Genomic DNA, 72,089 nt, shown 5'->3' on the forward strand with positions numbered 1-72,089 from the left:
AAAAAAATCAAGTAGGGGGTATGTGAGGTTTTGTATGAATGTACAATCACCTATGGATGAGATTTATTTTCTTCAAATGGGAAAAAAATAGTTGCCACTTTCATGCTTAAAATTGATAAATGATTAGTTACTGATTTTCAAAGCAATTATAAAATATATTCTCTCAAACTCTGTCATAATATTCCTCTGGTTTGGTGTTGACATGCAACATGCAGCCTTGGGCTATTTCCTGGCTCATGTGAGATAATTAATTAGCTTATGAATGATGCATCATTTCTCAAAAAAAGCTGGCTGATAAAGATCATGTGCCAAAGTCCCCTCAGAAAAGATATCGTCTATAAAACAGACCAGGCCCATGTAACCTAACACCTTTTAGGGAATGCACTCAATCAAGTCTATTGTTTCCACTAACATACAGTTCCTTCTGTGAGATAAGTACGGCCTGGCCTCAGAGATAACAGCAATGTCTTAAAAGCACAGATGAGACGTTCACCGTCAACACCTCAGTTTGTGAAATCCTCAGCTGGTTTTAATGCGCTGTAGCTCAGCTCAGTGGAGCAGCTCAGGTCATAAAAAGTGAAGGAAAAAATATCACTATAAATGGCAAGTTTGTGTATAAGTGGAAAGTTACAACTACAGTGACTCTCCAGTAAGCCCTTGTTGCTAATATCAAATCATCCCAGACTGATATTCAGACAATTAGTCAGGATATGATGATACGAGCCACTGCCGGTGGTGTGATTCACTTTAGGCAATCTGATGAGGACGACTTTTGAATAGGCTGCATAAATATTATGGCACGGAGGATGTGAGTCAGGACAGAGAGAATCCAGTTCATTGGACCATTACTGGAGTTGAAAGAAAGGAGAGGAAGTCAGTTTGGAGGTTTTGTCACCAGCAGATCTCTCTGTTTTAGGAAAGGGGTGGGTACTGCACAGCTCAGGAATGTGGGAAAAAAAAAACCTGACTGTTGGAAGGTTGTTTTTTTTCCATAAATAAGATAAAACTTGTCGAACTAGTCACCAGATTAAAAAAAATCATACAAATGACATTTTTAATTTCATATTTATTTAATTTCACCACAAATATGATTGAAAAGCAACATAATTCCTGACCTAAATATGCTTTACATGTGTATTGAACAACTGGTTTTGTCTGCTTTCAGAAATCTGCAGAGCAACAGGTAAATCAGAAACTGACCCAGTCATCCCGCTCTCATGCTTCTGCCTCCATCTTCATCCCCACTAAAAAAATTCATATGAGGCAGTTGTCCCCCCTCAGACGCTCATCACCGGCGGTGGGAGGCTGATGTATCCATCTGCGCCTGCGAAGGGGGCGCTAATCCTTGACAACTGTGCCCCTCAGGCACCATATCTGTTGCACTGCTGGTCGTGTGATACAATAGGCTCCCCTCCTTTGTCCTTGAAATTGTTTTAATTAGCCCCACGGTGGGGGCTGGGGTTGCAAACAGAAGACTGACTCAGTGGGACTGACAAAAATCACAGGAGCATGATACCGCAGACTTGGAGATGACAGACACGTGTTTGAAACAGACGATTAGTGATAAAACTGATAAAAGTGACTCATCGATACTCTTTTGAATATCAGTGAATGACAATCAAATAATTTCGGACCTCAGCTCAGTCTGCGAAAAATCGAAGGTTTATGAATAGTTTTTTAAGGATCCCTAAAGTTGGATCCATAAAGTTCTGACGTAATATGTTCGAATAAAAGTTTATGTCATAAGAATCAAATTATTCTGAGCTTTAATGAACTGATTACCCTAAATCAAGACAAAACAGCAGTAGCAGTGTAGTTGAACAACCAGCGAGGAATCTAAAAGTATAAATATTATGAATAGTATAAATATTTCCTGCCAGGAGAAACCTGCTGAGAAAACTCTTAAACCTGTTGTGCTTGCTGGTCCATGATTCACTAAAAAAAATGCAATGTGTGTGTGTGTGTGTGTGTGTGTGTGTGTGTGTGTGTGTGTGTGTGTGTGTGTGTGTGTGTGTGTGTGTGTGTGTGTGTGTGTGTGTGTGTGTGTGTGTATTTGCATGTTGTAGGGTTAGATAAACCTGTCCCCAACCACCACCACACTTGCAGCATGGACCACTTGGACCTCCCAGCAGCCAGCCAGGCCTGCCAACAAGAGGTGACAAGAAACCAAGTCGTTACGTGAAGTATCATGTGACTTCTACAACGCCTCTATAATCCAATATCCATGTCTGTTGTGCAGGTCACTTTTAATTCAAGGAATCTCTGTGGAATGCCAGTTAAAATATTAGCATTCAAGGAAAGAGGGACAACTGTAATTCAGAGCAATGGTTTTTAAAAGGTGACACAGAAACTCTCCCTGGATGAAAAATGGAGGCAGAAAAAACTTCCTTTGGCCTTTTATGTAAATGCTCTCACCCCCTTCCAAATTCAGCTCTCCTAAGTCAAACACACCCATCCCCCTCATGTTGTCCTCCTCCCCCTGCCCCTTGGGAGGAGGGGTGGTGGAGAGAGAGAGAGAGATCCCAAACCATCTGAATCCCTTTTAACTAAGTGGCCAGAGAGGAGTAAGGGCAATTATTCCACCATGATGCATTCCTTTTCAAAAGAGGATACCATCACTGTTCAACACATGGAATGCGAGCTGTGTTATGGGCACTGAAGGCATGTCTCATCCTCCCGCCGCTCACCAACAAACCAGGGGTGTGCGTCAGAAACAGCCAAACAGGTGCTCACAAAGGCAGAAAGTGCTGTGAGCAATAAAAAACAATATTCAGATGTTTACTTAATCAAAAGTATCATTGTCACACTACAGAAATAATTGATTACATTATAAGATATATTACTATGCAATAAAATCTCAGATTATCACTGCATATTCAGTAGGTATTTGTGTAGATAAACAGCTGTGTAATGTATATTATTAAAAAACACAAAACTGCCCTTTTGAGATTTGATCATCTAATCTTATAGGTCAGGACATGTTTCCTGGCTCTATAATTAAACACAGGCGTAATGATAATGAAAAAAATACAGCTGTGGGGACATTTGAATGGAGAAGCCTACAATTAACAAAGATTAATAACAGTGTGCTGTGATAAAGCCCTTCCTCATACATTATCCCTCAGGCAAAAGTTCTAGAAAAGAAAAAAAAAGTGTTTGTTTGTTTTCACCCCTCATAGTTATGCTGATTATAAGAAACTGGAGACGTTGCATTCTTGTCTGGGTGGAATTTGAAGTCCCCCCCCCCCACCATCACCACCTTTTGTCATCAGTTCATTGAACATGGAAGAGAAGAAGGCATGTTGGACACTGATCAAGACACTTTGGATGTATTTTCAAACATTATTAGATATGTGAACGATGATGAGTACTTGGCTTTGCCCGTTGCGTATTGGTGTAGTCTGTCCTCTTTCCTGGTCTCCATGGTGGAGCACATTCTTTATATATTGTTGCAATCTAACAACCATATATCAATTTTCAATTCTTATCCTTAGTGGGCTTTTACATGTACAGTGTAATTAATGGTCAGTTTTCAGTATGATAAAACCCCATACACTACAGATATGAAGAGTAAAATACTATATTAAATACATTGATTGTGATGTACTGTCTAAGAAAGGGTTAGCAGCAATAGCAAAAACAAAACAAAACAAACATAAAACAATTGATAATATCTTACAATTACCTAAAAATATATGCAGATGTACAGTCTAAAAAGAAACTGCAACAGCGAAACAAGCAGACAAATATTTAGAAGTAAAGCTGTAGTAAATAGTAACTCAAATCGGACTCGACTTAACTTGAATGTTTGAATGTCAATACATTAAATTTGGATTAGACAACTTCTTTTTGCTGATCTTCTATTTGCTCAAAATCATAGTTCGAGATCATTTAAAACCCTTTTCTTACACTACATAACCGCCTTTAAGAGGAAATTATACTACAAATGTATATATATTAAACACTCCCACACTTTATTATGAAAAAATGAATGTGATTTTATTGTTGTGTGGTCTCACTCCTCATACCCCACCTGTAGCTTGTGCAGTATTGATTGCTCCAGACAGGCATTGCGAGGTCCACTTCCTCAGCGGTGTTTAATGGAGCTCATCGTCCCCGACCGATTCTCTCACCATTTCCCCTGAAACTGGACACTTCTGTCCATGTATCATCCAACAGCACCTTTCTTAGGAAGCGACTGGAGCATGGAGTGAGAGCTTTAGCGCTCCTTTTTTTTTAAAAGAGTTAAGACAATGAGCGCAAGACAAATTTCCAGCCCAGCAGCTGTGTGGTGGGAAACACTTGCCTTTGTGCAGTCCTTCCCACAGTCACATAGGGGCTGTCATATGCTCCGCGTTTGTTTGACTGTTTTAGATGGGTTTTTGAAAGCATGTGGGGTGGAACCAAACACATTCTCATGTGTGTGAAAGTCAAAAGGTATAAAGACAGATGTAGCATTGCTCAAATCCTGTTCTCCTACGTCATCTGTGATGTTACTGGAGAGAATAAGCAACCAGATTTTTTTTTTTCCTCATATAAGCACCTGTGCTTTTTTTATGTTCCATCAAATGTTTATGTTAAAGCAACAGTTTGACATTTTATGAATATGTCTATTGAATTTCTTGCCAAGACTTAGATAATAGGGGCGATGGTACTGTCATATCTGTATGCTAAATACAAATACAAATACCAAAGGGTTAGCTTAGCTTATCTTAGCTTGTCTTAGTTTAGTTTAGCTTAGCGCAATAAACTGGAAACAGGGAGAAACAGCAGGCAATCGCTTTGTCCAAATGTAACAAAATCTGTCTACAAGCACCTGTGAATCACACTACTACATCTTAGTTTTAAAATGTATCACTTTTGCTGTTTACTCCTGGCATCCACACTACTCTGGTATTTTCAAGCACTTAAGCTGAGTTTTGGAGTTTTTGAAATGCTGCTGGCTCTGTTTTTTTTTTTTTGTTTTTTTAACTCTGGTCTGAACAGGCAAAAATCTGACCTTGTTGTCTTTGAGGTTAAATTCTGCATTTTAATGCTACAACTGCCTTTGCTGTTCCTCGTTTGTTGTATTTTCTGCAACTCATCAACTGCAGGGAAGACAATAATTACGTGTGTTTTCAGTTGTGTTAGTATGAACGGAGATCGTTTTCTGATACGGAGCTAAAACAGTCGTCTGGACGGAGGCAGTGTGGACGTAACCTCATTAGTTAACATGTTAGATATTGTTTGTTCAACTGCCAGCCCCTGCAATTTAAGATTAAAATGTTAATGCCAGTCTTTGTGCTAAGCTAAGCTAAGATAATGTGCTGTCGCTTCATATAACCACACATATATGAGTGTGGTACCAATCTTCTCATCTAACTCTCAACAAGAAAGCAAATAAAGTGTATTTCCAAAAATGTCAAACTACTCCTAAACTCCTTAACCCCTTAATTTTAGCATTTGAAAAAAGACATTAGATCAAAGTCTCTGTAGTCTGTGTCTCGTACCAAACTTCACAGAGTCTGTGTCATGTTAGCAGGCAGATTCTACACAGACAGCAGCCAGCTCAATGCGTCTGTGTGATAAGTCCAACTTGAGCCTTTCATCCTCTGGACGTTTGGACGGAGACACAGACAGGTCAGGGTTAATGATGGCCTGTCATTGCACCTTTAATGTACAATGTGTTGAGTAAAGGCTGTTTATTCTTCCACATAATGGTTTTCTGATGAAAAGAGACAAGTCATAATATGAATGAATAACTACGCATTCTCTATATATTTTCACCGGTTTATACAGGTTTATTTTTGACTTATAATGAATTAATTTCCCATCCCACACCACCAGGGTGATGTGATGTGATTATATTCCATATCTGAGCTGGCTATACTTCTCTTCTCTCCCCACAAAGAAACTAAGTATGAACAACATTTCCCTGTGAGAAGTCTGACTGTAATGGAATACTTGTTAAAAAGAGAAGAATGTGCTTTAATTTGTCAAGGGGATCTGAGCTGACAACTTTAGTAAAGTCCACTATAACAACCTTCCAGGGCCCCTGACCTAGGGAGGGAGTGACCCCTGACCTTATTTGGGCCTCTTTTATGAGGACTTTTTTAGGCTCCGGCCAGATGGCTAAACTATCAAAGGGTTTTTTATGAGAAAAATCTGCAGGCAAGAACGAAGTAGTATATTTATCTCATTGTGTGGAGGACGAAGCCTCTGGGACTTCCGACTATAGGTGAGTCAAGAAAGACTTGGATACACAGAGTGCCACCCCTGCTCATCATTACATCTGAAGAACAGTCATTTATAAATATTATCCAAAATAAATTAGCTCTTTTTATGAATAGTATCAGCTTCCTCCAAATTTTCCAGGAATGGGAGCTGTTTCATTCAACCTATTGACCTCCATAATTTTCAATTTTTGCTTTTTCATATTTATCTCAAACACCACAACTGGACTCATGATCACAACCATAGAGTTGAACAGTATCGCATAATTGCAAGATATTGTGCACAAGGGTTTGGATTAGCTATGCTCAAATAATTTTTTTCTTTGTGTATTTCCCTTATCAGCAGCTCACTATTGACTCAGTCCTCCATCCCAGGCCAACACTGGCAGCAGCAGCAAACATGAAAAGAAAGATATTGATTTTATGTCTTTGCAGCTCATAATCAGCTGCTTGTCAATAGCAGCAATCAGACAACAGAATGGATGAACGGCCTGCTGTTGAATAAGGTAGCTGCTCCTCTTTTTTTTTTTTCTAAAACCAGTGTTTGAAAAGATTTTAATAAATGCTGCCCTGAAACTGATGTGACAGTGGCCGGAGATCACAGATGAGTGCAAATCAGTGGAATTTGTGTGTTTGGGGAAAGGGGAAGAGTTGTGTGTCCCAGGGTTACTATAACTCGCTCTGCTCGCATCACTCATGTGGCGTCTTTATGAGCGATGGGCTGTTTTGTTGGATTAGGTTTCTGGGTAAAGCATTTAGTGCTGGGTTTATAAGCAAAGAGCAATACATGAACAGATTCAAGATCCCAGTAGATGTTTGATGTGAATACAAACTGGTGCAAGTTTGTGCTTGCGTATTTGCATGAATCTGACTTTTAAGAATTTCCAAATGATCTAATGATAACAAAGCTGTAGCAGCCACACTGGTGAAAACCCTACTCGACAGGAAGTAGAAGAATACCCACACAGCTGTTGTAGGCATTACCTGTTTGTTGTCTTCCTCAGAAACCAACTCAGCTTCTCCCTCTGAGCCCACTCATCATGTTTTTTTTTTTTTGACTTCTGTATGAACAGGAGTCTGATCATTTGCAGAGATGTATTCCACATGAGCTGCAAGACGATACACAGGAGGCTAAAAGTCACTGATGCACCAGCTCCATCATGTAAATACTGTATATGTAATAGATTCAATAGAATCTAAGAATTCACTGCTAAAGTGACATTTTATTTTAATGTCAATATCACAATTGACTATGTTTTGATATTACTAACCGTCCAAAATGATTACCTGATGCAAAGCAGAGACACTGATCAGTCATTTAGCTTTAAAAGCAGAATCTAACCCTTCATAAGTGGGGTAACATAAGCTGTCATTGGCCTGGTTGTTTTTAATGTGGCCATTCCTTTCCTTGATTGCACTCAGAGGTCGAGCGAGATCTGAAGTCACTGGAAGCAGTTAAAATAATAGGAGCTGACCATGTGTTTGAGGTTATATGAAGGGGAGCCCCCCCACCCCCCACCCCCCACCCTTTACACACAGAGCCAAAACAGTCACATAGGAGGCTGCTGCAGTTTACCTCAACCTGGAGAATAGAAGATGATACCCATCAATAGTCAGTAGATACTACAGATACAGAACCTAAATAAGATCAAATCTGGAAAATAAACTGAAACAATAACCACAATCCAGATTTAAAAACTAGTTTTAGCTGTAATCTCTGCAAACTATACAAGTTTATTCATCATTCATTAAAACTTAAACTTTCATGTAAATTCATGTCGTGGTGTGTACAACTGTACAAACCGTCTGTTTACCCTCCCCTGCAGGCCAACGGCTTCAGCACATGTGCACATGTATGTATACACACACACACACACACACACAAGCCCAGCTTTCAAAAAAATACTCACTGACTCACATGTACATACACTCCAGATAGCTGTCTCCACCCATTTTCATTCACAAAGAGAAGCTTGGTGAGGGAGGCGGAGCTGGTGCTTACCCGAAAATTTGTGTGAGTCACTGAGAGAGCACAACGGGCATCTGCCACGGGAAAGTCACTTGTTTGCCCAACTCATATTGTTACCATGAAAATTTCCACTGAAGACCCTTGGACTTCTGAGGAACATGTTTATCATAGAGATGTTTATCATTGTGGTTCCCTTTATGAGTACTCTGCTCCATGCCATTTTCACTTCACAGTTTGAAGTGTGTGTCTTGCAAATGAGCTAGAACCAGAGTTATGAGGGGGATCCTTCACCTTAAGATGTTTTTTTTTTTCCCCCCCAGTTTCACTGTTAAATCTCCCAAAGTTTAGAACACAAAGACCCCTGAACGCTGGCCAGCCCACCCTGCAGATGGCCGGAGGATCAGAGGCTGTCAGCACGCTTAAACGAGCCAAGAGTCGAGGCTTCAGCCCTGCGGGGGAGGACAGAGCATGAATGGGGTATTTCCACCAAACTCTATAGCCCCCCACTGGGCATTTGTAAAATGATTTGTGGCAAATTTGTTTAATCAATATGGATGTGGGGGTTTGGATACCCTCCTCGGACAGAAGTCTTTCTTTCCCCCTCCTTTCTTTTTTTTTTCTTGCTTGTAAATGCATCAGTGGTCACTGTGTAATAAGAAAACCCAGGGCTAACTTTTGTTTGTCTCTGTGTGTGACTGTGAGTGCAACACTAAGGGAGATACATACCTGACAGGAGGAGAGACATTATTGATCAGTGGAAGACTTGCCAAACAGCACAGGGATTCAAGCAAGTCATACAAGTTTGGACACTTCATAATAAAGACTTGCTCTTTACATCTATTGCATGTTTGAAGGTCCTTTTCCTTTTGAATCAAGAGCCTAAAGTTGGAGGGGGTCATCTTTTGGTTTTACAAATAAAATTAACTTGACCTCAATAAATTTAAACTTTAGCTATTTAATATTTTTCTCAAATTATCGACAAATTTTGAGATTTTGATTGGTTGTTTTTTGTCAGGTTGCGAAACACACTCTCAAAAAATAGCAAGTTTTTAACATCTTATATGTGAATGTGTTCTTCCATCATGTAGGAAAGCAGCTCTCTGCTTCACTCAGTGTGCATGGTGGCTTTGCAGAGAGGCAGGTGGCTTCAATCCAATTCTACCGTGGCTGCTGTCCGGGAGGAACCAAAGGACAAAGGCTCTATAGGGTTTTTCTCCTTTTTTGTCTTGCTTGTGATTTACAGTTGTGCCTCCCATAAAGTAAACCTTCCTTCCCTCTCACACACATATATTGTCACACCATGTTTTTGCTCAGTGTTTCCTGGTCTTGAGAGGAGATTGATGTTGCTTCAATTCTTTATTTCAGTGCCTTTCTGTACATAAAATCAGAACAGTTAGCAACAACATCCAGTTATTATGGTATTTCTGACAACCAGATAGACACAAAAAAAAAAACACCATACCATTATACCAAAACATTTTATCCTCATAGCTCACACATAAGCCCTGCTCTTTGTTGTCATTTAGTTACTTATGTTTTAATTGTCTTAATATTTCTATGTTTTGTTGAATCTGCCTCTGTTTATCCACCTGTTGCATTTATTTCCCACCATGTTTCACCACTTAAAAAGCACAAAAAACCTACATATGCTGCAAACTAAAAAATATATATAATGCACAAGAAAGTCCTAGAAGCATGCATATTGTAGCTCTGCATAACTTCCTGGTTGTTATGCCCAGTTATTATCTGCAGCCTATCCAGCTGGATGTTTCTGGCTCTTCCTCTGGAATTGTTTGGCATGACAAACCCTGCACAGCACATAAGAACTTTTGTCACACACTTTTCAACCACACTGAGGGCCGGTTGAATAACTTCACCGGCCCTCATGTCTCTCTCACCCTCTCTCTCTCTCTCTCTCTCTCTCTCTCTCTCTCTCTCTCTCTCTCTCTCTCTTTTACTTCCTATCAGGGCTGTGCTACCGGAGCTTACCACATCAACAGTTCCTGGACAGATGTTGGCAAAATTCCTAATTTCATTCTCATTCTCTCAGCCTGTCAGTTTTGAAAGGGGGAAGCAGGACAGAAAATAATCGGCAGAACATCCTATAAGTCTGAGTGCGGGGGCAGCAGATGTGGGTGTTGGAGGGGGGTTGCCACTGGGCCTCCCCAAGGCCCATCTGACCATTGTTTGGCAGAGAAGCCATTTCTGTGGTTACTATAACAACCATAATACACTCTTATCCATGCCCCTGCACAGCACTCATGGTAGCATGAGCTCTGATTCTTTCAACTTAATTGACAAGAAGGAGCCATAACACACATGTCTTTTTAATGGTTTTTTAATCTTAAAGAAAACCAAACAAATCTTTAACCTTATTTCATATTAAACATCGTGAGACCAACAAACAAATGCAACCACAATATTTTCAAGAGCACAGAGTAACACAACCTCCATGATGTTTAACTCATCTTATAGGAAATGGGAACAGATTTTAAGTGGCTGTGAGTGAGTGCTGTTGAATACAGTAGGCAGAGGCCGTGGGGATTAAGAGTTTCTTTCAGCAGTCACAGAAGGCAGTCAATACCTCTGAGGTCCGCAGCTGTCTTTGTCAATGGCTGCTGTAAACCTTACATTGAAGAGCCTGAAAACCCACCAGGTGTCTTTATAGTCTCCAAGCCCCCTGAAGAACGACCACATTCACTGTCAAGTGCTTTATGTTGCGTGTTTCTTTTGTGTTCAGGGAAGTTTTTTCTCCTTCAACACCCAAGGGCAACCTCTAAGAGGCTTTTGCTTATGCTAAACTGACCATTTTTAAAATGCAATTAAATTATTTCACTGCATTATTCTATTTGTGACCTGTCTGTAGTGTCTGTTGCCTCTTTTGTCAGTGACAAAAGGGTTAAAAGTTTAATCAGAATTAACAAAAATTCAAACAATTTTCTGCTGTTCATTCATACACATTCTTTGTATGTATATAAATTTGACCTGAATATGATCAATCAAAATACCGGCGACATTTTCTGCTTGGTTGCAAATGCAGAAGATGAGTCTGTGTGTGAGTTTGTGTGTGTGTGTGTGTGTGTGTGTATATACTGATGGGTGTGTCAGCGTGAGATCATGGTAACATGGGTGTGTTACAGTCATTAATGTTTCATCAGCATTGTACGTTTTGCTCCGGTCACTTTGCCATCTGGGTGCGCTTTCCACAAAACTTAATCCATCATTGTGAATGAGCATAACATGTGTCCTGCTGTACCATGAACCAACCTTCGGTTACATTTGGTTTGAAAGCAAAAGCAGTTCATGGATTCACAAAGCTGACTTGTTTGATTCAGAAATTGTCCAATACATATAATTTACATGAAAATACGTCCATTTGAAGTTTTAAATTCTTGTTTTCTGACGTCTTATCTCCCAAAAGGAGAAAACATTTAAATTCAGTGTTTCATTTTGATGCATTTTGACTTAAATCTATCATTTTTATTTGTTACTCTCATTTTTATTGAAATTAACACATGGAAATCACCCACACAGGAGCTGGCAGTGTGCTATTGTATTTGTGTCGCATTCTCATAAGCTAATTAGAAGTGAGAGAGGACTGATATCCTGCAGCCTCTCTGCTCAGCACTTCCCACCCTGTAAATGTTTATGACCCTGGCCCAGATTGAATCTCAGATTTGAAGGATTGGCCCCCCTGTTGACTCACAGCTTGATGGTGACTGCTAAGCTCTCCCTATCTCTTTGTTTATTGTGTCTCAAATTCTTCAAGTGTGACCTCTCTGTCCCCAAAAACTGCAATTCCTTTTGATAAACGTACAAAAAATGTGTGAAATAGTTGTTGGGGTGCCTCTTAAAAACCAATGCATCAGTTGTTGTGCTTTATGTTCTCCTTAATGTTCAGGCTTGTTACTGCACGGTCTCATCATACTGATTAGAGGGGAGAGTGAGAAGTGCACACAGTGGGATTTTCTTCATACACTGAGTCCTTGTCCCCCTCCCCTCCCCTCACACACAACACCCCAACACTCTATTGTTTATTGATGGAGGCAGTTGTCATAGTCATGCAATAACAAAAGCCTGACTATTGCTGTGTTTACCTCTGCACAGGAACCACTGGGCAATTCTCCATTAAATTACAGCCATGTGTGGGCCACTGATCTCTCCCCCTCACCCGCCTGCTCCTGCACCAGAGACACACACACTCACAAAGATCACACACTCAGGGCAGAGTAGGATATTAGACTGTTACCATCACTATAAACCAAGACCTAAAAAAAGAAAAACACGGTGGGTTTCTTTTTTTCATCTTATCATCTGTAAGAAAATTTCAGAAAAAGTTTGGCAAATAATCAGCAGTTACAATAAACTTGACAAGAATTATTATCCAAAACTAAATTCAAAGAATTCATGACCAGAGCAGAAGTTGTTTGTGGAATGCAGTGGCATGTAATTTCCTTCTGCCCCATCCCCACCCCCAAACCTTTTCAGTCAACGGTGTGAGACAAATAACCAGTCATCGTGTTATCTCTGAAGACACAGATCTAGTTTAAAGACAGAGCCATTTATACTTCCTGTTTCACCCAGGTGTTACAACCATTTCCAGTTAAACTCTTAACATGAAAATGGTTCTGTTGAATTTGATATTGTGTTTTGTAGCTGCCACATTTTTACAGTTAAAGGTCCCCCTAAGACATATTTTAAGAGAATCTAAAAAACTGTGTTTGATATGGTTTTACTACAAAAAGTTACAGTTTTAATCTTTAAAATTACATCTGCTGCGTCTTCCTCATTGGAAAACCCACAATCTATGGATATACAAACATGTTTTATTGCACTGAAAAGTCCAGTCTCAGCGAATGTGTGCTGTTTATACTTTACTATGTTGTGATGTCACAAAATCAAGCTCATACGATCGTGTCTTAAATAAGGTGAGCACAGAGAGACTTTCCCACTTCAGTAGATGAATGTGAAAAAAGCCTGCACCTATATCATTGTGCCCAGTGAAGGTCAAACATTCAAGTATAGTAACAAGAAGCAAAGACATTTTTGCATGGAGAGGGGCTTTAAAATTTGAATTCACTACAGAAAATCGAATATAAGTATATATATACATATTTATACATATATGTATATATATACATACATATACACTACACACACAAACACACACACACATATATATATATATATATATATATACGCTGTGTATCTTTTTCTATGTGGCCAGTTGACCAGTGGGTATATGTGGCATGAAGTATGACTCATATGTGTAATCCTTTTCAAAACAACAACATTCAATGGGTAGAAAAACAATATTGGTACAGCAGACAAACATCCAATACCTTTCACCTCAATGCCCTCAGTCTCTTTTCTAGGCTGATGTTACCAAACAAAAGACTAAATACATGTGTTCGTGAAAAGGAGGACATTTGAAAAGGGTGTTTGCTGATCAATAATGAAAACAGTCTGACACTATAGTAATTGCCATGAACCTCCATACTTGTATTTGCTAGATAATGCCATGTTTAAATGATTGTGCGATCGCTGACAACAAAGGGTGGCAGGGAAAATTACTGAATGGTCTTAACAGTGCTCTCATAGAGAAAAAAAGTGCATTGATTGCCCACAAGCAAAGCTTATGTTGTGATATGACTAATATGAATGGATAAAAAAACAATAATACAGGACCTACGTATTCCAAGTAACAACAAAAGGTCATCCGGACTGTTTTCATTTGTGCTCGCCTGTCCTCAGCATTACTTACCCTTTCCATGGGAATCAAGTGTTGCATGAAAAACAAAACTTTTCCCTTTGTCCTTTGTGTGAGTTTAATGATGTTATTTATGACTGCAAGGAAGGAAATGTTTTAAGGGCCACCTGAAGAAAACCAACAGAGGATAAAATAATAAAACATGATCTAGGAAATACACTCAGAAGAAATCCTGATGTCAATGAGCAAGGAACTGGTCAACCATTAAAAGACTATTTGTGGTGAAGAGAACACATCTGAGATGGTGACGAATGAACCGGCCAGCTGTGTCTTCAGGTCTTTACATAGAAAAATGCTGCATTTCATTGTGTCTCTCCAGTGGGCAGTTAATTATTTGCAATCTCACACTTGCAAGGAGCTCAGGATTCACAAGGATTCATAATTAGGAAATGTTTGAGGACATATAAAAATACTCTGGTTGGAATAATAGTTTGTCTCTGATGTTTGATTGGTTGGTTTATCCACAAAAATGCAATAAGCTAGCTTCTCTCTCGCTGACAGATACTATATGCAAATATGTTGTATTTATTTTTCCTTACTGAAAAGTCAATTTTCAGTGCAGGTTTAAGGTTTCCACATCACACTTTTGTAAATTGCATATTGCAATGTGATGTCACAAAATCATGTTAATCCATCTTAAAGAAATTAAAAATAACTTTCGATGTAAAAACAAATTAGAAATACAGAATTTTGCAGAGCGAAGGTCAGACATCTAAATGAGGGAACAATAAGCACAACACATTTCTGAGAGGAGGGGGCCCTTAACATATTTTAGTTTTGCTTATAATTTAGCACACCTCCAGTCAGATCTACTTATTCTGTGTTCTCATACAAACATAAGGTAGGTAAAACAGACACTTTTCATAACAACAGTGCTGATTATCACACCGATGTGAAATAGCTCCTCTTCCCAAGCTGGTTTAAGCCTTTCATCTTTTACTGAGTCCTAAAAAACACATGTTCAATTCACTATTCCTCAGCAAGTGTTGGAGCTGTTATTGTTTGTCCACTGCAAGGTCATCGTAAAGCTCGGCAAATGACACATCTGCGAAACTCAATGTCTCTCCATCTCACAGCATTTTCCTGTGTTAACTGCAAAAAAGGAATGAGTAAAAGGTCAAAAGTTCAAAAAAAAAGAAATAATGAAATACTTAGTGAATAATAACTGGAGGCCATTTTCAAACTGCCCTGTTGGCCATTTATGAGTTCTTTCATGTGTGACCAATGTAGATCCACTATTGTCAGATACATGGTCCGGTCATGGACACAGCATTATGTTTGCCTTCTGTGCTCGCAGCAACATGCCACTTCAGCAGCTGTTCTTACCTTTTTTTTTCTTCAAAAATGACATAACTGACATTGACCAGCATAAAACGATCACAATGAATCACTTTAACAAAAGTCAGAGCAAAGCCAAGGACCCTTCTGCGTTTTTTACAGAACAAGTAAGGAGGAGCTAGATGGATTTCTGTTCTTTCATATAATAATTTTCTTCAAAGATTGTTTGTGCCAAGGTAAAAACTAGTATTTATCAATTTTTTCCACTGCTGTTTTTATTTTATTTCAGCTTTACTGTATATGTTATTATTTAATTTTCAACATAGAGAGGTCATACAGCTGATACCCCTCTGGTTCCCACAACTGCAGTTTTACGACTGCACACAGTTTGACTTGTTTAGATTGAACGTGGAAGAAACAGCGTATTCAAGCATAGTTTCTTATTGGGGCAATAAACCGTCTAGACAGAACTCCCCTCTTTTTCACCTTCAGCCAAGCCTTTAAAGGGCATTTGTTTATCTGAATATATTGGCTTGTCTTTTGTCTCGCACTTATCAGCTGTGGGATTATATAACACATGCTGAGGCATTTTACACTGAAATAGATCCATAAAAAGGTCAATATCATGTATAATGTAAGGCAACTGCATACAGTTTATTTCAGTATATTCTATGGCGCTTTTAAATGGTAGCTATAAAATTAACTTAGCAACTAATAACTGTTCACAGCTAATGTATGAATTACTTACACATGAATATATTGTCTTTAAAAAATTGAGATGTGGAGCAAATATTCATTTTCTTTTTTTCTCTGACCAACAAAAAGAACTTAAAGATATTGAGTTTTAAATTGGAATAAACCCCTGACCCCTTGGTGTGATATACCCTTGGTAAATCATGTCTGCATAATGTAATCTATTACAAGTGAGGCATGTTAAATGCCCTGCATAACTGCAAATATACTCCATATCTTATGCTTAGATTTTAAAACAGGTTAGAGTTGAGCCACAGTGACATAGATTGAGACTCTCATTGAACATGTCAGGATCTTTACCCTCACAGCTTTTAAAAGTATAAGCTACATATCAGTGTGTGTGTGATTTTTGCGTCATCAGAAGATGTAATCTTGGGTTATTGATTATCTGGTAGTCCATTCAGATGTTCAATTGTTCCTGTCTCAATCACTTTTTTGATTATAGAGTTCACTATAAACATGCAGGAGGTGATCACTGTGTGCTGCTCTTATACAGGTAAATTCTCTTCAGTGATTAAAAGTGTACTTCCTGGAAGGTTTTTGATACACAAACTATGTCCACAAGGTGAATGTAAATGAGAATCAGAAATAACATTTTCATTCCAGTACCTTCTTCATGCCAATGCAAACATTTTAGTTTCCCATTAGTGCTGCACCAGCACCAAAACAGTTAATGATTGGGGTGACATTTGTCATATTTTCTCACATAACAATATATTTTTGGACATTAGGGCTCAGCAGACTGTCTTATAGGAAAAACTGAACCAGGGCAAACTGATCTCTTAGTACCATATGGAAGAATGAATGCTAAGTTCTAAGGCACAGTTGATACTTATTGCAGAAAAAAACTACCAGTGTACCAGCTTATTATTATATGCATTAGCCTGAACATTCACAGTAGCTCACTGATCTCTATCTATAATACTAAAGGATTCATTTTTGAGCATAATAATTGGGCACAGCTGTAAATGTAAAAGTGGGAAACTGCAGCTTCCAGGCACAATAACCATGAACAAAAAAAAAGAGATGTATGTTGCATCACATGTATCACACTTATGTCAGCCCTAAACATGTGTACAAACAGAGTGAATACAAGTGTGTGTGAAACATACATTACTGTACATTCCATACACAAAACTGCATTAACTTTTGACTGTATTTGGAAGAATTTAGACTTTCCAAACATTTATACCCCTGACACTAATAAACAGCGATCCCACGATATTTATCAGTATCACAACATCTCAACAAATAAATGCCTCAAGAAATATTATAGTGATACCATATATGTGTGTGGTATGATTAGATTACCATAAACTGACCTTCCTTTTGCACAGATGCACCACATATGTTTACAGGAACATGCTAAATACATGAAGGTGTTGCTGCAGGAGGATGAAGATATAAAATATGATTAATTTCCATGAGTCCCAGCAAAAACATACAAGATCAAAACATCCTTATATGTGAATAAATCTGATAGGGACCAAATATGAAATAGCCCAAAATAAAGTACTTCAGGTTATCATTTAAACTAAAGTTAAAGACGCCACAGGTGAGTAGTCTATCAACTTATCTATCAAACATGTTTGACTGGTCTTTTGCTGGCTTGTGTCTGTCGGTGACAATTTTTTTTTTCTTTTTTTCATGAACAAGGAAAAGAGCGATGAGTTGGGTGTTATTAACCCTGCCTCCATCCTGCAGTCCATCCACTAGCATGGCTCCTCCCGCCCCCTCCTGGCACTCCGCTCCGCTCATCAATAGGGAGCACATTTGAATAATGTGTGAGCACTTGGACTGGAGCCAATCAGCTGTCAGAGGACCGTGATAAATCGCAATGCATTATTGATAATAATAATTACGTTGACATGCGTATTTCTAGCCTACTTGAGGGGCTAATTTTCCAAGCAGAAGAATTTGTTGAAGAAGGAGAGGAAAATTGTTTGTAACTCTTTGCTCCTGATGGTTGCACCATGTCGAGGCGCAAGCAAGCCAAACCGCAGCACATCAACTCCGACGAGCCCGGTTCGCTTGAAAATGGTAAGTTTACACACACACACGGTATGGGGGAGTCAGTTACCCAAAAAAGAAAGAAAAAAACTTAACGTGTGGCCCCGCCATGCCATGTTTCTATCTCTCGACATTTTATCTAAAAAGTTGGGGGGCTGACTTTTTACATTGTTCCTCTCTCACTTTGACCTGTTGCTGTCCCTCTGTATTGACCAGTTAAACTTAGCTACAGGAGCTGGCAAGCGACATAGTCACTAAATTATTTTAAACACAATACAGGTGCCTCGCCGGGGTCGCTTTAAAATGCAACACTGTAAGCTTGAACTTTTACTAGAGACCGAGTCGCATCCTTTATTTGTAACTTTTTAAACAATTTTAATGTCGAACAAATTTCGACCAATTTCATCCCAAATCGACCACTCGTGGGGGTTTCATGTAGTTATTTCATGATTAAGGTTGAAAGTCGGGGAACCCTTTTGAACTTTTTACCATTCTTTGAAACTTGTTTTTCTACCTGTTGTCTTTTGGATATATCGTGGGCTTACTTAGGAAGTTGTATGGCAAAGAATGGCTGCATAGGCTGACCAGGGTACCTTCCATGTGTATCTTTATTTGATTGTAATATTATTAACTGGCCTCGTTTATCACGAAACATCACTTGGTGTTAAATATTAGTACATACTACTTGATCTCTTGATTGAATTTAGATTTGGTATTTTTACAGTTGTAATTTTGATTTGTACTTGTGCTTATACTTTTGCTGTATCTAATGTATCAGCGTGTATGTGTGTATATATATATATATATATATATATATTGTGGTGGCATTTATTTGCGAGTGTGCGCCAAAGTTGCAGCTTTTTTTTAAACAAAAGGTGCTCAAAAAAACTGTATGAAATGTGACTCTGGAGTAAGCTGACCTAAAGGCAATAAATCCCCCAGTTTAATGCATGACTGTTTCCTTTCGTACATATGTGGAGAGGTGGGGGATGGAGCAGTGGCCTTTTTGTGGAGACTGGGTGGGGGTGCGTTTTGGTGTTGCCATATGCAAGTTCCAGCCCTGTAGTGGATAGACCTTACCTTATAATTAGGAAACTTTGGATAACCCGCTGTTTAGAGAGCCGCGGGACATTTAGGTGTATCTGCCTCTTAGAACATGATTATGTAATGAAAGATAACTTTTCGTGTATCACACAAGCGTCTGTGAATTGAATTTTTAGTCTGACCTCGTGTCATGTACCCCACTAAAGGTGATCGGATACAGGTCATGCGCCGTCAAGTGGTAAACTAGAGTGTTGCCTCCCTATATTTACTTAATAATCGACGAGTTGGGATTTTATTTGAAGTACATTGCGATTTATTTCTCAGTTGCACCTTGTGTGTGCTGTGCCTGTCGAAGTTAATTTTATCAAGATAAGAGTGGCTGCATTTTAGGATACAGTGCGCAAATGTGGGTGGCTGAGCCATGCTTAATGTTTCCTCATGGATCAAAATGTGATGTGGTTTGCAACTTTTTTTCGTGACACTGCTTCAATGCCTCCTGTTGAGCAATTAACAAGTCCAACAGTTTCCTTTGGCAAATGCAAACAGGTGGTCTCCCCCCTTTCTCTGAGGAATTAGCATTTAACAATACACCCAGTTGTGAAATGGCCTCTTGGTTAGCAGACAAATTAAAATGCACACTTGGAGCACTTATCAGGCTTTCACGGGCTGTGAAAATACTTGAAGGTTAATCAACATTAGATTACCCCTTCCCTATTTTCTTTTTAAGAAGAGGTTTGTATTGTAAACTTAGTCTTTTATTCATTTTTTTGTGCAAACTGGGACATCAAATTCAGTGTAGAAGTTTTTAGATATCCAATACTTACTGGATTTCAGTTTGAGATTGGTCACAAGTATTGCCCCGCATGTGGTGCTGGAAATGGATCTGATTTTTAGCAAGTGCTCGAGGGGCTTATTTCAGAAATGCAGTAATTTAATGCCCAGTGGCTCTTTGTCTTTCTGGACATTGTTCTGGGTAATGTCAAAAGTAGATGATTGCCCTCTGCTGGCCCTGTGGACAATAGGCAATTTCAAAGTCTGTTGCAGCCCAGTGCAGTGACCCAGAGGGAGTGGACAAATTAAGAGGGATATATTACAAGATTATGTGATCCAACAAAACTCAAGTCTCAAAAGTTTCCACGGAATCAATATACTCCTTTTCACATTAGCAATAAATAAATAAGCAAACATAAAACTCAAAGTTTAACTGTATTGCAAGGCTGGTATACTGGATTTCAAGATATTGTAATGTCGTCTTATTTTTATCCATTACCACAATTTTACTTATCTTGACACATTAGCAGTAATGCTGTTTTCAAAACTTGCAAGTCTGTATATTACTGAGTTTACTTTTGAATAGTTAAATTTGAATTATTAATCTATACTTAATTAATCATTCATTTTAATTGCCCAAATATCACCATAACTGTAGAAGAGCATTGATTTTAAATCCTGTTATCTTGTTGTTTCAGGGATTCTCCGAGATGATCGGGCTGAGGAGACTGGAAACGAAATGAAGAGGTTCAAATTGGATGAGACTAGGGTCTGCAACAAGTGTTGTGCTGAATTCTTTGATGAAGCAGAATTTCTTGAGCATGAGAAAAATTGCACTAAAAGTCAGCAAGTGGTCATCATGAAAGACGGAGATGGCAATGAAATGCCTGAGGAATATTCACAAGGTTCTCCTGAAGGCCTTACCAGTGACCACGATGATAGCCAGTCCAGTAGTCATTCCCTATCAAATATCAACACAGACCACCTGGAAAGAACAGAAGAAGACTCAAGCATGAATGCAGAGGATTCAGGACAACAAGATCACGCAGAGATGTCTGCAAGCCCTGAGATGACTTTCCACCCCTCACCCAAAATGCACAATTCAAATGTCACTCTTGAAACCATGGCAGATACTAAAGTTGCTGTCTCCCAACATTCTTCAAGTAATACATCTCTGACCTCATCAGAGGATGCCCTGCAGGCCATCCCGATGATCTTGGAACAGTTGGTGTGCCTCCAGCAACAGCAGCTACAGCAAATACAGCTCACAGAACAGATTCGAATCCAAGTAGCTATGATGACTCCACAGAGTCTCCAGTCATCAGTAGGGGCAGCAATGGACCCTCTGAAAGCCCTTGGTGCACATCTGTCTCAACAGCTCTCTGCTGCAGCAGCTCTGATAGGAAAAAGGACCGGCAGTCAGAGTCTTTCTATGGAGACAATGAAGCAAGGTAAACTACCTCTGCCCACTGGCATCCCTGCCTCTCTACCTGGAGGACTGGGTTCAGTAAACTCTAAAACAGACATTTTGAAGGGCATTCCAGATCTGGCCAGTCGTTTACCAGCACTACTGCCCCAATCTCCAGGTGTCTTGGGTTTCCCGAGCACCTTCAATGGGATCCAAGCAGGGATTGAGTCCTCCAAAAAGGTGAAGACGAAAATGCTGAATCTCCCACCAGAATCAAAGAATGGTGACTCACTATACAAGCACAAGTGTAAGTACTGCGGAAAGACCTTCGGCAATGACAGTGCGCTCCAGATTCACTTGCGTTCTCACACCGGTGAGAGGCCCTTCAAGTGTAATATTTGCGGAAACCGATTCACAACCAAAGGAAACCTCAAAGTGCATTTCCAGCGGCATAAAGACAAGTATCCGAACATTGGCATGAACCCTCATCCTGTGCCAGAGCACCTTGACAACATTCCCACCAGCAGTGGCATTCCGTTTGGCATGTCTGTGCCCATGGACGAGTCAAACATGACTGAAATCAAGCCTATGCTGGGCCATCCTACTGCTGGGTTCCACCCATCATCCATACCAGGCTTCAAGACGACATTTGACAGCTTTGGAGGGGACTCCTTTTCCCAGAGACCCTCCCCAACAACAAGCGATGGCTCTCCGTCTGTTTCCTCTAATATGTTTGGTCAAGAGACAGGACTGGATCCAAATCAGAAGGACGCTAAAGAACTGCTTGGAGCACTGCATCATATGAATGGTAATGCCCTCCCAGCAGAACAAAGCTCTGGAACGGCAAAACTTCAGCAAATGGTGGATGGCCTGGAAAAGAGGACCAATGACCCCAATGAGTGTGTAATCTGCCATAGGGTGCTCAGTTGCCAGAGCTCACTCAAGATGCATTACCGTACACACACCGGCGAGAGGCCCTACAAATGCAAAATCTGTGGCCGTGCATTCTCCACTAAGGGTAACCTCAAGGCTCATTATGGAGTGCACAGGGCTAACACCCCTCTTAAGATGCAGCACTCATGCCCTATCTGCCAGAAGAAGTTCACTAACGCTGTGGTTCTGCAGCAGCACATTCGCATGCACATGGGTGGGCAGATCCCCAACACCCCAATGCCAGAAAACCAGTTTGAAGCAGCAGAAGCAATGGAGCCATCTCTACCAGAGGAGAAGCCCATGGATAATAATGGTTTTGAAACAAGCATGGAGGATCATGAGCCAGAGCTTAACTCACAGAAGCCAAACGAGACCTTAGATTCCCTCCCTCCTGCCTCTGAGGGACAACCAAAGAAGCATGCTGCCCCTGTGGCCTTTTCCAGCCTGGATGTTTTGAAGAACCTCACCTCTGCTCTTGCACTGAAACGACAGAGTAGCACTGCTTCGGAGAGCGAGGGAACATCCAAAGAATCCCCACCAGCTCCTAGAGATCAGGAATATCACAATGGCCGTAGTCCCGCCATTTCTGACTCAGCCACGTCTTTTCATTCATCCTCCCCTGTAAACAACAACCTGAGTAGCGGCAAGTCTCCTGAGTCTGCTGTTGATGAATTTGCCAGTAGTGGGTCAAAACCAGAGTCTGAGAGCGGCACTCAAGATGGCAATGAGTCAAGTGGAGCCCTTGACCTTACAGCTTCCAGCAGCTTCACCCCCAAAGCCATTAAAGAAGAACCTGGTATGCCATTCACAAATGGAGACTATGGTGAGTTTTATTAGTTTTAGAAATGTACTTTAAACAGCGTCATGTTGAATGCATAAATCTAATTCTCCACTCTTTTGTATCAACAGTTCCTAGTAACATGTCTTTCATGAGAATACCATCATGTCTGGCCAGTCTGGAGATGAAGATTCCTCCAGAGAATCCTTTGGGCCCCCATGGTTTGTTCGGCTCCCACATGCCTCAGGGAACAACCGTGCCCTCTTCCATCTCCACCGCACCTCGACGATCAACCAAACAGCACATGTGTAATGTCTGTGGGAAGAACTTCTCATCTGCTAGTGCTTTGCAGATCCACGAGCGAACTCACACGGGGGAGAAGCCTTTTGCCTGCAACATCTGTGGCAGGGCTTTCACCACCAAGGGAAATCTAAAGGTAAGAAACTACTGTGCCTCAAAGTGTTGTATAGGCTGTTTCAGTTTATAAAGTCTGTACTTGAATAATGGAGCTAGTGTTTTGATGGGATTATAATTGACTGGGCGTTTTGTTTTTCAGGTGCACATCGGCACTCACATGTGGAACAACTCATCACGGCGTGGTCAGCGTCTCTCTCTGGATAATCCCATGGCACTGATGGCAATGAGCGCAGAGGCTAAGATGTTGCCAGAAATCATGCAGGCGCCCAAAGAATTGGGTGCTCCACCAATGAACTTTGACCCATCTCTGTGGAACCAGTACGCTGCTGCCTTCAGTGGTGGCCTGACAATGAAGACCAATGAAATTTCTGTCATCCAGGGTGGTGGCATCCCACTCCCTGGTAGCCCTGCCGGTGGGCCTCTTATCGGATCAACCGGAGGCCTCATGAAGATGGATGGGTCCCACTCTGGCTTGCCTGCCACGGTGGCTGAAATTGAGAAGAACAGCTCTGACAGTGTGCCAAAATCACAGTTCCCACATTTCATGGAGGAGGGTAAAATTGCAGTTAACTAGGCTTTTTGGACATCTGCCAGTTTATCACCTGAACTGAGTTTTTGAATGTGTCCTTTTTTGAATGAGGTACAATCAATTTCCAGAGAAAACCTTGTAGAATTCTGCTTAGATTGGATGAATTTTTCCAGTAACTTCATTGCGACTGTCTCTCCTCCTGATCAAGTGTTATTTTTAGTTGAACTTGATATAACTACTGTAGTTGTATTTTATTTTATATAAATATATATGCGGGTATTTTTTTCCTGTGACTTTTTTTTGTTTTGCTGTCTATCCAGAAGTTTGAATGTATAACTTACTTGAAATTGCTTTAATTCAGACTGTCTCCTTGATACTGAAGGATTTTGACTTTAATAGGAAATGTTTTAGGGCATGACACAATGTCTCAGTGTTCAGAAATAATGGCGTAGTTAACCATATGTGTCTATAATGACTACTTTCCCTCCTATTGTGTGCCATAGTTTTTATGACATTGTTCATTTTTTGTTGTGGTAAATGCCATTATCATGTCTCATTTTGAGGGGGCTTTTGATCAGACTGGCAGATTATTCCTGTGTCTTGTCTCTTAAAGCAAGTCACAACAGTTGAGTCATCAGTTTTGGAAAATGCAGATTATAAAATAGGTGTTGCATCTTTGTTGCATTGACGCTAAAATACAATAGTTAATGATTCAAACCTTTTGCCAAGTGCCTAATCTGAACTTTAGTGTTGCTGTTGTCTTTCACTGCACCATTTGGTCGTCATGGAGGCTCTGTTAGACTGGTTAATAGGTGTGTTGTACAGTGTAGCATGGCATGTATTTCATATTTTCAGTTTACAAATGTCAAATTCTCAACCTACATATTCCACTTGTAAATCTGCAGAGTCAAATTTAGTTGGCTGAGCTCTGAATGCTATTATATCAGTAATGTTCTCATGCCTGCACTTTATTTCAGTTTTAGGTAGCTCTACTTTTTATAGTTGCATTTCAGTTTCACTGCTTTTATTGTGATGGCTAAACGGGGAGAGGGCAAATCAACAATTTTGTCAACTTTTCCTTCCTGTCAGATTTTGTTTAAAATATCCATTTAGTGTAACTGTCAGACTTACCAGCTTGTAGCATCATTAATTTATTTATAATACACAAAGTGCTTGAGTTTAGGGGGTAAGTTCTACCTCGTTGTTTAGATTTTTAGTTGTTCTCCGTGCCCCCTACTCTCAATGCAATGCTCTGTATATTTTCCGATACATTCGTGAGCATGCGATAAGATTTTTCACTCTCAACCTGCTGAGTTGAACAGTACTGAATGTATCACTGGACACTTTACACAACTCAGAACGGTCAGAGTACTTTGTAGGCCCCTGCTGTACATTCCTTATCGATATGCATTTGCCAAGTTGTGCCTTTCTTTAGCAAACCATGTCAAAACTGCTTTCAAGTTGTCTCTACAATTCAAGTAATGTTGAGCCAATTTGGCCTGTTTACAATGTAAATGTTTTTTTTTTTTTTTTTTTTTTTTTTTTTTTTCAAATGTTTCCTTCTCCTAAATGTTTTCTGATTTTGAAAAATAAAATCAGGGTGACTTTTTCAATATTTCTCTTGTCATTACTCCAGTGACTACTCAAATGTGTCATACCCTTATGCTAATTTCTCTGCCAGCACAGACTGCTTTCAATGTACACAAAATCCCTAATTACAGGTTACATAACTAGAGTTGACGCAAGACAAGTATTCATTTTCTTTCTACTCACCACCCACCAGTAGCCATTAATCCCTTGCCATTTTACATTCTCAATGAAAAAATATTTGCATCCACAACTGAAGCTTGCTCTCCCAACAGTCCATTTTAAATAAATTATACAGTGGCCTTTTCCTTTCCACGTTTGACATGATATAATACTCATTTGTCACACATCATTGTCATTGCAAGGCAGTCAAACTGGCAGTGGGCATACAGTCAGTGAGCAGAAATACAGAAACACCTGCACTGTAGTGCACCAGCTCAGCAGTCAATCCCACCAATTAGTTTTTCATGAGATAACATGAGTTTTTTGTGTGTTGACTCGATTCAATGGTACATTTAAATGCAATACTTTGTGGTGGTGGTGTTGTATCAGACTATTTAATTCGATTCAGTCATGGACGACATAACACACAGATGTTCCAAAAAATAAAAGATCAAAACATACAAAGACAAATAATATGAATAAAGCAAACCTCAAGGTTTTATGCATAAAGCATGACACAGGATAGAAAAAAGAAAAAGTGGATACTCACTTTCATAGTGGTGACCACTCAAATCGTGATAACAACACAGGCTGCTATATTACAGACTTAGGTCAAAGCTGTGGCATGCAAATTTAATTATTGTGGGTATTTCCCATTATACAAATAGTGCATTTTTGCTACATTGGTGTACATTCACCCATCTCTCCTCTTTCCATTTCCTTTACTGAAAAACCTCACACCTGTTTTTAGAAGCTTATGTAATCGGTTAAGTTTTTCCAAATATTACCCCCGCCCCAACAAGAAGAGGTCAGGTCCAAAAGAACCATAATTTTCGACTATACCTAGTTTTATACTATACCTATGCTGGTCCTCTATTATGTTCAAACACTTGTAAGTAGCCTTTTGCCCAGACCACTTGACTGCATTGTATGAAAGGTGTTTCTAGTAGTTTGTCCACTTCACTTAACATTTACAGAGCACTAAAAATTTAAAATTAAATTGCAATGTATACAGTCCAATACAATACCATTAACTACAGCTGTAAAAGAACATAACATCTCTAACAAAACACAACTGCTGTATCAGATGCTACGTCTTGGTCACTCAGAAGCAGTAGTGCAACATGTACTCAGATCCTTTACTGAAATAAAAGTAGAAATACCGTTAGGTATAAATACTCTGCTACAGTCCACCAATCTTACTTGAGTAATACACACAGTATACAAGGTATACATACAGTACAGTACAGACTACTAGCAAAATCCTCTTAACTGTCTTCTGTGAGTGAGGTTCAAATGATGTGTCATACAGTGAAGCTCTGTGTGTGTAATATACATGAATTTAATGTATTTGTTTTTTTAATTACCCATAGAGAGATAGCCAAGTTTTCTATATAATAATGAAATCAATTTGTATATATGGAATAGCATCTAGCATTTCCTTTTTTACATAACTTTTCATGTCTTGTAACTTATTTAGGTTGTTAGGCCAGACTTTATATATTGTATATTATGTGTTTGTGCTGATATAAGGCTATATAAGTCTGTTTTTAAATGTGATTTTTGGTGTTGCTTGTTCTGTGTTTATTGTTTTATTTGTTTAGCTCTTTTTTTTAGAGTGTTTAATATATCACATTAGTGGATTATTATCATTTATGTGTTAAAATTTAACCAGAACTTTAATGTATTTGGTTTTGATGGAGCTGGTTTTCTACCTTTGCTCATTCATACCTTCTGATTCCTTCTGATTCATACCATTCATACAGAATCATGCGTGGCATGTATTGGTTGATTGACTGACTGATATATATATATATATATAAATACGTGTGTGTGTGTATATATATAATCTCTGCCAGTACATGGACTATGGTGACCTCAAATTCCAACCTATTTTAAGCACAAGGACAGGTCCAATCCACCACAATATCTCAAAACATTTAATCTATACATCATATTCTTGAAAATCAAATAAATAAATGTAGTGGCATAAAAGTAAAAGATTCATACTCCCTTTGAATGTGGAAGTATAAAGCAGCATAAATTAGAAAGTCAAGCGAAGTACAAATACCTCAAAGTGTAGTACTTTAGCAAAACAGCATTGTATAGGATGGCATGTATTTTTGAAAAGCACATGCTTCCTGTTGCTCCTGGTGGCATTTGTAATAGAATTATTATTATTATTATAATTATTCCTATTTAAACTACAACTACCATAATCTGGTGTTAATTTCATGTAATGACACTAGAGAAACAAACTGATGAGAAATATAACTTCCTACTGATAATTGTCCCCCAGGCAATATGATAATTAAGAGTTATTCAGTCAAAATATCATACCATTGTATATATGGGTCAGTGTGTAGTGGGATGTAGGTTAGGTTTGTTTGGCGTGGTGCTGCAGGCTCTCTATCCCAGCAGTGCTAACCTGCTGACTGTTGAACCGTCCTGTTTGAGTGACAGCTGGGAAGCCTCCGCCCAGAACCGCTACAGCCCGTCTGGCTGCCCACAGCTTCTACCGGCTACCAGGGGGCTGCAGGAATGACCGACAATATCCCTCTACAACCCGTGAGACGGCCGAAAAGACACGACAGTAAACACAGAAATGGGTAAGGGCGTTGTACAGTACAGAAATATTAACACGAAGCCATTTGTTAGCGTGTTTCGCTAATGTCAGTGTAGCCGTTAAATTGTTTACAGGAGCGCGTCGACATTGTCTCAAAAACTAGCAAAGCAGTGGCGGATTTTAACGGGAGAAAATAGCAGTTAGCGGGGGGAAACAACAGCTAGCAGATATATACATGCTAATAAAAATGATGTGGCCATTCATTGTAGCTTTAAAACAGCTAGCTTGAGCTGCAGGAGTCATCCTTGTTCCGGGGTGCAGTTGGAACAAGTGCATTTCACGCCCATGTCAATATTTGCTCGGTGGACCGGAGCTCAGTCTCCAGGAACCAGGAAGAAATGTAGGCCCTGACTCTAAAGTCCTGCATCCTAAATGCATATACAGGCTAAATGATACTTTGCAGTGTTATTTTGACAAGCACATAAAAGGGGGAAGGCCTCATAAACGATGATGGAGATGCGCGGACAGGACAGAGACAGTGCTGAAATGAAGCCAATAGACTGATCAGGCTATCATGGTGATGTCATCTCCTGTAATAAACACAGTAGGCAAACAGCTGAAAATTTGCTGTTACAATGCAGAAATATGGGCCTGTGGCTACACACAGCTGGTCAATGTAGGTTTTTGTAGTTAGCTGGATAGCAGTGTGTGAATGAATAGTCCCAAATTTAATTTAATACAAGGTAGTGGTAAACAGAAAAGTCTTTATGCGAGTTTGTTCAAGATACACGGTGCATAAAAAGTACATGCTGCTTCTTCATGTTTAGTTTTGACACTGGGAGCAGTGAGCAGACCTGCCCCAGATGATCTCAGAGTTCAGGGCGGGTCATATTTTAATGGCAATTTTTCACAATTTTTGATATTTGATGGAAATAATACAAGGGTTAGTGCAGTGATCCTTCACTATGTTGGGCTTATACTCTGACACAATTACTTGATTAAACGAGAAACCATTTGTCAGAATAACCAGAAACAGTGGCAGACATTTTTACTTGTCATAGTAGGTCAAGCATGGATGTTAATATCATTAATGATTGCTCTGTGCTGTTCAGCTGTCCCAGTAAGCCGTCACAGTGAGCCAGCATACAGTACCTGGACCCTAAGTCTTCTGCCAAAAACTCCTGTCACTGGTTGCAGCCCAAGTGTACAGTAGGATGCACTATAGGTTAGCTGTGTCTTTGAGAGACTCTTAGGGTTTAAAGAGAGCAACATGGAGATTAGCTTACTCATGATAGCAGAGGCCAAGAGTGGTTTTACAATGACGGAGCTCATTCCTGTCTTTGTTATAAGAATATCTCCTCATATATAGGCTGGGTTTAACCATATGTTTGGTTTCTTCCTGAATATGAGCTATCCGGGAACCCCAGGTCTAGCATATAAAAGGGAATAGGAAACTTGTGTCTTCTGTCCCATGAATGCACTGCAGGGTTATCACAAAGTAAACTCTAAAAATGAACTGCTGCAGAAATAGTTGTCAGACCTGGCAGACAGACTTTGAACAGTGAATATTGTTATGACATTAGAAATCTGAGTCATCTCTCATACGAATATTGCGTCTATACCTCCCTTTTCCCGAATTAAATCACTTTGTCTGTAGCCGATAGAGACTGTATATTTGTCACGCCTGCATTTTGTTCACGTCAGTGTTTTATAACCTACAAAGTGAGTTGTTAATAGCGAAGTCACTGGGCTCTTGTTTGATTGATATGGAATGTTTTGTTTTGGTGGAGTGAAGGGAGTGGCCACCCTTTTCCAGACAGAGTTAAAAATTTATTTTGTGAGGCATAATCTCTCTTGACTCGATGATCATGGACCTTTAGCTCAGCCTTGTCTGATGTGTGAGTTTTGTAGCTACAATAAGCAACACATTAACAAAGAGACGTGAGTCGAAATTCATTAAAAATGAAAAAGCTGTCCCAACAGCTTCACACAATACAACACAGGGTTATAAGTCAAACTACAGAATGTATTTTATGTTGAAATAGCCTAAATTAATCCATGTCATTTTTTTAAATTTACAGATTACATGTGAATTTCTTTAACCCTCCCTGCCTTTTCCTCTCAGGTGCTGCCCGTGGTCGACATGCTGTGGCATGGGCGACTTCCGTCCCCGCACCGTGTGGCTTGGCCACCCAGAAAAGAGGGAGCAGAGGTACCCCAGGAATGTCATTAACAACCAGAAGTACAACTTCTTCACCTTCCTGCCCGCGGTTAGTGTCAGCCAAAGGTCACTCCTTTGCTTTCCCTCCTTCTTAATCCCCAAAAACCACCACCCACCTTTTTGAGCCTGTCCCTGGGTGAGTGTCATCTTGTAGGGCGCATATTCAGAGATATAACTCCTCATTGTTACTTATAATGTGGGTTGGTCAGGGCACTCGTTTTGAATCATTATTGATCAGAGGATCAGATTATGGCTTCAACTAATCATTATTTCAATTATTGACTTATCTGACTTTTGTTTTCTTAATCAATCAAATAATCTTTTAGTCATTAAATGGTCAGAAAAATGCTCATTAGAGCTTCCTTGAGCTCAAAAATAGTCTATAAACCATTTTGTCCAGACAACCGTTCAGAACTCAAAGATGTTCCGTTTAAAATAAAAGAAAGAAAGAAAGAAAGAAAGAAAGAAAGAAAGAAAGAAAGAAAGAAAGAAAGAAAATACTCACATAAAAGAAACTGGTACCAGCAGGTGCTCTGCATTTTTGTTTGAAAAGTGACCCAAAAAATGACTCAATTATCAAAATCGTTGTTCTACTTTCTGTCAGTCGATTGATCGACTAATCGTTTCACTAGATCAGATCCGTACCTAAAGTGTGAATATTACACATGTGTCTTACATCTCTTCAGTTTCATTTAAAGAATTTTAGAGAATACCATAGTATTGTTAGTTTATAGTCAGCCTAATCCCAAGTGACTACATATTTGCATACCCCTTGATGCCAAGACACACAGACACTGGTGAAATTTTTCCTGATATGACTAATGCCAGAGGGCATTTTCTGACAGATACAGTTTACACTGTCAAAGGAATGTACAGGCCTAACGAGGCTTGGTTTGTACTTTCTTTAGTCCAAATGGCACCATCATAAGAAGATTAGTCGTCTTTTTTTAAATAATGAAATGTCTCATGTTCAAATAAATATCTTTATATAATGTTAAGAGAAACATGATAAGTAGTTTCACCCACATTTGGACAAACAGTTACACAATCTCACAGCACCAGATCTTCATTTTCACATTCAGTTTCTTAGATGAGTACAGAAGTGACAGATATGACATTGGTTGGAGATTTCTTACGTGGACGGCAGTTTCTAAGCTGTGTGTTTTTGACTTTGTTCATTCTCATGGCCGGATTTACATATTCATTTGTTTTCCAGACATTCAGTTGTCTTAAGATCTTTATTTTTGTATATGAAGGCGGACATTGAAAGTAGCTCAGATTTGTTTGGAAAGCAAAAGACAAGAGCAAAGCCTTTTTGCATTGCAAATTGTGTTGCTTATTATTTAATTTGGTTCTTGTCAAGAAGGTCTTCTGACTAGGACATATTGTATGTTCCTGTGCATGGTTTCTCCTGTACTGCTTCACTCGCAGCAGTTTTGGAAATTACATACAGTAACTATGTGAAGACAGAAGCTTTCCCTTGGTTGTAATCTTGCACACTGGTGGTAATGAAATTGAGCAAAGTTGTAGAATGTGTGTTAAATTTAATTTAACTGTGTGTGTTTACATATTGCTCCATAGTGAAAAGACTCATCGGCTAAACCTGGGCTATATTTGGTTGAAATTTAGTTTTTTAATTTAAATTTTTTTAGTGCGAGTAAGTGATATGTTGATATATACCAGAGAATTATCTGAATTTGTGGTATTACATATTGTAGTAGTTATCCCTTTTCATATGTCTGGGTGTATAAGGCCAGTGTAGACAATTAGGTAAATGACTGTGGGCAATGGTATGATTTGCATCCATCACAGAGGAAGTTTTTTTAATATGTCTAGTTTTTAATTCAGTGGATTTTATTCACTTACTGATTCATTTCATTCATATACTGTTTACTGATTTAATGTATTATGACTACGACTGCCACTAAAGATTATTTTGCTGATTATTTTTTCAGTTTATTGTTTAACCGTTTGGTTCATAAAATTCTATAAAACGGCAACAACCAGTGAATTTTTGAATTTTATGCTTAACAATAATTAATGGATTATTGAACTAGTAAAGCTGAAATTTAATGTTCTGCCATCAGACTAATTGCTTCAGCTCTAATTATGATATATAGCTCTATTAGGATATAAAATTATATATACTGTGATAGAGGATGTAATCCATATCATATCCATATTGAAAACACCATTCAAACATTCACAGTGTAGCTGGAAACAGTATTCGAACACCTTGGCTTTAACAGAAGCTAACTGGAGTCAGGAGTTATCAATATCAAAAACATCTCAGAAGACTTAGGATCAAGAATTGTTGACTTGCATAAAGCTAAAAGGGTTATAAAGTTATCTGAAAGAGGTCCGATATCCATCAGTCCACAGTCAGACAAGCTATATCTATTAATGGAGACAGTTTAGTTCTGTGGCTACTCTCCCTAGAAGTGGGCGTCCAGCTAAGATGACTCCAAAAGCACAAAGCAGAATGATTTGAGGTAACAAAAAACTTCAGAGTAACAGCTAAACGCTATAAAGGAATTATTGGAGCTGGTTAAAATCTCTGTCATCATCTCATCTCTACCATACACAGATAATGGAGCATGGTGTCCTACCATGGACACCACGGAAGAAGCAACTCCTCAACACAACACGCAGCATGCTCACATGTTTTGTGGACTGATAAAACTATGGTTGGACTATTTGGGAAGAACATGTAGTGATATGTACGGTGTAAAGAGAGCACAGCATACAAACATGAAACCATCATCCCAAAGGTGAAGCACAGTAGAGGGAGCATCATAATTTGGGGCAAACACTTATTAAATCCAAGAGTTTGCTTTCTTTTTCCACCAGCACCGTGAATGTTTAATAGGTGTGTTCAGTAAAGACATGGGAGATTTAAATTTTAATTTAAGTTTGATATGATCTTAAGAACATTCAGTTTGTCTGGACTTGTGACTTAGATGAAAATCAGATGACATTTTATGACCAGTTAATGCAGAAAACAGGTCATTCCAGAGGGTTCGCATACTGTTTGTTTCTGCTGTATGTTTGCTGGGCCACTTGGTCACATACGAAATGTTGAGATCGTGTTGAAACAAATGTTTTATTTATGCCTGAAGTCATTTCTATAGAAGATTACACGACTCTGCACCCACAGGTCACGAAAACAGTGTTGTAAGAAGTCACATGGAGACCAATGATGTCAAATACATATTCTATTAAATAATCAGCCATCAGTCCTGGCTTTAATAAATAATGTGTAACAGTAAATGTCAGATAGAGTCATATGCATAATAACTAGCCACACAGCAGATATTTCACTCTATACTTGTTTGTTTTCTGTTCACAGGTGCTGTTCAATCAGTTCAAGTACTTCTTCAACTTGTACTTTTTGCTTCTGGCCTGCTCTCAATTTGTCAAGGAGCTACGCTTAGGTGCCCTCTACACCTACTGGGTGCCTTTGGTATGTGACACCCCCCCTTCACAACTGTTAATTATCATGGTCTATCAATTGCAATTTCCATACTAATATTATGCTCAGTGCAAATTGAAATTGAGGTATTTCACACAAAACAGTTTTTTCAGTGTTTTGTATGTTGGAGAAAAAGAGTTTTTAATGGATGACTTGTCACTCTCCAGGGTCTTGTTTTGATTATCACCATCATGAGAGAGGCAGTGGAAGAGATAAGATGCTACCTTCGAGACAAAGAAGTGAACTCTCAGATATACAGCAAGCTTTCAACACGAGGTGAGGCTTGTAAATATGGACAGCACTGGTTATGTTTTGCCTGTGTTGATATCTGAACCACGTTGCTTATTTCTCAGCATCAGTGTCTATTAACTGTAGGAGGTTGGTCCTATTAAAACTTATTGGGGCTAGGGGAAATGGTAGGTAATTCAAAGCAGAGATGTAAAAGTGTACATAAGAGGCCTTGGTATAAAGTGCTACCAGCAATAAAAAGCAGGAGACCTCTTGTGGTTTCCATCACTTTGTCCCTTTGATGTGGCAGCTTGTTTTACCCATAAACACAAGGGCTGGTTGCCTCCATGATAGCGGCCCCTGTGCATATCTTAAGGTTTACAGAAAGTATATGGTGAAGAAGTCAAAGCCTCTCATCTCTTCATCTTTTTTAGATTCATTTATTTATGAAAGCTGAACGCTGCGATGTTCTATGTGTTTTTATTTGTCAATCTTTCTTTTGTAAAGAAATGTGTCAAACTTTATTGCACTAGTAGAGCAGAGCCCCATGAACCCTAATGCATAGCAATATTAATGTGCTTTAATGTCTTACATATGCAAAGCCCAGAGGTCACGGCAAAGGTCAGGGGTCAGTGATCTCTTCCAAACAATTTTGCCCGTTCATTCCAACTGGAATGAGAGAAAAGGCTCAACTCCCCCAGCATTCTTTCAGATCTGCACAGAAAATTACTTTCCTAAATTCACTGGGGTGATTGTTGAGGCACGCACAACAAAAGTTCACCAAGAGAAGACGTTCATAGTTATATTTGATTTAAAAAAACAAAACATGTTTTGAAATGTATTTATAGGAGAATGTGTGTAGATCTGAGAAATCAGCTCCAATGTTGTAAAGTCTATGTTTAAATGGATGGTCCGCATGATTTTAACCATATTTAATCCACATGTACAAACTTACTTAACACTTCATTAACTTTAACTTTGTTGTGTTTTTCAGGCACAGTGAAGGTTAAAAGCAGTGGCATTCAAGTGGGAGATCTGATAATCGTGGAGAAGGTTTGTTGAAGATTGATCCACATCTGTGAATAGTTTTGCGTTTTTAAGACTGTCAAGTTACCATTTATATGAGAGCGAGTAATGAGGGGGCTGTTAATCTTCTGTGCTCCGGTGGTGACTGAGGTGAAAGGAGTTAGTAAAGATTTTGTAATCTTGTGATCAATGCTGAGCTTCAACCTGTCAAACTCAATGCACACACAGCAGACATGAGCCTAAAATGCTTTTAATTAGATCTTAGACACAAATTCAATTAAGTACTATTTATTGATATAATTTTTTTTTCATTTTGAAGTCACATTTATAGTTTGTTGTTGTTTGAGTTATTTTGAGTTTGCAGGGGAATCTGTTGTGTTGCTCTGAGTGGATTCTCTGAGGTCTTTGTACATGAAACATGAGAAGCGAGTCCTGTCTTCAGTTTCCAACTCAGGGCTTCTCTCTGAATCACTCATTTCAACGCAGCTGAAGGAAAGGTCACACATGTTGTTCTACACATTTCACTAATATGACTGAGTGACTCAGAGTTATGTGGGTGACAATTCAGAGAGACACTTAAACAGAAGTGAAACCAGTAGCTGACAAAAGAAAAGCTTTGGAATTTTCTTTTTAATTAACCTGCATCTAAAAAGCCATAATACATCTTTATTACTATCGACCACTTAGCAATAATCCATGCACAGCTCTGGGACTTTGTCTAGTGCAGTGAAGGGACCAGGTCAGGCAGAGTGTAAAACCTGGTCAGGGTCCCGTTCAGGCCACGACAGGATGATTTGTGCTGCAGGGGCTTATTATTTTGACTGACTGGCTGCTGGTAATGTGGCACATGAAAAGCAAAAAAAAAAAATAGTCTTAACTTTTCTACAGTTAAAGAGCGGAGAGAGGAGGGAGTAGGAAAAAGTGCAGGATCAGGAACTGATGTTGAAGTCATGTTTTTCTTTCTGCCTTTCTTTGTAGAACCAGCGTGTTCCTGCTGACATGATCTTTTTAAGGACCTCTGAAAGAAATGGTAAACATCTGCTGGTCATTCATCCAGATCTCCACTACAGACTGGCTGCCTGGCCTGGTTGACTGGGGAAATGACTTGTTTAAAAAGGCGCTGAGGTGCAGGGATTAGCCCTGAGCCAGGACAGGAAGTCCTACAATGTCTAAATTGTAATTGGGTCCAGTACTAAACTATCACTCAAAGTGCTTTGTGGTGGAGAATTGCTCCTTCATGTACTGGTGAGATGGGTATTGCAGACACAACATTGTTCTCTCTTAATCTTTGTCTATGACTAATTTTGTCTTTCAAATGAGAAGATAATGAAAAGGAAAATCAAGGCACACAAAAATCAAATGCAAAAAGAAAACAGGAGACACGAGAGGAGGCGGCCTCATCTGAATAATCAAATATGGATTACGACAAGATTTGTTAGAGATAACAACAACTTGGTGGATTGCGTTGCATTGTTTATTTGCAAATATACAAAATACACACAAGTTAATTCAAAATAAGCACCTCAAAAATCTCATCACAGGGAGATGTTTTTATTTTCAGCCTTCAGAAGACCAAATGTGACTGTGTAAGAGAAGCTAGATGCATGTTTTTCTTGCGTCTTCCTGTTGGGGGAAGAAAAACAACAGCTTTGTTTTACTGGAAATAGTGCTCGGTTATCTTTCTTCCATGTGGAGGCCATTAGGTCAATTATGAAGAGCCTAGGCCAGGATTGGGAGTGAGGGCAGGATGACGCATGCAGGCCAACGGGGCGGGGGGATGGGCTTGGGTGAATACCTCCACTTCTACCTTAGCTTGATCCCAAAAGTAATAAACAGCTCAGTCTCATTCTCAGAAGTTCCTACTCATTAGTGACTCCAGGCTAAAATTGTTTCATAGCCTCTTTTCAGGTAAACTGGGGACCTGGGAAATGAATGTGTATTAGAATAAATAAAATCATGAACCAGAAACAGTAGCCTTCAGTATGTATTGAAACGTAAATGTATACATTCACTTCCATTATCCAGAATAAAGATTCTGAGGTTTCTTGTTTAACTAACAGCCTGCTGTGGCCCTCTAGGGGTAAGTGTGTTTCCATCTGGCATCAGTGGCAGCTCTTGTCCCTCTCCTTTCCAGGATCCTGCTTCCTGCGGACTGACCAGCTGGACGGAGAGACGGACTGGAAACTACGCCTCCCAGTGGCCTGCACACAGAGGCTGCCAACTGCTGCCGTGAGTCTTGAAATAAAGATGGTGAGGTAGAAAGGATGCAGGAGAAAACTGGATGTTGCGACACTGCGCTTATGACATTTTTGTGCAATAATATTACTTCAGGAGAAATTGCACATGTTAACTGTGGTTAAATAACTACTCACTCCTAATGAAAGACTTGCTCCTCTTAGACCAGAGTGTAGGATGGCCTGGTCATTAGAGAGTGTCATGATTAAAAGGTCAAAGGCTCACCTCAGGCCTGTACTGTTAGAAGAGTTAGTCACTGTTTGACCACTTGAGGGTTTTAGAGGCAAATATTCATGATGTTGTTTAGACTCAATTTGTCTGTTTTGTCATTTTCAGCACAGTATAATTCAGTGTTATAAAGATAAAATAGTGCTATTCTATTTATTTATTTTCAATCTTAACTTAATTTGGCACCAACTCCACAACTCTACACTGAACCCAGACTATTGACAACTTAGTGAGGGGTAAGTAGTCTGGGCCGAAGAATTAATTCACAATAATCGAGCAGGTAAATGAATAAATAAAAAGGGTAATATTGGCTCTTTTTGGCAAACTGATATATTAGTTTTGGGCTCAAAGGATGAGTTGATTAATCAGAAAGTCCATTGACAGAACATTAGTTGCCAACCAAGTAAATTTTTAAATAAATGTGCCAAAAATAATTGATTCTGATTCTGAATATTTGCTGTTTTTTTATTGAACATAAACAGTATGAGCCTCTCGGTTCACAAGATAGTAACAATAAAATAACCGCCATATTTGTCAAACAAGTCCAGGAATACTTATTTTTTGAAAGTCTCAGTTTGTCTACTAATTAAGCCTCGAGCAAAGGTTCTGTAAAATGCAAAACCATCAAGCAAACAGCGCTGCACAAACTGTACATGATCATTTAAATGAATCTGGTGTCCCTGTGAAGAAAATGTTATATGACAGTTCTGACAGTATTTTTCACGCTTAATGAGTAAGTTAGGCAAAGCTGTGCTTGTTCTTGTCTTCTTCTCTGTCATTAATAATTATTAAAGTGTCACTGATCCTAAACTGTGTTTCTGATGTCTCACAGGACCTTCTCCAAATCAGATCATACGTGTACGCGGAAGAGCCAAACATTGATATCCATAACTTTATTGGAACTTTTACCAGGGTGAGTGCTTACATTACTGTTCTTCTCAACCATATGCCCCTTACACACATGTTGATCTGATGACATGTCTGAATGTGCCCCAGTTAATTTTACTTTCAAGTCATGACAGCAATCCTGCTAGGTCTGAGCTCATAACATTTTCTTTAGCAAATAGGGATAAAATGAGAGTCCCAACTTAATGTTCTGTGTGCTTGTGCATGCTGGATCCTTTACAACACGCAGCATGCTCACATTGGTCATTAATCAAGGCTTCAGCAGCAAACTGACTTTAAGAATCCATTAGTGATGCAGCCTATGACAGAACAGAAAACAGTCTTCTTCTTCCTAATCATCATTTTTTCCTCCACCATTCTCTCTCTCTCATCTCCCTCTCGTGCATCAGATGCCAAATATCGCATGGCATTGAGGCTCATTCTGTAAATGTGCTCTCATGTCTGGATAAAGCCATAAAGATTAGAATTATTAAACATCAGCGAACAAGATATTTACGTCTGAACGAATAAACGTCAGTACGTCTGTGTGTGAAAATGGCTCTAGTGTAATTTGAACACTACATTCTGTTTACAAAACCTCTGTTTAACAAAGGTAGCATTTATTTGACCAGTTTCTGTCTTCGCTCTTCATCCTCTATATTTGCATATTGTGTCAACTGTTACAGGAAGATGGAGACCCCCCTGTCAACGAAAGTCTCAGCATTGAAAACACCCTGTGGGCCAGCACAGTTGTCGCCTCTGGTAAATATCTGACTGGTGGACTGGTGGATACCCAGGAAGTAACGAGGACCAGCCTTCGCTCTTAGCCGTGCAGAGCTGCTATGAGGCGTTGCTTCCTCTACAACTATTGAGCTAATGACTTAACTAAACAAACAGAAGGAAGTCAGACATTTTTGCTTATTTATAAATAGTTCCTCAGCTAACTATAATCAGAATCAGAATAAGACAGAATCCACTAACTCATGCTAACACATGTTATCTGTTAAGCAATTGCAAATCTGCATCCTATATTCCAAATGACATTCTTCATTTGAAAATGTCTATACATGCCAAGATTATAAGTCTGGGAAACATCTTCTTGACATATTATGTTTTATGTTGTTCCTTTATTATATTGGCCTGAGGCGGATTTTCTCTCCCTCTCTCCAGGCACAGTGGTGGGGGTTGTGATTTACACAGGCAAGGAGCTGCGCAGTGTCATGAACACCTCCAACCCAAGGCACAAGGTACAGTAGTGTGAAGCAGAGCCTTAAGACATTAGGTCATTTAGTTTGCACAAAGATGTATTTATTTGGCAGATTTTCACAGATATATAAAATGTATCCATAATAGATTAATTGTGTGATTTATTTAACATTTAATTAATTCATTTATTTTTACCTAGATTTAAATATTGTACATATACAGTCCATTTCTGTTTCATTTGCATAATGCTTGTCTCTGTTGTACCTGATAGGTGGGTTTGTTTGACTTGGAAGTGAACTGTTTGACTAAGATCCTGTTTGGGGCACTGGTGGTGGTGTCACTGGTCATGGTGGCCCTCCAGCACTTTGCCGGACGCTGGTACCTCCAGATCTTTCGCTTCCTGCTGCTCTTCTCTCACATTGTGCCCATTAGGTAAAGTTTCAAAGTCATCTGCAGTGTTGTATTTTATTCATGTGTGAGGAGATAAAGAGCACTCATTTATTTATTTATTTATTTATTTTTGGATACAGTTTGCGTGTCAATCTGGATATGGGAAAGATGGTTTTCAGTTGGATGATTAAGAAAGACTCCAAGATCCCCGGGACGGTGGTGAGGGCTAGCACCATACCTGAGCAGCTTGGACGCATCTCCTACCTGCTGACTGACAAAACAGGTTAGAACAGCAGCATAGTTTTAAGGTAGCCTTGGTTGTGTGGCCAAAATAGTGTGTAGTGCTAAAATGAGAGGTTATAGTGCTGAGGATTTGCCAAGGAAGTATCCAGTTGGACAGACTTAAGTCGTTTCCTTCCCTGGGGGGTTTTGCTCTGTGGTGGGGTTTCTGCTCCCAGCGACCTGCTACTTATTGGACCCTTAAATCATAAAAAAAAGCCTAGAGTCTCTCATCCATACACACCTTCAGAGCACAACACCTCCACCAGTGCACTTCCTTAGGCGCGAGGTGTTGCACGTCAGATTTACAGCCCTCATGCCCAATAAAATGATCAGCCGTTTCCCCATCCAGAGTGTGATAAGGCTGAGGTGGGGGGGTCTGCAGGTCAGGCTAATGTACATGAGAGGCCCCTGAGGTCTTTTCTGATATACTAGCGGAAAATGCTTTTAAAGTGAGTGTGAGGATACAGAGGTTGTGTGTAGTGTCAAACAGAAAGCTTCTGGCTCTCTTACCATTTATTTACAATTACAACATGTGACATGCAAACTCTGTTTTAAGTAACTGATTAATGACTGTAAAACCCAACCAGTGTGAACAGTGGAGAAATGCTTTTATACATACTGACGCTAGAAGTGTTAGTTTCCAAAATGATACTTAACAACCAAATCTAAAACACACATTTCATATTTTGTGCTGTAAAATATTATGCAAAAATGTAGGACTTATTAACTGTTTCAAGTCTATTATTGTAGAGGAATTTCAGAGTTTAAATGCCTGTAATGTAATCTTTACCAGGGACTCTTACCCAAAATGAAATGGTGTTCCGACGGCTCCATCTTGGAACTGTGGCGTATGGGATGGACTCAATGGATGAAGTACAAAGCCATGTGTTCAGCGCCTACACACAGGTAAAAAAAAAAAAAGAAGAAAAAAAGCGTTCTGTGTCAGTCAAAGAGAAGAAATGAACAATTAGAAAACAAACAGAAAAGAAAAGATCAAAATTCCAACAGCTTGGGAAAGGGTAAAACAAACAGACGTGAACATTGTTTTAAGAAACATATCAGTTTGTGATTATTGTTTGGTTGAATGCTTCCTGACCTCAGATGACACTCTTTGTCCCCCTTGACACCAGAGGTTAGTGAAGCAGGAAACAGGATTAGCCCACAAGCGAAGCACTGACCGGACTTCTTTAATGACGCCACCATTAACCCCTGGAACGCACAGCTGTCTAAAAATAGCAAGGCCACAATGCAAAAGCAAATTGTTCATATTTTCTTTACACATCTGGTTATAGTTATCACAGCAACGATTGAAGCTGGGTTGGTTAAGCAACTAGTTTCTCTGACTTAAACCTACACGTGTCCAGTTAGTAGTCTCTCTTTTCCAATTACCTTTGTGTATTGTTGTATATAGGAGTTAAAGTGTTCACACAGCTTCTTTGAGATTTTCACTCACTCATACAGCTTCTTTCTTTTTGGACAGTCCAGATTATAAGTTCTCTTCGCTACAATAGTTTACAAAAACTTTGACCACAATGAAAGACTACAATTAGAGGAGAGTGTTATGACTCTGTTCAGGTTCCTCTATGCCCTTCTGTTTGATCACAGTACCTTCTGTAATTTTCTTCAGCCCACCCATGACCTTCCAGCCTCCAGGGCTCCGGCAGCCACTAAGGTCCGCAAGACCATCAGTAGTAGAGTTCATGAGGCTGTGAAGGCCATTGCCCTGGTGCACAACGTGACACCCGTATATGAGTCCAATGGGGTGACAGACCAGGCCGAGGCTGAGCAGCATTATGAAGACACGTGCAGAGTCTACCAGGCTTCCAGCCCAGATGAGGTATGATGGCCCACCACACAACCATTTCACAGTACTTCAGTTTTGTTATTGACACTGATGATGATTTATTAAGAGAATAAAAAAGATTACATGCTTCTTTATAAATTCTGCTTGTCAAAACCTACAGGGCATGTGCTGAAAATTGTATTTTTTTCTTAATAATCTTGAGTTCTTGAATTCAAACGAAATACTACTCAGACACAACTCATTTTAAATCCTAATATGTTTCATAAAGACCCTCAATGATTTAAAGTTCCTGTCCAGATCAAAATGTTTTTCTTTATGTTTCTTTGTTTGACTTGGACTGTGGAGAATGATTTATGTTTGACATTAAGTTTTTCTGTGCTCAGAGTTTAAGACATGTATATACAAGCATTATAAGATATCTTGGTCCACTATGCAACTTAAGCAAATGTGATGTGGAAACTTGAAGCTTCCAGTGCACAAATATAAAAAAGCACTTATTTTGTAGAGACCGCTTGTGTCCAGTTGAAAAACTGTATTTTTTTTTTTAAGTGGATGGATTAGTAGACATCATTTTAAGATTTTTTTTTAACAAGGTAATTGAGCTTATTATTCATAGGACAGTGTTTTTATAGGTCTTAAAACATATCTGGAGGGCACCTTTAACATTTTATTATTTGTCATCTAATTTCAAAGAATTCGTTCTTGTTCTAGATGTTTCAAATATCTAATTATTTGTTTGTTTGTTTATTGGACTGAGAAAATGTGCTCTGTGTTACTAAATATGACAGCAGGAGGACTATGACTTCGAGAAAGTCATCATACGGTTGGTAGAGAGCATAACACATGGTAATTGAATGGTCATAAAATGAGTTAATAATAATAATAATAAGAGGAAGAAGAAGAAATGATTTATATTCTGGTAAAAGCTTTCATACAAGAAATGCAGCTCAAACATCTTTACAAAACAAAAAACAAAAAAGGAAATAGCAAATATGGGTCATAAAGGGCTCACTAGATTTTTTAAATTTGTAATATTTTAAAGCAACAAAAAAATAATTTCTCTGCTTTTTTTCTTTTTTCTGTCTGTGTGGAAACGTAGACTTGGATGTTTCCCCACATTTATTATATAAACAGCTACAATACGATACATGTAAACAAACACACACACAGGCAAATACCTTTACGTTGATATATTTATAACCTGACCTGTTGGGAAATGTACACTTCATCTACTTATGGCCAAATAGGGGAGGGCTGACAGGAGAACAGACTTCTGATCTCAAGATGGAGAGCTCTTGGTTTTTGTCAGTTAAGGCCTTTATCTTGAGTGTCTTCACTGCTTTCCTCCTTCAAGGGGAACATTCAAAAAGCCAAATGGCGTTTCACATTTATGTCCTTGATCAGTATGAATTCTTTGAACATCAGGAAGAGGGCTGCGGAATTCGACTCGATCCATTTCCTGCTGTGTAAATACGGATTTCCTTAATGTGCTCCCCAGCCCATTGCACTTATCCCCTTTTAAATTTTCTCCTTGATAGCATACTTTAATAGAGCCCTGCATATCTGCTGTGATTAAAGAACTGTGGTTTGTATTGTTCTTAGAGAATGCAGCTGTTTTATTGTGTAGTGTCACATTGGAAAACAATTGAAACTGTTTTGTCTGAGCTGCTAAGCCCTGAAAGGTGAACTGTATCAGTTTGATACAATCAGATTCAGTTTGTTTTCCTACAGCTCTCAGGAAGTCTTAACATAGATCTGGTTTTGGCTGTGAGCACTACAGACACAATGTCAGTGACTGTTGAATACATGGTTTTTACCACTGCAGATAAATAGATATCCACATGCAAATGAAAACAAGATTATTTACTTAGCAGAATCATCTTATTCATATGTAAGTGTAATCAATAGAATGACTTATATTCTGTGTGATTCACAGATGAGAGCTGATATCTGAATCACTTTGCTTTTCAGCTCTTAAAAAAACTTGTCAACTTTGTGGTTGTTCTGAGTCAAACCAGCTGGACGCAGCATTATTCAGTCCAGCTAGAAAATCAACAGCAAAGCCAGATGCTGCCGTTACAAGGTGGTGCTGCTGCTGTGGCAAACACCAGATCCACGAATGCCTCCACAGTGAATATTTCTAGACTGTGACTAAGCACAATCTTCATATTTCCCAACCTGGATGACAAAAATTACGGTAGTCTGCGCTTTTCTGACGTTAACGTGCTCCTGGCCAGGCATTGTCAGACTACGTGGTCATGTTATTTCCAAAATAAGTAATTTTGGGAACCACAAAAATCTGCGGTTTTAAAATCGAGTCTGAACATGGTGATCTTTGTTGGTTTCTCTCATCTGTGTCCATTTGGCCACTCTGCTATTAGTGCTGTCAGAAGATGGATGATGAATTGGGTATGTGATCTGGACTCTGGTCTGGAAGTTATTGGGCAATGTCATCTCCCCTCTTTTTCTAAACCCCCCCCCCACACACACACACACACACACACACACACACACCCACACACACACCCACCCACACACACACACACACACACACACACACACACACACACACACATTACCATTGTATTAATGGATGTCATCTGTTATGTCCTTCAGAAAGAATCAAACGTAAACAATATTTTCAGTTCAATGGACATGTCCCTAGTTTATCAATCAATAGTCTTGAGTGCTGAAAATGCTTGAGCTATTGATTACAGCTAAATGGTTACTGTGCTCTCTGACAGGCTTCTCTCTCCAAAGTGTCCTCTGCTCTTTTCTTTGTAATCCAAGTAATGGAACATCATATTGACATAATGGCTTTACCATGAGAATAATAAAAAAGCCTCAAGCAGTGGTCACTTCTCTGTCTTGCTGTGTGATGACAATATTTTATTATTTAAAAAAAACATAAAATATTATCTACTTGATAAATATTGCATCTTTTTCTCCTCTCTATTCAGTGGTGTATTTTAACGACCACCCACTACAGTCTTTACAATGTGGTGTTGATAGGTGTCGCTGGTGCAGTGGACTGAGAGTGTTGGACTGACACTGGTGGGAAGAGACCAGTCCTCCATGCAGCTGCGGACCCCTACTGGCCAAATTCTGAACTTCACCATCCTGCAGATATTCCCCTTCACCTATGAGAGCAAGAGAATGGGCATCATAGTGCGAGTGAGTGCCAGTTATGAATTAATATTTTCTGTCTGCAGAAGCTGTTGTGCATTTTGCTTCATTATGTTCTTCAAAGGAAATGTATTGATTTTAAAAATGACCGTCTGTGGGTGAGTGGTTGTTGCTAGGACACTGATTGTTACTTGACACTGGCTTTCACGAGAAACACAATATAAAAACAACATTCATATTATAGCACGTTTTCTGAGGAAAAACCTTATAACGACCTGTGACTAAGTCTGATGACTAACTTTATTTTTGTTGGCTGGGCTATAGCTCAGGAAGCCTGGGATTCTGAAGCTGGACTTCCTCGTGATAACATTTTCAAACACTTTGTGAAACCCTTTGTGAATACCAAAATAAGTTACATATTTCTAGGCAACACAGAATCATAAAATAGTGCAGGTTCACATTGGCTCATGTGGGAACTGAACTGTGAGTGAGGCAGGCTTGTGTATTTCATCTTCAGGTGTTTATATACTGTCATGTTTTCTAGGATGAATCAACAGGAGAAATCACTTTCTACATGAAGGGTGCTGATGTGGTTATGGCAGGCATTGTCCAGTATAACGACTGGCTGGAAGAGGAGGTAGATTTCCCTCTTTTTCACAAAACATTATGTAATGACAATGATTTTATTCCTGTTATAAAAAACTCGCAGACAAATATGTTTTATAACCTGCTGAATCCGAATGTTTATGTCTCTGTTTTGTAGTGCGGAAACATGGCAAGGGAGGGTCTGAGGGTCCTTGTGGTCTCCAAGAAGTCCCTGACAGAGGAGCAGTATCAAGATTTTGAGGTAAGTGCTTTCTCATGATGAACCTACAGTGATCTGAAGTTGTGCTGAGGGACTGAGCTTCATTAGCAATGTTACACGTTCACTGTCTTTCTCTTTGGCTTGTAAACCACACAAATATCCAACATGTGCTACACGTCTATTATGCTCAAATTACACCCAAAGTCTGTTGACTGTCAAACAAAAAAAATGCAGACTGATATTCTACGGAGACATGTCCTGTATTTCCAAATGTCAAAGTGTGTTCTCGGGTTATTGGGCTAACCTCTGACCTCCCCCTCCCCTCCTCTAGCCTGTACACCCCACCTTCCCACGCACACACCAAGCCCCCACTCATTGTTTGAGCAGGGCAGGGCTGTCTCCCCCTGCGTTTTCAGCCCCAGGCCCATTGCTGAAGTGTATAATTGTGTGAGCAGAGCTGGTGGGCAGCAGTGAGTCACCAACTGAGTCACACACAGAGTTTGTGTTCCTGTATGACTCACACTCAGATTATTTTTGCTTTATCTCACTCACAAATTGCCATGGAGCTGGAGCACTGAAGATGGGCGTTAACCCATTGATCATGTCTCCTATGTGTATCTATCTTTTTAAATCACAGCTGCTTTCAGGGCTGCTTGCAGGAAAATACTGAAGTTTATACTTTACACTGAAACTTAAATATCTTATATGGAAGTTTCAGTGTGTGTTGAATGTTGTATTCATAATGCACACAGTTTAATCCCTTTGTATGTTGCAATATTCTGCTAATGAATGCACATTGTGTATACATTGTGTTGCTGCTTTTTAAGTATTTCTGCCTATGACTGTCATGTCTTCGGTTATACTGATATTTCTCCTCCTATTCCTGGCTGTTTCTCATCTTTGGTCCTGCAATGATTCTACCTTATTTATGCTTATTTCATCTCTCCCCACCAATCACTCCCCTGCTCCTCAGGCACGGTATGTCCAGGCCAAGCTCAGCGTCCATGACCGCTCTCTGAAGGTGGCCACAGTGATTGAGAGTCTGGAGATGGAGATGGAGCTGCTGTGTCTGACTGGGGTGGAGGACCAGCTCCAGACAGACGTCAGGCCCACCCTGGAGATCCTCCGCAATGCAGGCATCAAGGTCTGAGGTGGAAGGAGGCATGGCCACATAGCTCACAGTAGCAACAAATTACGAAAACAAAACATAGAAACAAAACAAGTAAAAGTATGTTTTTTCATCTCTACCGACATGATTAAGCCTCATTCAAATAGATACCTCATTCAAGTATAAAAACCAAGACTGCCATACATTTGAAGTAATTACATGGAATTTTTTTAAGTGGTTGCTAGTTGGCACACTTCGTATGGTTGATGTAAAATATTTGACCACATTTTTATGGAAACAAGGATTTGGTTTTGTGCAAGAGAACCAGAAAGCTGATTAGTCACTGTGGTAAGAGTTGGGCTAATACTCCCTTCTACTACCCTTCCCTCTTTATTCAAAGGGTTAGTTCACCCAAAAGAAACAATTTTCCTCACTTAGCTCTAGTGGTATCTAGCTGTGCAGATAGGTTCAGGTGTATTGGCTCAGGTTCTGAGATATGTGTATCTGAGATGTCTCCCTCCACCCCAATACAGTGGAGGTGAATGGAATTACATTTCATCTTCTCATAGCATTTAAAAGATGAAATTATTTGTTATTAATTATTATTTTTGATATAAAATAAAAAGTCAATAGTATCGTTCCAGCAACAGTGTCCCTGTAACTCTTATGTTCCAGTGAAAACTTTTGACCCTGTGTTCAGTGAATTTTCCAGAGTATCAGGAGCATTCTTCCCGGAAAGACGTGTTACTAGTGAATTTTTTAAAATGTAATTTTTAATTAATCTGAGGGGAGGTAGAAATCTGTGTGGTGAATATCTCAAAACTCAAGCAAAAAACAAAAACAAAAACTCAAAACCAGTACATTTAAGAAATCACTGGTTTTATACATGTAACTTATTTAGAATTTAAGATCTAAGCTTCTATAAGCAGCATCCAAATGACTCCATGAAGAATCAGTCTGAGACAGAAGTTGGATACTGTGATTCCAATCTACGTGACGACTCGTTTTTGCATCCAGTTTGAAACACAATTACTATAATAAAGATAAGTCCTCACATTTTGACCACAGACAGTCACAGGTTGCTTGATCAAGTCGGTGATTAGAGTCTTTGATTTCTGGAGTTTAGCTTTTGTTAACTGATTTAACAGATTATTGAAACACACATTTTTCTTTGGTTTATTGATATGTTTCAGTGGAATTTCTCTACAAACCTCAGTGCATCTTGTAAACCCATAAATTCTCTTCACTACATGTTATTCTCTGGTTTCTGTGTAGGTTTGGATGCTGACAGGAGACAAGCTTGAAACAGCCACATGCACAGCTAAGAACGCCCATCTGATCACCCGCAACCAGGACATCCACATCTTCAGACCCGTAAGTGCAGGACAAGGACCCGTCTTCCTTTTCGTTTGCATATGAAGTGGGGAATAGTTGATTTTAGTACAACAGGGTTCATCCCAGTTCAACGCAGCACTGACAGTTTCCTGACTCTGTCGACCCACGGGCATCCATCCTCCTGTGCGACCAAGGCCCATTTGCTAGTGGTCAAACAGCCCCACACAACTACGCATGCAGCCCAAGCCAGCATCCACAGCTGAATAAATCACCGCCCACCAGTGAAAGCATCCAAGCCACTGTCAAAGAGAACAAACAGGCCTTCGCTCAGCCAGAGAGGAGAAACCAGCTGAACCACTCCCAGAGGGAACATGCAGAGGGCTCACTTCCTAATTTGTTTTGCAGGTTTCAGGCTTTGATAGTCCCCCTTCTGCCTTCCCCTCTGGAGCAATGCCAGAGCTGAAGGAGCGCCTGCCATATAGGAAGGTTACAACTTGCGTACAACTGCGGTTACTGGAAGAGAATAACAATGGTTGGCACGGCTTGAAAACCTCTGTCCCAGTGGACGGGGGAGTGCTGACTGGGCCTGCAACACATACATCTGGATTAGTTTCCTTGTGGCCACCAATGGCCTGATCTGGATTGACGTATGAATAGTCAGCGGTTGAAGGATATTCATACCGGAGCATAGCTCCTGTTGACAGATTAACACCATGCCCTGTCAGTGCTGCACATTTTTGGAGAATTTTTTAATCTATATTTGAAACTGACACAATTGTGAGGAAACTCACTTGATTTGATATTTTCCCACTTCCCAGTTTCCCTTTCCAATTAAGATTTCAGTACCTCTTCTCTTTTCACTCATTCATACTACGCTAGATAAACATTTAGATGTAATGTTATTTTCTTGTGTTTGTTTATACATTTATCAACAACTGTAACTTCCTATGTGAAGGCATATTTTACATTGGCACATCTGGTTATTATTATATTGTCATTCATGATGTTTACGTAGCCTCCGCTTATAAGTGCCGACAGGAGGAGTTATAGTAATAAACACTAATATTTTTATACAGATGCAGAGAATTTAATAGTTCACTTTTGGGTGCATTGCTCAGCTAGAAGGGCAATAATTAGATTTTATAGTCTTATTGACTTTCAGTAGAATCCTGATGATGTGATTATGTCATGAATTAATTTTACGATATGTTATTTGAAGTAATGTTTTAGGGAAACTGGAATCGAAAACTAATGCGGTTTGTGGTTAAAATTTTTTCGTTTTACACTTTTTTTCTGATGTAATACATAACAGTAGACCACAGTCCATTGTACTGAACATCAGTTAAATCAATTCATGTGTCATTTTGCCAACATTTCCCATTTACTGCCAGTAAGCCTTCACTGATCCAGTTTGTGAAATGAATCAGTAAATGGCCAGACACTATTGTTATTACATTAATTAAATTTTCATTATTTTCACCCAAAAAATGTTAGAAAATTGTGAAAAATGCCTGGTATAATTTGCCTCAGTCCAAGGAAATTCAAATGTCTATTTTCAGATGTCTCATTTTCGTCGACCAGGAAAAATGCAAACAAACTGATTGAAAATGACTAAAATTATGAATCAGTTATCAGTATATTCTACCATTAGTTAGTGGGATGTGTGGCAGATATTCGGTTGCTCTAACGTTTGTCATCACTGCAGCTTGAGTGAAAAAGCTGCCATTGTTTTGTCTGATAACAATCAGGATGCAAAGGCTGACAGATTGTCATCCTCGATAATTTTTCTATGTGAGTGTTTTTTTTGTGTGTGTGTCTATGTTCATGCATGTGCATTCTTTTATAAATGTGGTCGTCATTGCCATAGGTGACAACACGAGGGGAAGCCCACCTGGAGCTCAACGCTTTCAGAAGAAAACACGACTGCGCTCTGGTGATATCGGGGGACTCGCTTGAGGTAAACTCCCTGTGTATGTGTGTGTGTGTGTGTGTGTGTGTGTGTGTGTGTGTGTCTCAACCTCCTCTCACCGATTTATCTCTCCTTATGAAACTCTGACATGTTTTCTGTGTGATGCATGATAATATCACTGCCACTGAAGCATCTCTGGAAGTGGTATCTGTGGTTAGACTCATTTTCTATACTGCAATAGGGGTTAAACTGTAGGTGTTGAGGATCCACAGCTGAGATCAGTTATATGCGGTGGCCTGAGTTGCTCACCCATTTGTTTTTGATGGTGTTTCTTTGTAGGTTTGTCTGAAATACTATGAGTATGAGTTTATGGAGCTTGCGTGTCAGTGCCCTGCTGTGGTTTGCTGCCGATGTACCCCCACCCAGAAGGCACAGATAGTGCGGCTGCTGCAAGAGCGCACAGGCAAGCTCACCTGCGCTGTAGGTGAGTAGAAAATAGAAACAGCCCGACAGCTTTTTCATATCTCGAGCACTCCCAGTATGAGCATCCATAAAGTGCCACAGTCAAGCACAGCTGATGGTTAAATGTGCATTAATGCTATTATGCAGCGTGTCACTTGATGATGGTAACACCTAGAGCTGAGTGATGATTCATATTATTGTTATTGCCCTTCAATAGAATCATATTGTGCTGATAGCATCATATCAAGAGTTTTGTAACATATAACAGTGGAGCACAGCTCACTGAACTGAACATCACTCAATCTGAACATTTTATATGTGATCTCATTGTGTCATTTGAAAGATATTTTCATTAATAGGTCCTTCATGAATTCCAGCTACTGTATATCACTCAGCTCCTTTATCTGACAAATTCCTTGGCTGTAGTTCTGATCTCTTAATCAGGCCGAATTAAGGGAGTGTCTCATGAAATACGCACACACATTACTCTCTTAACAGTTTGTATTGTTGAGTCACTGATGTGAATCCTGACACCTCCGTGGCTTTTGTTTTCTCTTAGGGGATGGAGGAAACGATGTCAGCATGATCCAGGAAGCTGACTGTGGCGTGGGAGTGGAGGGAAAAGTAAGATTCGCTCCATCTCATCGCCTCACATTGACGTGCTGCTCTCACAGATTTTTTCTTTGCGTTTCCTGTCAAGATTTCTCTCACATCCAGAGACACATAGCGGGACATGCACACAGATGATTCCTCTTTATGAGGATCTATTGTCTGAGTAGAGGAAATAAGGATGACAGGATGCTTTTGCGCTTAAGTAAAAGTAAGAGTCTCTCATCAGCCTGCTGCCTCTTGTACCTCTCTCTCTGTATGTTTCCTGTCAAGATGGCTGGTTTGCTCTGACATGGACCCGTGTCTGCAGTGATGTTACAACATTTTGGAAAATTCGCTTATTTGCTTTTTTTGATGAGAAAGTTGAGGAAGTTGATACCCCTCTCACATGTGTCCATTAAAGATAAAGCTGGAGTCAGCAGTTTGGCTGGAGCTTATACCAGTATACACTCTGCAAAAGGTGAGCTGCACCCTGGACTAGTCACAAATCCAAGGTTCAGCCTCAGACATACAGACAAAAACGTTCACACTCACCTTCACAGCTACAGGCAACTTAGAGTTTCCAGTTCACCCTAAAAAGCTGCAAGTATTTGGCATGTGGGAGGAAACAGGAGAACCACAACTGTGAGAAGAACATGTTTTCTGTACAGAGGGTGCTTTCAAATTCAATTGCATTACAGAAAATAAAAGAAATAACGGCATTATGATTAAAAGCTCCAGAGATAACTTTACCCTCTAACAAACATGGACACATTGCACTTGACTGGTTATTAGAGTTGAAACAATGAGTTGGTTCATCAGTTATTGGCCAAATGAGAGAAAAATCCACAACAGTTTTGATAATTGAATAAGTAGTCAAAAGCAGCCATGCTCCGGGTACTGATCTGGTTTCAAGGGAAACAATCCAAAGTAAAAAAAAAGCTTGTTCTCTTTTTTAATTTATATTATTATTTATATTGTTTATTATCTATTTCTATTCATATGTTGCAGAATTGTCTTTTTTATTGATTAATTGATTTCTATTTATTCTTTTTTTCAGAGTGAGAGAGCCCCTTCTTTGACTGATGATTGAATTATTGAAAATTTTTTTTTTTTTTTTACTAAAAATGCTGAAAATTCTCTGGTTCTCAACTCAAATGTGAACATGTGCTGTTTTTCTTTTTCTTCTATGACAGTAAATTTAATATTTTGGGGTTTTTGACTTTTGGTCAGACTAAACAAGCTATTTGAAGATGACTATTTTCTCATATTTTACAGACCAATAGATTAATTAAGAAAATAACCAGCATATTAATTGATAATCAAGAGGGTAATTAGTTTCTGCTCTACTTGTTATTATAGATTAATATGGCATATTCAGTGAATGTGTTTTCTCAGGATTTATTAAAATCTCTAGATCTCATGTCCAACAGACTGTTGATTCTTCCTAGTCTAATGTTTTTAGGGAGTATTTGCCCCTTTAGCCTCATTTTTGTTTCCAAATAACCGAGCTACATATCTGTCACTGTTCATATTACAGTAAGCACTCAAAGGCCTACTTTTCAGGTCAGCAAAGACGTGTTGTAGCGTGTCCTCATTGCCCTCTGTGCTGTGTGTTTGACAGGAAGGAAAGCAGGCCTCCTTGGCCGCCGACTTCTCTGTGACTCAGTTCAAACATTTGGGCCGTCTCCTCATGGTCCACGGTCGGAACAGCTACAAAAGGTCTGCAGCCCTAAGCCAGTTCGTCATCCACAGGAGCCTGTGCATCAGTACCATGCAGGTAAAGTGCAACTAAAACATGGTGCCATGGGTTTGTGTTCAGCAGCCGTATTGAACTTTGAATTCTTTTACAACAGCTTTGGCTCAGTTTAAACAACAGTGAGTTTCAATGTGCAAAACTCTGACCACAGGATTCTGCACTCCTTATTTTTTGCCTCCAAGTTCCACATAGCACACAAAATGAAAACATCTGTGTTAAATTATATAATACATCACATACTGTGTTTATCAGAGCAGCAGAACAGATATATTAATACATGAATTTTAAATATTGTTCCATTTTAAAATAGCAAATATTTCTGTCAAACAATAACAGATTTTCATCAAAACCAAGTCTGCACTGGTCATTTTCTCAAAATAATACAAATAGAAATTAGAGAAAAAGTACAATCACTGCAGAAGTCAGTATTTGACATGTTAAGTAAGAATGGCTTTTTAAATCATGGATTTAATTAATTTAATATACTCTGTTGCTGTAATTATACTGTAGACAGTGAAGTCTATAGACTGACTTAATGCTACAGAAAAACAATGATTCAGATTTGATTTTACTGGAACAATTAAGCTTTTCAAGGTTTGTTTTTAATCAAACTTCAGATGCTTCAGTCACTTGTAAGTTTTATCATCTAAAATACAGTAAGCTGCAGTGATACTGGAAAGCATTAAACCAGAAGAAGACTTTCATCACATTGTGATGTTTTGACAGAATTCCAAAGGAAAGAAATTACAATTTTGATCCTGTTCTGTTGCCGTACATTTGACATGCACGTTATTAGCAAAGCTGGTTTGCATTGCTGTCCACCTGAGTAATAATGTTCAAATAAGGAAAAATACTTGCAAACATATGTTGTATTAATACAGTGATCTGTATGTTCAGTAATCAGCAGTAAAAATAATATGACTTGGCTGGAGACTGAAGACTGAGCATGTTAATCCGTGTTAAGTGTTTAGTCTATAAAGGTAAGAATTCAGCAAGTCAGTTTGGCTTTTTGTGTTAAGAGTCTTCCACATTGAAAGTCTGACCCAAAGTGATTGTGAAATACTGAAAGAGAATATATGTTATATGAGTTATGTTTATCCACAACACCTAAGACCTCAATGTGAGGAGGACATGATTGGGGCAAGGCAGGGAGAAGTTTCAGGGGTGGTCATGGAAGGGCGGGGTGCGCAATGACTCAGAGGAGAGGGCTTGTGGTGTCCTTCTTAGCCACCCCTCCCCCCCTTACACACACACACACACACACACACACACACACACACTGGACACTGTCCCCAGTTCAATTCCCATGTCCCAGTCCAACCTCAGCCTCCGCCGTGGAGGGACGGCCCGTGACTCACTGCATCATGGACTTTTGAGATTTTAGGGAGGCCCTCCTCCACATGTCTCACATTAACACCGACCACAGCCGCAGCTGTGACCTGTCTGGTTTGGGGGCCGCCTGGATGGAAGGCTGACTAGCCTACAGCTCAATACTGGCATCATCCATATGTTGAAGACATATGCCAGAGTGAGTCAGTGAAGTTTTCTCCAACAGCAGCTCTGCTGTACAATGAAGGTTATTGCGGTGATTTAGCTAATTGATTAGTCAGAGTGTGGTTACCTTTTCATTTGCGCGTTACCATGACAGGTTAATGTTATAATGTAATATCTTTCATTTCCTCCCATTCCTCTGATTTAAATGAACTTATTTCTGTCTGTAGCATTTGAAAAGTGATGCCCCTGATTCCTCCCATTATCATCTGTAATGCCATCAGAGTATTTGATAGATAGATAGATAGATAGATAGATAGATAGATAGATGGATACTTTTTTTATTAATATGAAAAGAAGAATAAATCACTTTCTTGGTTCTCCTCTGTCCCCAGGCCGTTTTCTCCTCCGTTTTCTACTTTGCTTCAGTCCCTCTCTACCAAGGATTTCTGATTATCGGGTAAGAAAGGCGATGACTTATCAAGGGAGCATTTGGCTGCCTTTACTCCATGGCATTTCCTCTGTGTTAAGGCACTGTTGAAACACGAGAAGGGGAAAATGTGAAAGTATTGACTACTCCAATGATGCATTTCTAATGAATCTAACAATGAAATGTGTGAAACTTTTTTTGTCCATGTGCCATTTTCTCTGGAGCATGCCCCCACCCCACCACCCCTTCACACTGAGGACACATGATTTTGTCTGTTTCAGCTACTCCACTATCTACACCATGTTCCCCGTCTTCTCCCTGGTGTTGGACAAGGATGTGAAGTCAGAGGTTGCCATGTTGTACCCAGAGTTATACAAAGATCTCTTGAAGGTATATAATGAGTGTTCACCTCCTACATGTTACAGTGGAGCCAAAAATATGAAAAATTATTAATATGATGTCTTGTTCTACCCCACAGGGTCGACCACTGTCTTTCAAGACATTTCTAATATGGGTCCTAATAAGTATCTATCAAGGTAAGGAAGAGTTGATAATCAGAGTCAGTAACTGCAACTGTTGGAGAGAGAGGTAGCCATAGCCTAAAAATTATAAAAATGAGTAAAGTCAACATACTGTGAATCACAGAGTCATCACTTTCCATACACACACTCAGCTATTTTGGAGGTTGGTCGGTCAAATGCAGATGAACAATGCCTCAGATCAGACACAGAGATGAGGATCAGATGTTTGATCTCAGCACACTGACGAATCATTCCCTGACAAACAGAGATAAAAGGTGTCTTGCTCTTCTTTGTGACACACTTCTCTTCAGCAGCCCACGGCTCACACACTTTCTTGTAATTTCTCCAGAGGTTTATTGATGTGTGAGGACTTTGTTGGTCAAAAACCCAAGTAAAGGTACATTTCCAACATGGGCCATTTACAGTGAAAAGTCTCTGCAGGGGAATACTAAGCTATTCCCAGGAACCTTTGACCTGTTTCTGTCAGAACATGAAGGTTCCATTTTATGGCTGATCTTAAGACACTGTACATTTTCAAGTAATGTTGCCTGCTTTCCAAACAATAGTTCTGTATAGATGAAACACTTTCAGGTATAAGATTGTTTCAAACATTTTTAACAGATCTGTCATTATCAAAGCAATCAAAAATGTTTATTTTTAAACCCCAAACAATTGGTTCTGACAAAAGGCTGTGAGAGGTCATCAGAGGTCATTCCCTGAACCTAAAATCAGCTCAGTAGTTTTCATATTTGGGCTTTGCACATATTTGATTATTTGTCATGATATTGAGATAGATTGGTTCAGGGTGTGTGGTCAACATCAGTGGTGAATACAGTCCGGATCAGTTGAGAGGATTGTGTGTTTACATGAACACAGTGGTAGCTAAACACACACACTGAGCACAATCCTGTTCAGCTAGCTGCAGCTAACATTGATAAAACTACACCAGCAAGTGCAGATAATGTTAATCATCCATACACTGTACTGCTGTAGTAGTGTCACTATATAAACTCTTGTAGCAAGAGCTAAAGGTTCATAACCTCAAAACAAAGCTAACAACATGAGCTATGATAAAAATGAACTGATGAGCATTAGCTGCAGCTGGTGATGGCTGCTGCTCAGCTACTTGTGTTTTTGTGTAAGCTAGCTGACCTAGCTGTAGTTTGTGTTAACTACCGTTGATGCACGCACTCACACCTTGGACCCGTCCGTGATTTGGACATGCTGAATGCATTATCATATACTAATAAGGAAAATAAGATTTAATTGATTTCGTTAACTGATTGGGAATTAAAATAAAAATATACAGGTTGGTGTTTCATGTAGTTTTGACTCTTCTGGTAACTTTTTCAGACCTCCGTTGCTCTGACCCTGCTGGATAGTCACTTTGTTTTCAGACTAAAGCTTGACTGTAACGCTGAATCACTGTGTGGCTTATGACTTACATCTCTAAATGTTGCTCTTAATACATACCACCATTGGTCTCATTCTCAGGCTGTGGCCTCTTTTTCCTCCACAGGGAGCATCATCATGTACGGGGCCCTGCTTCTCTTCGAATCAGAGTTCGTCCATATCGTCGCCATTTCCTTCACCTCTCTCATCCTGACTGAGCTGCTGATGGTGGCCCTGACCATTCAGACGTGGCACTGGCTCATGATCGTCGGCGAGCTCCTGAGCTTGGCCTGTTACGTCGCCTCGCTCGTCTTCCTGCATGAGTTCATAGGTGAGTGAACACAAACACACGTACGCACAAACTCATATTTCACCCACACAAAAGGTGACTCGCAGCCCGTGGTGCTGTATTTCATAGAGACGAGAAAACAAACGCAGTCCGCGCTCATTTCACTGCAGCCTGATTGATGTTGTTGTGCTTCGGGCGACCTTGAAATAGTACGTCAGCATTCAGCAGTAAGGGGGACCTGTTCATTCATATAGTGCCTCTGGTGTGCAATAAGCTGCGGTCTGCTGGATAATAGGAAGTCTAAAGGTGAGTGCATTGACAAATAGTCCTGGTGTGGATGAGACTCAGGCATACCGTAGTATCAAAGAGGAAATGCCAACAGGGCTGTTAGTTTCCTGTGGACTGCTATGGCTCATGTGTTTATCACAGACAAGGTGTTCGGTAGAAAACACTACCCACAAAAATATTATTCTCATCACCATTAGACACCTGGAACATAAACAAGTTTAACAGCAGAGGGGAGAGTAATGTTGGTGTTTATATTATTCCATTACAGCCTCCTTGTTGCCAGGCTATTGGGCATTTATTTACTTGAGCTGACTAAAAAAAAAAAACGAGCCAATTTTAGTTGTGCCATATTAAGACTTGTGACATATACAATACTCTGACCGAGAGCTTTGCAGGCCTTTATTTTCAGCTTTATGTGGGGTGTGGAGTTCCACTTTCAGCCTACAATCTCGACCACTGAGGATCATGACTGGCGTGTGGTGGAGCGTACCCTTTTTGGACACTTTTCCTCTGTCTTGAAGTCAGACTGGAATAGACTTTAAAGGCTATTCTTCTGTTGCATCTTGCAACTCTTCTTCTCTGTTGCACTTAATCTGACATTTTGTAAGGAAATTTGTATGAAACTGTAACAGGTTAATTTGTCTTGCATTCAAAGCACACTGGACTGATACCATGCCAACTCACAAACATTTAGTCAATCCTACAGTCTCCTTCTGACCTTTGCCTCTTCTCCTGTGCCAGATGTATATTTCATCACCACGGTGTCGTTCCTGTGGAAGGTGACCGTCATCACGCTAGTGAGCTGTCTGCCTCTTTACATCCTCAAGTACCTGCGGAGACGCTTCTCTCCGCCCAGCTACTCCAAACTGACCTCTTAAAGAGCGAGAGGAGCCTGCAGCCTTGTTTATGTGGGGAGCACAGAAAGTCATCCCTTGTATTCATCCAACAGAGCCTACGCTTAGACCAGAGAATCAAACATGGATTCATCTCCTTTAATTTGTTCTGAAACGTTCTCCTTAGAAATGTGAAAGACAGACAGAGAGTTGTGTCAGGGACAGGTTGTTTACTGAGGAGGGGAGTCTGAGTTCAAAAGCAGTGTTACTTGCTACATGTGTCTAATGCAAAGACTAACTGATGGCTGCTTTATTTTTTTTGTATTATAATAATGTGGCTGTTGCCTGTATGTAATCAATTAAGACACAAAATGAGTTAAGTAAATGATGCAGGTCCAGTTTGTTTTATGTCAAAAATCACATCAGGAAAAGCAACTGGAAACGTTGGAAGTCTCTCACTCAGATTCATATACGTGTCATTTGGGCTGAAAGATAATTTTCTATAATTTCTAGTTCCATCTGAAAAGTAAAGCTGTTTTTATTATTAGACACTGAAATTGACGTAGCATTCTCACTCAGGACTTGATTCACACTCTCCTTAAACAGTGATTTCCAAATGGAGTTTGAGAATTACACGGTAAGAAAAAAAGTTTACTGGCCAGACTTTGCATAAAACACACGTCTGCAAGTTTGTGTATTTGTTTATGCGTCACCCCGATGCTACAGCCACGGCACGGCGGAGGTGGTGCGGTTGTTTATTTTAGCGTGACCTGTGATGTCTGATGTTAAATTTATCTTTGTCTCTCTGTGTGGACCCTGAGTTGTTAGTGTTTGTGGAGCGCGGTCAAAACAGCCACAAAGGAGCGTCGGTTATTTGCAGCCGAAACCTTCCGCCGGGGCTCCCGACAGGCTGTGCGTCCACAGGGGAATGAGCAGCCTCTCATGTGGCCGCTCAGGCAGGCCAGCTCCAGCCACGCTTCAGCATTGCATGATGACTCACTGTAACAGTGACCTAAAGCCATAACTGAAAATACCCGTGTGACCGGCGTCCAGCTGCCCCATTTCATTTCATGTCATCTAATGTAGGGCCCCCTCACTTCTCACTGCTACTAACCTCCACAGCTCAGCAGCGAAAGAAAAAAGAGAAGAAATCACCAATAGTCAGTCAAGTACAATGTGAATTTTGTCAATAAGTATTACTACTGCACATTCAGAAAAAGAAAACGGTACGTTACTTCTGTAAATTCACTCCTCACATCCTTCATCTGACTCGTGTGATGATGGAGATACTGTAAATAATGAGCAACTAACAGAATTACATGGCCACATTTTCACTCATTTTAGTTGTTGAAAAGATTGTTATGTGAATCATGAAACATTTCTGGGATGAATCTTACTGTCAGACAGATGCAGGATGTCATAACTAATCATTTCTCTGTTAATGTAAAACTAAACTTTTAAGCCCCACTGAATTCAGCAACTTGTTTGCACAGAATGTTTTTTTGTATGACCATTATATTTTTCTGTTGTGATGGAACTGCAAAACTTAAATGATGCTAAGATAATTTGGCTGCTTGTAAATAACCTGTTTTTTTCTCTTTTTTTTTTATTTATTAACCTATTTTATTTATGGTGTTGATTGCACTCAAATGAGCTGAACAAAAAGGGAGAATTGTGTTGATGTCAATGTTGTGATGATTAATAAATCTCATGTTTTCTTTTCTTGTGTAATTTTTTTCATACATGTGATATTTGAAGGGGTTTCATTGTCAATAGAGCTTAAAGGACGAGACTGGTATTATTGTAGATTTTCCTCATTGTCAACATATGTCAGGAAAAAAAACATTTGTGTGTTATTCTTTTTATCAATACAAATATCATTTGATGATGTTGATCATAATGAAGGAACATGTGTGGAACACATTTGTGTGTCTCATTTATGTTGATAGTTTTTGGAGCTCTGGAACAGAAGAATAAGTCATATGAGGCTTAAATTAGACATAGAATACTTACAATACTCATTTTATGGTTTTGGTCTTTTTATAGGACTTGCTGACAATAAGAATATATATTACGACATCTCCTTTAAGATGGTAAACTTAGAGGAACAGTTTTTAAAATAGACCCACATGACAGGTATTATGAGGTTTCGCAAAGGTCTGGAGGACTGATGTCTTTTTTTTATAAGTGCAAATGGTGAAACAGCCACAGAATGTAATAATGGAGCTTAACTATGGCTTAATGACCTTTTCGTGAATTATAAAAGTGGAACCAATTTAGCTCAATGTGGCATAACGTGACTTTAGCGGCCTCAAACTACGTCACGATGATTAAAACCAACCTTACACTGTCATGCAGCCGTAGATGGTCTATGATGAGAATAGTAAGTAAAAAAGAAAAAAAATACATATTTTTGAATGAAATAAACTGTTATACTCTATTTCTCCAGGGCGTTCCACATGCTTGGAAACTGAGTTTGGACTAACATCCACAGTTTGTGTGCAGAAACAATCATGGTTGTTCTGGTGGAGTTCCACTTCAGTCTCTGATGAAGTGCGAGTTACACAGGACATACAGGCAGACAGAGGGGGCTGGATGTTTGGCACTCTCTCACCAGAGGAGGGAGTCCCTGATGCCTGGAGACACATGTGTTTTCACATCCTACATGTTCCAGGTTACCACAGTCTTAAACTTTGACATTGAGCCTAATCAGGAATCAAAAAGCTAAGTAATGTAACACAAAGTTATATATGAAATCATTGGAAATGAATAACCTCTTCTTTGAATTACTTTTCATTAAAACTGCTACCACATCTCTTCATTTTTTTCTTTAAACTTAATGTCCACTCTTGGTTTGAGTTTGAGTTTTTAGAAGGAATGTTAATTATCCATGTAGGTTACAGGTTGTAAAAGCATTGAAGCTTACATGATGTTTCAGCCCAGTGATGGTTTTAGTTGGATTAGATCCTCTGCCATAAAATCTTTTCCTTTTTATAACATGCAGTCAAGCACCTCAGTACTGCATGTTCAAATTAAAACTACAGTGTATGTCCAACTTTTTTTCCTCTTATTCCATTGCCCAAATGCGTAAGTTATACCATTAAAAGAAACCATTTAACTTAATCAGTCCCATGAAAACTGAAATTCCACTCCAGAGTCAACAGGGCTGCCTGCTAACCTTAACATTTGTGGTCTTTCCTCCTCTCTTGAAGCTCCGGAGCCCCCGGCTGGTTCGCTGCCAAATCCACAATCCAATCAGAGTCAGAGTAAATTTTGAAATTTACTTTGCATTTTTACAAGGTTTGGATTTTCAGCCTTTAAAAAGAAGTAGCTTACAGCTGTTACATAACAAATCCAGGCTAATTATCACGGCGCATTTTATCTTTGGCACTTCAAGACAGGAATTTGTTTCCAGCTCGGAAACATCTTACACGCTGATCCCAATGGAACAGTGCGAGAGAGAGTTAGAGAGAGAGTTAGAGAGAGAGAGAGAGAGAGACTACCATGAATATACAACAGAATACACCACAAACTGTCACAGGGTCCTGACTGGAGCAGTTCATACAGATGATAGCATGGAACCATGTGGGATCCGTATCCAGCTTTTAGGCCTAGGGGACCGCATCAACCAGGCCGCTGGGCCTTCGCCAGTTTCCTGGAGAGAACACTGAACCCCTGCTTCACAGTTTAGGTCTGAGGTCAACTGTGCTTCTGTGTCACATCCGATTGGTTAACGTCCTAATGAACTCAATCGCAACAACTCCAATTTGCATAACGCTCCCAGGATTATATGCCACATTAAGCTTGTCTGCTTAGATGCAACGAGTTGTTTTGAAATAATAGAAACCCTCGATGGACGATTTGGATTGACACCAAATAATGAACAAGCCAGTGCAGATGAACTGTTTACTACAAACTGTTATTGCTCTGTGTAAACACTGGATTTTGGCAATGACAGGCCCCTCACAGAAACATTGCAAAGCATGAACACACACACCCTCCTCTGGCACTATATATAGCTCTGTGGGCCTGGAAAGCTTTGATTTGTCTTAGCACCCACGAATGTTAAAGACAGGCGTGTGCAGATGTGTTCGCCTGCCTCCCTCTGTGATCTCTAATGACAGCAGTTGATGCCTCCAACAACAGTGAGCAAAACCACAAATCACTTTAAGACTGAATGGATTAAATACATTTTTTTACACTAGTGCAGAGAGTGATTAATTGTGATTGTTGGGGCTGAAATGCAGTAAGTTGCTGTTATGAATGAAGTTGTAATGGGAGAGATGAGCTGAAATGCAGAATAAGTTGTTTCTCTTTGTTTTGACTACCAAATATTATCCATTCATATTGTGCTTAGAATAGATACAAAGAGATGTTAAAAGTTATGAAATACTGTAGGATAGAATTGGAAACCTGGATAAGACAGAAAATAGTGTTGACAAGGGGGGGGGGGTGATATAGTTTCTGGGGATTTCATACCGCTGTGCTGAGAAGGGAAAAATCCATGAGCTAGTCCACCACTTTTCCACTGGACTTAAGACACTTGAATTCTTTCTACAAACATTCGAGTATCGATCAGAATCCTGTTACATAAGTAGGCGGTTCAGTCCAGCGCGGTGGATGTATGTAGTTTCCATGTTGATGGAACATATTACTTCATTCGCACGATTCGGAAAAAGAAGCAGAATGTTTTCCAGGGATCTCAAGTTGTGGCAGGAAGGAAATAAGATTCCTTATTGCACAATGACATGCCAACACTGCCCAAACTGAGATCCTGTCAGCAGCGGTCCCAGCAGCTACAGCGCTGCTTGTTTAACATTGATTGTTAATTATGAAACATGACCTAATTTTATTAGGCTGCTACAGCATTAAAAGGCAGTCCACAAATTCTTGAACTACCTCCTCCAGTCCTCTTAAACAGCCTTTTTTAAAAAAAAAAAAAAAAAAAGTCTATCCACTTGTGCTATAAAGGAAAAGTCCCTCTCCATTGAAAAATAGGTTTTGATTATTGTTACTTAACTTTGATGTTTGGCCGTTTGACACCATGGGGCTGTTTTAACATTCATCAGCTGAGAAGGGAAAGTTTATGAATTTGAGCATAACTTACAAATTCTGGACGACAATCATGGTCCAACAACAAACTTAGTGTGATGTGAAAACTTGAAACCTTCAGTGCACTAACACTGAGAGAGGAATGAGTGAATTAGGAGACATCTTGTGTCCATATTTTAAAATAAAACATTTACATATTCGTGGCAGTAGATGAGCTTTTTAGAATATTTAACCTTTTAATTGACCTTTTTTTGGGGGGAGAAAAAAATATCAGACAAAGAAAAATTTGACATTTTGGGAAATGCACTTATTAAATTTTATGTCAAGAGTTAGATGTGTAGATTGATACCATTCTTATGTCTGCACACTGGATATGAAGCTACTGTACACCCAGCAGCCAGCTGACTTAGCTTAGCACAAAGACTGGATATAGGAAAACAGCTAGCCCGGCTCTGTCATGGATAAAAATCCCAGAGCCAATTCCAGCTGACATTTGGTGAGGGGTGGGGTACACCCTGGACAGGTTGCCAGACTATCACAGGGCCAAGAGTAACTCTAAAATGGCAGTTAAACTGATTTTTTTTTTAAATGTTTTGTCTAAAAGAGACAAAGATACATGTTAATGAGCTACAGGTACTTTTACAGTATGATTCTGTTACCTTCAGACAGACCCAGGCTAGCTGTGTCCACCTGTAACCAGTCTCTATACTAAGCTAAGTTAGCTGCTAGCTGTTCATGTGAGTGGTATCAATCTTCTCATCTAACTTTTGACAAGAAAGTGAATAAACATATTTTTCAAAATGTAGAACTTCATGCAAGAAGATGATGTTAAATCGATAACCCTGACTGAAGTTACATTGCTTTATCTTAGTTATATTCCTTTATCTTTAAATAATGGATTGAGTGACAGACCTGTCCAGGTGTACCCTGCAGTGCATACTGGGACAGGTCACTGCAGTCACTGCAATCCTGGATGGAATAACGGGTATTGAAAGCAGACAATGGATGGTTTACTCCAAACATCATCAAGAGGTATAAAGTGTAATCAGAGTTAATGCAAAGGAGAAAAGCACAATGTACCTGGCGTATAAGAGAGCAGATCAAGAGGCCCACATGCAGGCAAAAGTCCATGCTTCCCTTTGCCCTCTGAATTTCCTTGGAAAGATTTCCATGAGACACGATACCATGTACCATTTCCATATCAAAGTTCCACTGCTTGGATTTAAAAGCTCAATCACATATGTTACACTTGGAAAACTGAAACAGGGCAATGCTCTAACCCAGACAACTCTACCTCAATGAGCTGTTTTACAGTGATGGAAAATACTGCATGAACTTGGAAAAAGTGGGTTCTCTGAGAAAGAAAAAAAAAACGGAAGCGCAAACTCGGCCGTCTGGACAGAGGCAGTTTTCCTTTCTTAAGCGTGTGCCGTATTCATTTACTCATTCATGATCTGAGTTGCATAAGTGTTCCATAACAGTGGAGGAATTTACATCTGGTAGACAAGGCTGCTGGACGGTTACCCCCAAAGCGTCGGCTCTGTCCACTGCGGTTCACAGAGTCATCGCAGTCAACTTGTTCACCCAGCAGTCTAGCACAGACACCCTCGCTTAGACTAATCCATGTCTCGATCCAAAACAGAGCCACTGATTACACTCCCCCCCTCTCTCTCTGTACACACATTTTCCTATGAGTGGCCTTGGGTCTGACATGACTGATGTAAGCACAGGATCAGTCACCGAGGCTATGTAGACATCATAGCACATGAAATATAGCTTAGATCTTTTACACCAGGCTTCTGGCTTGTCCTGATTTTCCCTGGATTTGTATCAAATCACTGAGTGGTGCGTATTCTGCCATATGTTGAGTATGAAGTGCACATGTGATATAAGGGTGTGTATATAAGACAAATTGGGAAACAGTTATTTACTTACTTGCTCAGAGTTAGCTTAGAAGTTTGATGCCCCTCTCGTATCTGTATGTTAGCTACAGCCAGTCGGCGGTTAGCTTAGCTCAGCATAAAGACTGGAAACGGGGAAAAAGCTACCCTGGCTCTGTCAAAGGATTTGCAAAATAGCAACTCTAAAACTCAATAATAAACAACAAACAAGTTACAATTTGTTAATTAAGATATAAAGTATTAATTTATGATGTTTAGAGATGCTAGTAGTAGAGATGGGCTAACTGTTTCCCGTTGCGTCATAATGCTAATCTAAGATAACGGTTTCCTCGCTGTAGCTTCACATTTAACAGAAAAATATGAGTGGTATCTAACTCTCAGCATTTAAATGTGTAAAATGTGTATTTGTGTGCAATGGAAAACTATTCTTTTAAACTTGACCTATATTATTCACATACTAGAAATGTTGGTTCTCAGTAGGATCAGTTTAAAAGGATACATGCCTTAGCTAAATCCAAATATCTTTAAATGTATGTATTTTGGAAACTACTAAGCTCGGTACAGCACTCAAAGCACCAGCACAGGCAGCAATTCATGGCATTGAAACAGCAATGTATAGTTTAACTTGGCTCATCTGGATGGCTTATTCTACAGCTTCCTCTTCTGGGCAGTATGTGAACTTGTTAATGTTAAACACAGCTTGTCTTGAAACAGTTTCAACAACCTGTTTCTTGACTTAAGCAAATGTACTGAGGATAATTAACTTTATCCATGTGTTTCTGACCACCTGAAGACGCCTCAGTTTATTGTAAAACGGTGGCAGGTTACTGTCCCAGAGGCAGAGGTCTATAAACGTTTGATTTTCTGCCCAGATGAAGCACAAAGACAGTTGCTGTTTAAGCTCTTTTACTACCTGTTTATGTCACCATAATGATTTATGCTGTTAGACCTTCAAACTCCCACTTGTTTTATTCATTATCAGTTCAGAAATTAAATGGGGAACCTCAACAGATGAGGGACAGCTGGGCTTTTTTTTTTGCCTCCCCTCCAAATTTATCATGAACTCACTATTAATATACTTGACAGCTCATAAACTGAAACATGACTCAGACATCTATATAGGATTTGTTTGCCAACACTGGGGAAGTGGTGGGATTTAAAGTTTACTAAACAAAACATCCTCATCACAGAGATTTATTCAAAGAAGTTTAAATGTCTTAGTAGGCCTATGTGTTGACACACACCTTGACTCCATAACACAAGCAGCTAATGAAGTTTCATGTGATGAAAAGGTGAGTCTTTCTGTGTCTGACAGGAAACTATATACTCACTTAAGAAGCCTTAATGAATCCAAACTAGCCTATAAATATTATTTTTTCCCCTTTGGATGCTACCTTATGTAACTTTTATTGCAATGGAGAATTTGTACATGTGACTTCTGGGGTCAGTCTATGTACTGGTCTTGTTCAGCCTTTTTTTCCCCCAGTCAAGTATTAGAAGATGCTGCACATTTCCATTAGGACATGGAAATGAATGGCAGCTTCTTCCCTAAATGGGGACAATGGAATTCTCTATATTCCATGTTCAAAACGAGCCATGACCCTTTAAATGTACTCTAAATCAACTTTTCTTTTTTTTTTTTTTTTTTTTTTTTTTTTGGTACAGCTGTCTGGTTTGTTATATTTACAAATTAGAAAGTCTGGTAAAACTGTGTTAAGCAAATTTTATGCAGTGTATCCTGTAATCAAACTTCAGAAGTATTTTTTGATTTTTTTTTCTCTCTCTCTCTCTCTCTGTCTCTCTCTCTCTCTCTCTCTCTCGGTGTCCTACAGTAATTTCTTCATCCCTACAATGAAGTTCTTGTGTGCTACTGTCTGAGAGAAGCCGCAGAAATGCCTTGGCGCAGGAGCTGGAGACGTCATGGATTCCTGAGTGTGGGGCTTTGCAGGAAAGCCCTGAGTCTCCGACATGGACCGGCTCCAGGTTTCCATGGCAAAGGCGCACAAACAGGAGGAAACACTGAGGGAATCCCGTTATTTTACAGCATTGGACCATTATAAACACCCAGAGCGGGGAAGGAAGCCGCTCTAGATACTCAAGTAATCCTTATAGAGCTCTAGGAAGGGGGACTTCATACCAGAACCACTGCTGTAGCTGATGCGGCTGCATGTTTTTGAACAGAAAGGGAGTTTGCGCGCAGCTGCTGTGTCGCAGCTTGAACTTTTTGAACGTGTACAGAGTTTTTCTTTCTTCCCTGTTTCGACTCTTTTCAACTTTAATAACCGAAGAGCGCTTCCCCTGCTATGGTCGTTAGAGGAGAGTGATTTTTCATCTGTTTTTTTATTTTTATTTATTTTTCACTTTTTTTCTCCAGATGTTTAGAGATACTTGGAGGCTGGCACAGTACCACACCATGAGGTCGATGGATCAAGGTACTGCTGAAGTGTTGTGATTATCTGGTAATCAACCCATTTGATTTTCAATTGATAGAGCAGTGTTGGTCTGGAAGTGTTTAGGACTGAAATGATTTAGTGTCATGTGTCTAACGTGTCAGTGATAGCTGGTGTTGGGATGTTGATGTTTGGGCAGAGACATCCTGCCGCGCTATAGTGGAAGAGTGCGTCTTGGCACTAAAGGGAATCACCAAGATAATGGGGGAGAATCTTGAGCCTATTGGACGCATCAGAGTAATATAATAGTGATGAAAATGAAATTGTCAAACTTTTATTTTATCGCTGAAAACTGAAAAAAGTCATTTTGGATTAACCAAAAAAATAGGCTATGGGTAACACATAAGATATGAAAATCTGTCAAGCTTTAAATTTACATTTTTTGTGTTTTCAAGTCACGTGAGCCCACCTGACTATATCGGGTGTATTAGAACTTAAAATTGTCACTGATTTGTCCTCAATTAGTGCAAAGAGTAAAATATGGTGCAAATGATATGTTGCAATGGTTGTCACTTGTTGCTCGAATACGTTCTCGGATGTATAGCTTGTGTATATGGTACTAATGATTGCGATTGGTTCTGGTTCATTCGGGTTAGATTCCCCAATTAACCCATTATCAATGTTAGAATTGAGGTAGGATTTGCATATCACGTCGCCAAAAGAAGAGCAGAAAAATATTAAGCTGGCTGCGGGCTTCATGATGCACATCTGTCTTTTTTTGCTGACAGAGCATATAGGCTGTTGGTCCAGTGGGTATTAGGCTACAACTGGAAGGAACGCCCTTTTAGTACGTGTGCTGCGCTGTGCGTAAATCTGGGGGTTCCCTCGGCAGAACCTGTGCGTTCTCACCGACTGTGAAACAACAGGAAGTCCAATCCAAGACAGAGGGAGGAGAGACTGTGTGTGACGTGGCCATGTAGCAAGTAACTGTTTCAGTCCGCTTTCATCCATCCGTGATCCATCCATCCATGATCCATCCATCCACCCATGTATGTGCACATAACCCTGTACTAATGGACAGATGTAAGTCAGGTGAAGAGCCCAGTCAGCACCCTGCTGTGTCAGTGCAACATGTCAAACACCCGGGGGCAGCACCAGGCTGCACAGTCTGTCAAAAGACTCACAGCCATCTGTTTGAATGGGGTAGTTAATTCTTCACCCCCGAGCTTCACTTTTACCTTTTTTTTTCTCCTTCATCGACGCATCAACGAACAGGGGAGGCGCGATCAGACTCGAGAGGTGAATCGAAAACTCTGCGTTCGGTGTGAAAATAGACCCGCCTTCATCTGAAAATAACTGCGGCGAGCTCAAACAGGAAACTTATGCGCTTCACCTCCTGCAGCTCACCGATGCATCATTTGACACTTGAACAGGTTCCCCAAACCCACATCAGCGCCGCAGCACCTCAGCCGCGTCTCTTGCCGATTCGCCTGAACCCAGAGGAGACCGTCAGGAGAAATTTAGACAGATGACCTCTTTTTACGACGAGAAAGACTTGGAGGAAGAGCTCAGTCGAGTCAACTACCCTGATGAGGATTTGGAGTTTGAGTACTTGTTTGAATATGAGCCACCTTGCAGCGACTTCGCTGCGGGAGATCAAGGTTTGTCCGAGGCTTTCTGGCAGCCTGAGCTGACTCCGCTCCCTCTCTTGGTTATTTGTTGTCTAAAAGTTACTCTATAACCTGTGAGCTTTATTCTTATTAATGAAAAAGAGAAAGAGGAAGTAAGTTTGACAGGTTTTTGGATGTGGATTCTGACATCTAATATCCACGTGAGAATATGTCAACATGAGGAAGCTTTTTCCAGCTGATTAAAAAAATAAAATAAAATGCCTGCCCACATAAAATTGCTGTTAAAGTTGGAATTATGGGAAATATCTGTGACTGTGACCATGCATGTTTTACACATATGTGTATTGTGATGAATTTTACTCTTTACTCCCCTGCAGATGACCCCAACCTTGCATCTCACAAAGTCATCAGCCCTGAGTCTGAGCAGGCTTTCCCTCTGGAGGAAGCCTCCCCATACGGCATCAAGTCCTGCAGCCCGCCCTACAGTGAACACAACACTGAGGTTCTCTCAGGATATGACAACCAGGAGGCCAGAAACTACCTGGACAGTACCCGACCTCCAGGTCTGGCTCTGAGCCCGCGGATTGAAATCACTCCCTCCCGTGAGCACTACAACCATGGTCGGGACTCCCTGCAGAACCACCACCTGAACATTAGTCCCAGACCCACCCTCACTGTGCCTGGCCATGACAACCTTCCCTACCGTGAGCCCCAGTGCCTGAGTCCCGCCAGCAGCAACTCCTCCACCAGCTGGCACTCGGAGAGCTACTCCCCCTGGGCGTCTCCTTGCGTGTCCCCCAGCAGCGGCCAGAACCCCGGAGATCTCTGTCCCCGATTACAGAATATCCACACTGGCTCCCCGCGCACCTCCCCGGGCACCTCTCCTCGCACCAGCCTAGGTGAAGACGGCCTGGGACACCGCTCACCCTCCCCCAGACCTGGCTCCCGCTCCACCTCCCCACAGGGCAAACGCACCTACGACATGTACAGGAATCCAGGCCTAGTCCCTGGACACCGTTCCCGCAGTCCCTCCCCCCACAGCGGCCATGAAGATCACAACATAGGTGCCCACTATACACACAGCAGCCTTGCTGATGCCATGAATGGTTTTGCCACCGGTCAGCCAGGCCTCGTGCCCACTAAAATAGTCAAGACATCCAACCAGGTTTACACTCTGTACCCAGAGAACCATGCAGAAGGGAACTACTTGGTGTCCTGTGAACAGGACATAAAAAACAAACCTGCTGCAGAGCCTTTCTTTGTCATCCCCCCAATCTGGTCCAAGCCGCTGGTTTCCAGCATCTGCAGGTAAAATGGCCAGGAAACCAGAGCCTATTGTTTTGGTTTAAACATGCACTCAAAATCCTCTGGACATTTTACTCATAATACTAATGATTTTTATGATTTCTATCCTTTTCTGTATCCTTCATGTTTCTGTAGCATCCCTGTGGCTTCTCTCCCCCCGCTGGAATGGCCGATCCCCAGTCGCACAGACCAGTATGAACTCCACATTGACATGCAGCCCAAGCCGCACCACAGAGCACACTATGAGACAGAGGGAAGCAGGGGTGCAGTCAAAGCCCCCACAGGAGGACACCCTGTTGTACAGGTACGCCCAAAACAAGATACAATGAAGAAAGTACTTTTTATCAATTAAATCAGTACAATATAATTCATTTAGTCAAGCAGGTGAAAGCGCTGAGTGACCACATGAAGGCATGTTGTCAAGTTGTCCACTGAATTATCTTTCTAGTTTGGGAGCCTCAGGCAGCCCTGATGGGAGGGCTTGCGTGTAATGGTATTTCCTACTCATTATGCACTCAGTAGTGGTGGAGTTATTGCCCCGGGCCAGTCGTATGAAAATCACTGTAGATGAGTTACTCTGGTTACTCTGGCTACTCTAGCACCTTTCCCTTTTCTCATTTTTTGAAACAAATCATAAAGAGCCACCTAACCCCAGACATACATGTGACATACTGTAACCACCCTGTGGCCTCATCAGAACCCTCAGAACTGAACTCAGGTCAGTGAGCAACACATGCACCCTGATTTTTTTTTTTTTTTTTGAAAATGCTTTCTGCCTTCCAGCTTAAAATAGTCTGCTGCTGTGTGCCCTGACCACACAAACAGATCTGTGTTCGTGTTGTCCCTCACTTCCTCTTACACACTTGGTTTGTTGACTGTGTGGGAGTCATATTAGGAAGCTGACTTGCAGTGCTGAAACACTCAGCCTCTCTAGACACATGTAGAAATTAATGCCACAGAGCCTGCAGTTAAGATAATTGTAGATTGGGAAGAAAAAGTTTGCTGATATAATTTCTCTCACAGTCACAACATTGAATTCAAACACAGCATGTTGAAATTAGCTCTGACACAATTACAGTCTGGCTGTATTGTCCAAGAATAGGTTCAACTTCCCTTTCTTTGTGTCACCATGGCAACACTTCGAAGCAGTTTTTGTTAGTGATAGTGGGTATACGTTGGAAGTAAAGCTCCTCTCGCTCCTTTTCCATTTTCTGTCCATCCCCACAGGCCTCACCCTGAGGTCAGTTCTGCCTGGTTTGCCCGGCCAATCAGATGGTCAGGCCTGGCTAGCCACGGCTGCACTCCTTCAC

General features: G+C 40.0%; 3 protein-coding genes across 3 annotated transcripts in view; all 3 read left to right on the forward strand.

Moving 5' to 3' along the window:
• The first annotated feature begins 17,955 nt into the window (after positions 1-17,955).
• Positions 17,956-23,917, forward strand: sall4 (spalt like transcription factor 4). The gene is made up of 4 exons (XM_022763420.1): positions 17,956-18,022; positions 20,506-22,971; positions 23,058-23,362; positions 23,483-23,917. The coding sequence occupies exons 1-4, from the start codon at positions 17,956-17,958 to the stop codon at positions 23,915-23,917; spliced, it is 3,273 nt and encodes a 1,090-aa protein (XP_022619141.1).
• A 4,200-nt stretch (positions 23,918-28,117) lies between these two features.
• Positions 28,118-60,222, forward strand: atp9a (ATPase phospholipid transporting 9A (putative)). Its single transcript, XM_022763295.1, has 28 exons — positions 28,118-28,230; positions 30,313-30,457; positions 33,758-33,871; positions 34,048-34,156; positions 35,103-35,161; positions 36,113-36,164; positions 37,269-37,363; positions 38,430-38,510; positions 39,169-39,244; positions 39,653-39,729; positions 39,960-40,120; positions 40,219-40,361; positions 41,154-41,266; positions 41,988-42,197; positions 45,177-45,338; positions 45,835-45,927; positions 46,054-46,137; positions 47,069-47,239; positions 48,479-48,577; positions 50,406-50,495; positions 50,787-50,931; positions 51,469-51,533; positions 53,122-53,277; positions 55,143-55,207; positions 55,459-55,567; positions 55,656-55,713; positions 57,218-57,421; positions 58,409-60,222. Exons 1-28 carry the CDS (start codon positions 28,163-28,165, stop codon positions 58,543-58,545), a joined length of 3,141 nt encoding a protein of 1,046 aa, XP_022619016.1. The 5' UTR covers positions 28,118-28,162; the 3' UTR covers positions 58,546-60,222.
• A 9,149-nt stretch (positions 60,223-69,371) lies between these two features.
• nfatc2 (nuclear factor of activated T-cells 2) overlaps positions 69,372-72,089 on the forward strand; it is a 16,566-nt gene continuing 13,848 nt past the window's right edge. The window contains exons 1-3 of the mRNA XM_022763145.1: positions 69,372-69,504; positions 69,852-70,782; positions 70,915-71,083. Of these exons, the coding sequence (XP_022618866.1) occupies positions 69,372-69,504; positions 69,852-70,782; positions 70,915-71,083 (1,233 nt within the window). The remainder of the gene's footprint in view (positions 69,505-69,851; positions 70,783-70,914; positions 71,084-72,089) is intronic.

This window comes from Seriola dumerili, unplaced genomic scaffold (genome assembly GCF_002260705.1).
Source record: "Seriola dumerili isolate Sdu_G_001 unplaced genomic scaffold, Sdu_1.0 BDQW01000468.1, whole genome shotgun sequence".
Classification (NCBI taxonomy): domain Eukaryota; kingdom Metazoa; phylum Chordata; class Actinopteri; order Carangiformes; family Carangidae; genus Seriola; species Seriola dumerili.

Excerpts from the sequence above, each read along its gene's own strand:
- sall4 (XM_022763420.1), top strand. The coding sequence starts at position 17,956 with ATGTCGAGGCGCAAGCAAGCCAAACCGCAGCACATCAACTCCGACGAG. Across the intron at positions 18,023-20,505 it reads GCCCGGTTCGCTTGAAAATG|GGATTCTCCGAGATGATCGG; the intron begins GTAAGTTTACAC and ends TTGTTGTTTCAG. Across the intron at positions 22,972-23,057 it reads ATTCACAAATGGAGACTATG|TTCCTAGTAACATGTCTTTC; the intron begins GTGAGTTTTATT and ends TTGTATCAACAG.
- atp9a (XM_022763295.1), top strand. The coding sequence starts at position 28,163 with ATGACCGACAATATCCCTCTACAACCCGTGAGACGGCCGAAAAGACAC. Across the intron at positions 38,511-39,168 it reads TTATTGGAACTTTTACCAGG|GAAGATGGAGACCCCCCTGT; the intron begins GTGAGTGCTTAC and ends CAACTGTTACAG. Across the intron at positions 39,245-39,652 it reads CAGCACAGTTGTCGCCTCTG|GCACAGTGGTGGGGGTTGTG; the intron begins GTAAATATCTGA and ends CCCTCTCTCCAG.